A 72,089-nucleotide genomic window follows, 5' to 3' on the forward strand; every position below is an offset into this window, starting at 1 on the left:
TCAGCTGTCTGGTACACCGCTCTGCATTGATGGGGCCTGTTTAATATCAAGTCTGTGAGGATTTAAAGTTTTTTTTTACTGGCTTCTTTTCTTTCATTACCTTTTACAGAGCAAACACTGCATTGTTCTTCTTGCTATGCAATGTACGTCGTAATTATACAACCCTGAACGTCAGGGCAGAGAAAAATATTAGGCCACAATTCCCAATCCCGATTGTTGTCCAGATTACCTCTACCGAAGTATCGGTTTATCGGGAGAAATTTCCTTCCTGCAATTGAATTCATGTGGCCACATAAAGTACAGCCATTTGAATGAGCCACTAGAGATCATCCAGTATCTATTAAAATATGCTGTAAAGGGTTCTAAGTAACAGATACTGCCGGATATATATGGCTAATGGTTAGAATCAAACAGCAAAGCTATTATTTGGTTCATTTTTCCATTGCTGGTTTTCTGCTTACGATCCCATTCTAGTTAAGTGGCTATTACAGTGTAACAACACAAACAGAAAGAAAAAAAATATTTTGCCGTCTACAGTTGTTGGCAGAATCTTCAGATGGCAATGAGGAGGCATACAGGAGTGAGATAGATCAGCTGATTGAGTGGTGTTGCAACAATAAGCTTGCACTCAATGTCAGCAAGACCAAGGAACTGATTGTCGACTTCAGGGTGGAGAAGTTGAGAGATCACACCAATCCTCATTGAAAGGTCAGCGGTAGAAAGAGCGAAAAATTTCAAGTTCATGGCCATCAGTCTTGGAGAATCTATACTACACCCAACATATTCATGCAATCTCAATGAAGACAACCAGTGGTTATACTTCATTAGGAGTTTGAGGAGATTTAGTATGTCACCAAAGACTCTAGCAAGTTTCTTCAGATGTACTGTGGAAAGCATTCTGTCTGGTTGCATCCCCAGTTGGTATGGAGGTATTAATACACAGGATCGTAAAAGGCTGGAAACTCAGCCAGCTCCCTCATGGGCATAAGCCTCCCCACCATCGACGCCATCTTCCAAAGGTGATGCCTAAAGAAGATGGCATCTACCATTAAAAACCCATACCACCTACATGTCTTCTTTTCACTATCATCAGGGAGAAGGTACAGGAGCCTGAAGACCCTCACTCAATGGTTTAGGAACAGCTTCTTCCCTTCTGCTATCAGATTTCCGAATGCATCACAAACCCATGAACACTACTTCGCTGATTCTTTTGAAGAACTCACTTGAAACACCAAACAGGAGATATTCTCATGTATGTCAACAGAGAGAAAGACTAGAGAGTGGGGACAGACAGAAAAGGATAAGGGGAAGGGACTAGAAAAAGGAGGAAGACAGTGGGAGAGATTGGAGTAGAGTGTCGGGGTGATAGATTGTAACGTATGGGGTTATGGGATTTTGTTGGTGGAGAAGAGAAGAAAGACAGAACAAAAGTGATTCAATTATCTACAACCTTGTGCACCCAGCAGAAGAGTTGAGAAATAATAACCGACATCACAAGTATCACAAGACTGTGCTATTTATTAGATAATTGCCAAGAAAATGTGGAACTGTATAATTTAAATATTTCACATAATTTGTTAAAAACTATGTGCACAATATACCCCTCAGGCAAAAACGGAGGAGAAATTTCAACATCACAAGAAAATTCACAAAACAGAAAAAATATTTGGCAACACATACATCAAAAATGGAAAAAATGGATTAAAAACACAAAAGTGAAATGATTTTATTACTTCTTTGGATCACTAATGAATAATGCTACAGAGTATGTGGTTTCATTTAGAAGGGTTTCATTACTGGACAAATATTTTAGAAGCCATTCCTGGGTGATCCAGTGACATGAGCTAGAATCCCACCAAGCTCGCTAGAGAACTTAAATTCAGTTAGTTAAGTCAGGTGAAATTCCATACCCATGCAAACCACATTTTCCATTGAGCTACCTGGCATTACCACCATCCTGAACAGGATAAATTCAAAACTGCAAACTATCTCATGCAGCCTTGCTACTAACTTTGATCGACAAGTTGAAAAGGTGAAAAGCCAAATGAAAAGGCCCTGCGAACATACAGTATACACGCTAATGTTTTAATACTTGATGGTGAGGAACATCTCCCACAAGTCCACAACTTTATCTCTGACATCTGAGAAGAGAAGGAAGTGTCAGTGAATCTCAGAATGACTGAGTTTCCACAAGCAAGGATACAAACCCAATTCTCTTAACTATTTAGGGATCTCCAAGATACTCTTTCCAGTGACACACTAACTCCTCAAGTCTAAGAGAAGTGAAGGGAACAGCACCAACCACAAAACATGGGGCTTTCTACCTCACTCAAACCTTTGAATACATTGATTGTGTGGGACCGTGGAGCATCCTCGTTACATTTGGATGCCAGTGCAAATTTCTCTGAGTTACATTTGCTTCATGACGGTTTACCTAACCAATGCATTAATACATTCACAAGAGGCCCATCTCACTACAGATCAGTATCAGACAAGGTTGCATAATCACTCTGGCACTCTTTCATCTTCTTGCTGTAATACTTTGCTATGCCTCCAACAAGCTGCCCATTAGAGTGAAGTTCATCTGCAGAACCACTGGGAAAACTGTTCAATCTACTTCACCTCACTTCACACCCAAGTTAAGACCAAACCCAGTATCAGCTGCTGCGTGCTTACATTGCTTATGCATTCAGATGTCAGGTTCCAAGTCGTTGCTGATTCTCTAAATGAAGAGCTCAAGTTTCACCGAGACAGCCAAAGAATTTAAATTCAATTAACATGAAGTCTCTTCAACATGAGCTCATGCTCCATTGTGTTATGTGGCATGACCACTACCCTCAAAAGAATAGATTTAGAACAGGTCCAGTGGCTCTGTGCTGGGTATCCAAGAAGGGAAAGGGCAATCAAACTGCTACACAATATCCATACCAGAAAGATCATGCGAATTTGTGCATGGGAAAGACATCACAGCTCTGGAGACTTTGAAAACATGCCAAAATTGGGAATGCTGTTCAATAGAACTATCAAACTTGACTCCATCCCTCAAAGAATCATACTCTTCAATACCATCCCTTTCTCATTGGCTCAACATACCCATCATGACTAATACAAAAAAATAAGAGTGCTTCTCAGAGACTTCAACATTGTCAATGGTGGGCAAGGCAATCTATGCAGAACATCACCTCCTATCCTGCCTTGCCTGATGAATTAGTGCTCCACCATAATAAAAATTACTACAAAGAACAAGGCATAAAATGCAGCCAAATGGGTGGATAGCAAGGAGGGGAAAAGGGTCTTTATTTTCCACCTTCAAGAGTAGTTTGAGTGTACCATTTTTCACCTAGCTGGCTAAATCCAGGACATGACTGTGAGTGGTTCAGCAGAAGATGAAGAAGAAAAATCAACATGATTTTGACCTCACATTGCTATGATGTAGGATACAATCACTGTTTTCTGTTAGAGAGATTCTAAATAAAACTGATATTTCAAAACTGGGTATGTCTAAGGTGCTCTGAGACACAATTAATAGTAGAACTGTATTTCACCACAATATTCAGAATCATGACCCAGCACTTCCTCGTTACTGTTGAGGTACGGGACACAATTCAATGAAGATTGCAGAAGAGCATGCATGGATCACTAAGCATTCTTAAAGATGATATCACATCATCACATTCTCAAGGGTAATTTGGAATAGATAATAAACGCTGGTCTTTGCAGCAACATTCATTACTTATATGTAATCACTTGTTATTAAATCTGATATTTAGACTCAGATGAAATCTGTGGACAGAATATTCCACATAAGACAATACACTGATGTTGTTGGTAAACCTTTTCCTAATCTCTTCAAAATTGGTCCCATCACCATTAACTGCCCTGTAAGCCACAACACTTCATTCCAGTAAAAAGGCCATCAAAATGAATTTAGATTAGTGACCGTTTCCCCAGGAGTTGCTACACTCCTGCAATTTTCTATTCTGCACTTGTTGTTAAATGTTAACAGAAAATGATAGTACTATTTTATTTTGGAAAGAAGGATTAGCATTTATAAGCACAGAAACAAAATGCTGGAGGGACTCAGCAGGTCAGCATTTATAAAGTTAGTTCCACAATCATTGTCCACAGCAGTTTAGACACTTAAGAGAATTTTCACTGGAAAGCACTACGTGACAAGGTGCTTTTCAGTGCAACATCATTATTGTGTTTTGCTGAAATCATCCTGACAAAGCTGCTGCAATGTGTTATTCAGAAGAAGGGCCAGGTAACTCATTTATAAATCCCATTTCTCATTGGGATTTTGCTGAATTAAATACACCAGGCGTTACATAAATAAAGAGCCAAGAAATTTAAAACAGGCCCTAATTAAAATAAGTCATTCTGTATTCTTGGAGTATAAAGTCTGTATAAATGTCATATTTCAATATTTTCCTTTGCATGATTATCTATGTGAGTTCTGAGCTGGAATTTGACATTCTTTGCATTTATATATAAATCCGTACATATCTGACTCACTTCTCCCCTTTTAATAGGGTACCCTTTCCCAAGGTACTTTTCTACAGCTTCTCCTTACAGAATCCAATCCCAGTTGATAGAGTGTTGACAGAGTATTTGCCATGGAGAGATCATGACCATCTGACCTCATAGCAGAATTAGGCCATTTGGCCCATCGAATCCTGCTCCACCATTCAGTCATGGCTGATTTGTTATCCCTCTCAACCCATTCATGACCGAGCTCACACTTCTACCCTCAGATGATCCTGGGATGAGTGCTGCTTGACAGTAATGGGGAAAAAGTATCCTCGATGACACTGCTCCCCTGACCCTGACACAAACTACAGTTCCCCCTCTTTGCCGGAGATCAGCTGTGAATAGCTTTCTTTTAAACAATTCTTCCTGCTGCATACTAGAAAACTGACTTCTTAGAAATATAGCATGGCAACAGGCTTTTCAGCCAATGAGCCTGCGAGGCACAATTACACCCATGTGACCAATTAACCTACTAACCTGTATGTCTTGGAATTGGGAGGAAACCAGAGCACCCGGAGGAAACCCACCTGGTAACAGGGAGAATGTACAAACTGCTTACAGGCAGCAGTGGGAATTGAATCCATGTCACTGACATTGTAGTAGCGTTATGCTGACCACTATTGTGCCTAATCTCATTTGGTATTGAAAGCTAAGCATGCTCAGGCCCGATTGATACTTGGATGAGAGACTGTTTGGGAATAGCAGGTGCCGTAGGCTTGCCTATTGCCATACTAGCCTGAAAATTTCTAGAGGTCAAATTTCCTCATGAAGACCATGAGTTTGGGAAAGTAAGTTCCTGAAGTCAGTCATTTGCTAATTATCTCCCTGATTTATGATAATTCATTGATAATTTACATCCAAGGGCAAATCCTATTCCAACCTGCAGGGATAATAACAAAAAGTAATTATTACCTACACCTTCAACTACTGGCCGAGGGTGAAAGCTATCCTACTGATGGCCAATTAAACTCCAGAGATCAAGTAGGTGTTGAGAACTGGCAGTTCTGGTCCATAATCTCCTTGCTTCAAGAGGAATATTTAAATAATCTAATACAGTGGGGTTTAGGAGCTGCTAGTTATGAGGCTGATGATAAGGCCTATGGCCAGGAAAAGAGAGCCATCCTTTTTCTGCATCTGGTAGTACTGTTCCCAACTAGATAGCAATTTGATTTTCCAGTGTCAGCATCCTGAACCTCAATCAACGAATGCAAAATTATAGTCCCTTAGCAGGGTCTGTTCCTCAGCAATTTCACCTCACTTCCTGGCATCCCAAGTCACCTGCTACCACTACCTGTATTAACAATTAAACAGTTTTTGTGCAGCTTCTTAACAGAAATAAAAATACAATTTGAATGCAATAAAAAAGGGATCAGGTACCTTCTGCAGGTTTGTGTGCAAGTTAGTTACTGTACACATTTTCTGTTTGAAGTACTTTCCCTCTGTCAATTCAAAAACAATTTCTATTGTAGCTCTCCATCCCAGATCAATCTTTACTCTTATTGACTTTCAATCTTCAGAATAGCTCATCCAACTGACGCTCATTTACACGTCAACACAATTTGTACTATTCAAACTTAGGAGCTATCAGAGACAATCCCCTGTGTTGTTCCCTGAATGTATTCATCAGGAACAGAGCCTGGATCTGGATCTTCTGATTCGTTCAGAAGTGCTGAGAGTGATCACCATAACTACGGCTTTGACCTTGAAAACAATAATTAGAACTGGGGCTATTTTTCCAGATTCTGGGATGATGTGCTATGGGTATTATCTATGGACAGGAAGAAAGACTGTGCTGCACTGACCCTGAGAAATGCAAATACAAATCAACTTAAGATGAGAAATGGTGAGCCCTCCACTACCACAGAAACAAATGGCAACTACATTTCATAGGATGGGCCTCAGCCATGGCAAGAAATGCTTTGAAACTATACAGCCCAACTTTTAATCATCCCATTTATTTGGAAAAGACAGGAATGGACATTTTAAAAATGTACTTTCTTTGCCCTAAATCAAATGCTTATCTAGGATAGCCTTTCATCACATCAGCCAAAAATTGTCTTAAGCCACTTGCCAATATTCCACCATCTACAATGGAACTTAATGGTTATCTTAAATAATTAAGAGAAAATCTACTGTACAACGTTATACTTACACATCAGTATACTGTCCCTTCTGTCCTGAACTACTAGTCTCCATCCTATCACCATTGTCTGATTGATCATTTGCTTTGTCATAAAAGGGTTGAGGACTTTTCTCCTCAAAACCCACTCCTGTTCGTCTCCTGTCGCTTTGCTCCTCATTCTTAGCTTCCAACAAAGACAGGTTCAGCGACTGCCATTGAGCAGTTCCACCATTTTCTTTACCCGAGTGCTGACTGCTGGCCTTCTCTTCAGCAGTTCCCTCACCACTCACTGCTCCTTTGGCAGTCTCTGACTCTGTACTCTGCACGCTCTGACCTATCCTGCTGGTTTCCTTGAGGGTTGAAGGTATGGAATGTGCAGCAAATGGTACACTGGTGCTTGCTCCTCTATTTTCACATGAATGTGATCTCACAAAGTTGAAACATTCAGGTCTAGCGTCTTGATTTGACCTCATTCCACTCTGATAATTGTGGTCATTCTGCTCCCGCCAGGTAACACAAGGCGGGCCCCTCATCTGACTGCAGTGAACATCAGGACTTACTGATGGCATCAGAGATCCTGAAGGCCTGCTTGGGTATCCACCCTCCTCAGGTTTAGTTCTATCTCTGCCTGTCCAACCCAGGTGTGAATATGTTTTACCTGCAGTATGAGGGCTCTGTTCTGTACTGCACCCTACATGTGACTGGCTTTCCATGGAATATTTAGCTCTACTGCTAGCATCTTTCTCCCCGCCTTTCGGCGCAGTGTCACTGAGAGGTTCAGTGAAGATGACACTGCATGATTTCAAATTGCTTACAGTTCCCTCTAAAGACATTGCTTGAACTGCTTTTGGTTGAGGCTGTCTCACACCCTGCTCTCTGAGATCAATATATTGTCCACTTTGCTCTTGAACCAAGGGTGGAATTGCTTTGAAACCCGCAGCTGCCTGTTTCTCCTGCACGTTCTGGGCGAGGCAGTTTCCTAAGGGATCATCCATCTGCAGGACAGTACCATGCAAGTCACAATTGCTGTTACTGCTCTCTTTCCCTTGACAGTCTGTGGTACCAACTTGCAAAATCCCCTGCTCAAGTGCAGTTTCAGTTTGAAGCACAGTTGACAATTCTCTGACAACTAGTCTGTGTTCAGTCTGGTGTTCTGCACTGTGAACAACACAAGCGTCCCGAAGCAAACCTGGCCCATGATTGCCAGTCTTGCTTTCAGTAGCAGCAGCGCTTTCTGTACCTCCAAATGAACACCCAGCTGAGACTGCCTCTTCCTCATGATGCAGTTCCTTCATACCAACGCTGCAAGACCCCTCAGTCTGCTGAGAAATGGAAGATATATCTCCACCATGGCCTGGCACTTTTAACGGTCTGTTTCCTTCGCCTCGCTCTGTAAAATCTTGCACTTCACCCTGGTCTTTCAAGCTTTCCTCTGCTACGCTATTCCCTCTGGCTTTTTCTGCTAGGAATCTCAGGATTTCTTGCTCAATGCCATCATCACTATCTCCGGAACTGCTGTCTCTGGTCATGGTTTTTTGAGTTACCGGTTCAACCACGGTGGATGGCGTTGTAGATAACAAGACCATTACGGGCCTTTCCATTCTAACCATATTACCATTTCCTTCGCCTTCTGATGTCTCCCCAGCTCTTTTGTTATTTTTACTTTTAAAGTCTAAATAACTTCTACAGACTGTCCTGCTAGATTTTGACAAACAGCTCTTCAGGGGGGCGTGGCTCAATGCAAGGCCTTCACCAGCGGCTTTGGGAGTTTCATTCCCAATACCAGTGTTTTGCTCAGAGAAGGTGAGCACCTCTGCCCCTGTAAACCGTACTCGCTTCCTGCACCGGTTCTTGGAGTCCCTTGCTCTTCTCCCCACTCTTTTTCTGGTTTTCAGAAGATCCTTTGTAGCAGTATCCAGATCTTCGTCACTGTCCAGTGAGCTACTTTTGTCATCCGTCTGCCAAGCATCGTGGACTGGCTTATGACAGGACTGTATGCTGGTAGTACAACTGGGGGATAACTTGTCCTGATTTATATTGATTGCCCTGCTGTCCCAGACATTGCCTACCTCCAAAGTATCTTGCTCCAACAGATCATCTTTAAGTTTAATCTTGGAGGGGGCAGAGTCAGGGTCAATCCTGGAAACAGGTGCTTCACTGGCCTCTGGCTGGTTTTCTCTCAACTTTTCTCTTCCAGTTTTATGACCAACACTGTCATTAGACTTCAGACTTTCTTTCCGTAATAAGGGCATCTGAGATGAAGACACAGGAGAGAAGAAGTTCAGACTATCTTTTTCCTTCAGATCTGAGGGGAAAACTTTGACTGACTCGCTCACAGCTTCCACTTTATTTGACTTCTGATTGCTTTGGCTCACCTTCAGAGCCAAGTAATTTTGAATTTCTTTTTCAATGCTGTCACTACTATCCACAGAACTGTCTTCACTGTCAGAAGATGAGATTTGCTGGGAGTTAACAGTGGCATATTTGCTGGTCATCTTCCCACAGGCCACATGCTCTTCCCTGGCCAACATCGTTGTTCCTGTCATGCCATCCATACTGAGCACCAGAGGGCCTTCCTGCTTTCGAAAAAATTCTGATGGGGCCTCCGTTCCTTTCAAACTTAACTCAGAGACTATGTGTTTCCTTTCCTTTTGCTTTACAAAGTCATCACTCAACTGATTATTGGAGACTGTATCCAAAAGGCTGTGTGGATACTGTGCCTTTGACTCCACAGACTTGGGTATACATTGCTTCCGCTTCTTGCTCAGAGTTGCTCGTGCTGTTTCCTTCTCCTCGTCCTTGGGTGCATGACGAGCATCCAAAGAGGATTCAGAGTTCATGGAACAGAGAGGCTTGTGAGGTAACAGTCCAAGAGCAAAGGGAAGATCCTTGATTTTCTTCTGTTCTAACTGGTAACGTTGGATGGCTTCCTCAATCCCATCATCACTACTGGAGTCAGATAGCTCTGCTCCTGTGGTTATGGAATTAGGCTTTGGGACAGAGAATTCAGTCTTCATGTTCAACTGGATGTTACTACTTTTGCAGAGATCCTTAAAGCTAGGCATTGCTGTTGGCTTCTCATTGGCCAGCTTCTTCTGGCCCTTGGGATTCCTTTCACTGGTCTTCCCAGATTTGCCAGCTTCACCTACTTTGGTGGATTTGGTGCCAGTAACCTGAGTGTTGGGATTTGTCACCAATGGTTTGACAACACGTGCTTGGCTCCCTGTGCTGGGCTTGATGTACCTCTTCTTGCTTTTCAGTCCTACCTTCACCAGATTTTCCTTCTGTGCTGGCCCTCCCTCCAATGCCAATTTGTCACTGGGATTGCTGGTTTCTTTATCCCGCTTGTCCTGTAAGAACCTTTCAATCTCAGCTTGTATGCTCAGTTCAAAAGAGTCGTTGCTGCTGATGCTGGAAGGTGAAGAACATCTGGAATCTGTAGTAGCCTTTGGGTGGGCAGGAAGAGGGTCAACATTGACAAGCTCAGTGGGAACCACCTTTTCTTCAAGTGAGATTCTATTACTGACATTTGGAGCAGCGTCTTTGATAGGTGGATGTATTACAGAAGGAACTTCAGCATCATGTATGACGTTCGACATTGAGCAACTTTCTTCTGTCTTCTTCTTCAAGTATTCCTGAATAGCCTTTTCTATATCTCGGTCAACAGACTCATCGCTGTCTGTATCCAGTTCACAATGACCCAAATTCGACTCCTCTGTGCCAAGTGCACAGGTTGGATACCCGGTCTTCAGATCCTCTACGGCGGCCCCTTTTAGAAGCTTGATGGCGCTGTTGTCTAACGCACCCTCACTCCGCCATTTTGTGACTAGATTTGTTTGAGCATTACTACTGGCGTCATTGTTCACAGCATGAGATGAGTTATGGGGCTGCAGGTTTTCCACAATCATTTGTACACTTACGTTGACAGTACTTCCAACAGCAGCTAACTTGTCCTTTACAGAGGAAAAACCCACAGGAAGGCTGTAGCTCTGGGAAGCTCCAAAGGACTGCCAATCTGTCTGTATTGCAGAGGCAGGTGTCAAATTCATTAAGAACATTATAGCAGGAGAATGACACTCTGGACATATTGCTGCTCCCCTCACATCCTGCGAAAACAATGTAGAACAAAAACAATCAAAACGGCTGCAAAATAAACAGCTTAACAATACTCATACTGATACTTTACAAGAGCCAGTCAACTCAGAGAAACTTTCTTTTAATCTGTTTTTGCCATTTAGTTAAGAGGTGGCAAACAAAAAGCCTGGTTCAATTTTATCACTGTTGCTTGAGGAATAGACATTGTTCAGGACAATAGAGACAACTCTTTGGCTCTTCTTCAAGATAAAGTCTGATGGATCTCCCACAGATGACTTTAGGCAGATGTTTTATTATCTCTGACAGTGCAACTCTCCCTCAGTTTTGGCCCTTCAATAGTGCAGCAGACTTTCAGTATTACACCTTCAAAGGTACACTCCTCCCTCAGTACTGAGATAACCTCGCTTTGTAAAAACTCACTCAATCATGCTATACTAACTCAAGAAATCTGGAGACTAGAGAAAAAAATTCTATTGAAAGTCATGGAGAATTAGAAATGACATTGTAAATCACGATGGCAGGATAACACTAACTAATTCCCTTTAACTAACTCACCAACTTAGCAATAGTGCCACTTGACTCACAACTTCCACACCGGCAACCCAGTCACCTAATTCTATCCTAACCCATTCAGCCAGCTCTGCTGTGGCTGCTCATCTACACTGCTTTCACTTTTAATCACTTTTGCATTCAAATCCCTTCAATACTTACACCTTACTGTTGCTGTAGCATTGCCTGCCCATTCCCTCCAATTTTAGTTTTAGATTAGATTACATTCAACTTTATTGTCATTGTGCCAAGTACAGATACAAAGCCAATGAAATGCAGTTAGCATCTGACCAGAAATGCACAGTGTTAGTTACAAAATAACTGCAAATAAAAAGTAAGTGCTATAGCACACAAATATAAGAGTACTGAAACAGTACAATATGGTTGCAATACTGCTTAGCACTGTGATGTGAAGTTCAGCAGGGTCACAGCCTCAGGGAAGAAGCTCTTCCTGTGCCTGCTGGTGCAGGAGCGGAGGCTCCTGTAGCTCCTACCGGATGGGAGGAGAGTAAAAAGTCCATGGTTAGGGTGAGATGCATCCTTGATAATGCTTTTCGCCCTGCCCAGGCAATGTTTATGGTAGATGTTCTCAATGGTGGGCGATTGGGTGCCGATAATCTGCTGGGCAGTTTTCACCACATGCTGGAGTGCTTTGTGGTCCGATACAGGACAATTGCAAAACCACACTGAGATGCAGTTGGTGAGTATGCTCTCAATGGTACAGCGGTAAAAGTCCGTCAGTATCCTGGGACAGAGGTGCGCTTTCTTGATGCTCCACAGGAAATAAAGGCGCTGTTGCACCTTTTTGATCAGGATGGAGGAGTTCAGGGACTAGGTGAGATCCTCAGAAATGTGGACACCAAGGAATTTGAAGCTTGGTACACTCTCCACTACAGCTCCTTTGATGTAGATAGGGACATGAGTGTGTTTCCTCCTCCTTTAACTGTTCCTTAAAAACTCTTACCTGTCTGTATATGTCCTGAGCTCGGTGCTAAATTCTTTATTTCATATAACTCTTGAGCTGGGAAACTTTATGATGGTAGATTCTAGCTGCTATTGTAAATAAAACTATTAAGTTTGCATCACTCATCTCACAGAATCATTTTCAAGTGTAGTTAAACAGGATTTTGCTTCTGACCCAATTGCTAAAAATGCCATTTTATGTGGGCTGGGGAGGGTGGGGGGAAGCAACAGATACAAGTTTATTTTAAAAATAGTAACACTCAAGTTTTCTCTACCTCTTACAAGATTGCAGCTTGTGAATGGGTTGACCCATTTCTGAAGCCGATGCCGATTTAAAATACATTGCAAATATGCTCAGAGCCAAGTTTACTCGGTTATACAGAATAGATATGGGCCATTTGGCCCCACAGATCCTTTACTGACCAAAATGTCACATCCAAACTAGGCATGCAACCTAAATCTTCCCAATCCATGTACCTGTCCAACTGCATCTTATTATACTTGCTACAGCCACTTCCTCGAGCATCTCATTCCACATAGATACCACCCCTTGTGTAAAAAAAGTTGTCCCTCACGATCGTATAAAATCTTAACCCATGCCCTCTAGTACTTCATTCTCCAACTGTGCAGAAATGCCTGAATTCAGGAATGCACATTTGGAGGTTCACAGAGCAGGGAAACGAGGTTGAACCTTTACAGCTAATTGTGAAGCATTGAATGCTCTGATAGTTCAGATTCAAGACTGTTTAATGTTATTACCTATACACAAGAAAATAATTGTTAGTCCAGATATGATGCAGTACAGAGAAAAACACAAAAGATAAAGAGCACACAATAAATATAAAAACATAAGATAGCTTATATACATAGATTGATTGTCCATAAAGAGACAGAAGCTATACATAAGGTGACTGACAGGAAATAATATAGTGTTGGAGTTAGTGGGTGGAAGCGTTGATCAGCCTTACTGGGGAAAGTACTGTAACTGTTGGTGGTTCTGGCGTGTACGCCATGGAACTGGGGCAAACAGTCCATGAGCAGGGTGTGTGGGATCCTCCATGACGTTATTGGTTCTTTTCCAGCACCTTTCTGTATACATGTCCTTGACGGCTGGTTAATACGAGGGAACTGCCTTTACCTACGATTTGAGGCTATAACAGGATTCTGTTTGCCCACGTTGAGGGGCATTTGCTATGCCATCCCCCCACTTGGGTGCCCAGTTGTTCTGAGCGTGCAAGCGATGGTGATGGCAGCCAGGCAACGGCCGGTCACGCCTCGGAGCTCCTTGGACCCAGGCTGGCCCGACAGTGCACTGAGTCTGTGACGAGGGGCAGCACCACTACGCACTCGACCCCCGCAACCCTGACCGCCCGATCCGGTCGGCAACCGGCAGAGCCGGCGTGCCCCGACCATCCAGGCCTTCCGCTACCGCCCTGCTCTCAGCAGCGGCCCGCTAGCGACTAACCCGACCCCAAGGCCCAGGCTGCAGCCTCCGACCTGCGGCACAGTGGCAGGCCCCGAGCCCGGCCCGCGAGTGAGAGGAGGAAGGAGCCCGGGCCGGGGGTTGTGAGGGAGAGGAGGCCGTTGGGAGCATCTCTCCCCCTGCTCTCCTCAGTCAGGCCAAGTGATCACGTTTCACTCCGACATCAGGGGCAGAAGGGCGACCCCAGTCCGGCCGGATCTCTGAGTATAGTTAGGCCCGAAGCCTCGAGTCGGGAGTGCTCCCGCCGCCGCCGGACAACGGCTTGACTCGGGCGGCGCGGAGCCCGGCTTGACTGACAGCTGCCCCGGCTCCCGGTGCTCCCACTTTCCCGTTTTCATTGGCACCTGCTCCAGCTCCCGGGTTTGATTGACAGCCCCTCCCCGCCGCTCGCCAGGTTGATTGACAGCCGGCAGAACCCCCCCCCCCGCCCCGAGCCCCGGGACGCGAGCGGAGACCCCCGCCCCGCGCGCTCCAGCACTACCTGCTACACGCGGCTCCCTCGACTCGCTGCAGCCACACCGCGCACTGCCGTCTCCACTCCCACCGGCTGCAGGCAAAGTTCAGAGCAACAGCGAGGAGGCGGGGGAAACACAAATAAATAAATATGTCCGTCCGGACGGCGACCCGGCTGTGTTTGTGTGAATTAGAATCAGTAAAACAACAAAAAAAAACATGAATCATAAGTAGTGGTTACTGCGTTTGCAACTTTTGTCTGAAAAGAGTTAAAAATAATACCCCTCTTCTTGAAAACAAGGGATTGGGAGGCTAGAGAGTCTTGCATTAGTAATAGGGAAGCTGTGTGAGAGAGAGTTCCTGCTTTATTCAGAGATACAGCGTTCATTCGGCTCTTGCAGCCCAGCGACCGGTCTGTTTTACACCAGCCCTATCACAGGACCATTTACCATGACCACTTGACCTCTTTTGGACTGTGGGAGGAAATCGGAGAACCCAGAGTAAACCCTCCTGGGATGAGTGTAAAAACTCCTTACAGCTGGCACTGGGATCGAACCCCAAACTCCAGGACGCTGTGAGCTGGAGTAGTATCGCCCTAGCTGCCACGTTAGGGATAGATTAATTCACATTTGGAAGAGCATGGCCGTATTTGGCATAGTCAGCGGGGCAGGGGTATGCTGTACAAATTCGGGGAGTTTAATTCCGCCAAATGTGAAGGGTCACAGAGTCATAGAAAAGTACAGGACAAAAACAGGGCCTTCGGCCCATCTAGTCTGTGCCAAACCATTTAAGCTGCACCAGGACCATAGCCCGCCATACCCCTACCACCCATGTACCTATCCAAGCTTCTCTTAAACTTTGAAACCGAGCTCACATGCACCACTTGCACTGGCAGCTCCTGCCATGCTCATGACCCTCCGAGTGAAGAAGTTTCCCCTCATGTTCCCCTTAAAGTTTTCACCTTTCACCTTTAACCCATGACCTCTGGTTGTCATCCCACCCAACCTCAATGGGAAAAAGCCTGCTTGCATTTACCCTCTCTATACCCCGCATCATTTTGCTGTGAAGAGTTGCACTTTAGGAGGTAGAATGCGAAAGGGATAGAGTTGATGTGCAGAGGGATGTTGGGATCCAGGTCCACAGGTCAGTGAAACTGGATGATAGACTGGCAAAGAAGGTACAGTACATGGGATGCTTACCTTAATTAGTCAAGGAATCAGGTTTAAGAAACTGCAAGCTATGTTGTAGCTTTATAAAACTCCTGAAACTTTGGAGAGGGTGTGGAGGACAGGATGTTTGGACAAAGGTGGTTGTTTTCTCTGGAGTGATAGAGGCTAAACAGAGATTTGATAGAAGATTTATAAGATGAGAGGCATAGACAGAGTAGACAGACAGCACCTTTCTCCCCTGGGTTGAAAAGTCTCATACCAGGGGAACATGAATGATGCTGTCTGCAAAGTTCTAAACTCAGATGAAGACCTTAAGCCCGATCAGATGTAAATAGCCACAAGTATTCTCACTAAAGGCAGACTATACTGCGGGTGAACCCTCGCAAGGCGACAGGCCCTGGTAGGGCTCTGAAGACCTATGCCAACCAACTGGATCAAAGACATTTTCAATCTCTCATTGCTATAGGTGGAAGTTCCCACCTGCTTCAAAAGGGCAACAATCATACCAGTGCTCATGAAGAGCTGTGTGAGCTGCCTCAGTGATTGTCACTCAGTTGCACTCACATCTACGGTCATTAAGTGCTTTGAGAAGCACTAGAGTCAACTCCAGCCTAAGCAAGGACCTGAGGCTACTGCAATTTGCCTATTGCCACAATCGGTCCACAGTGGATGCGATCTCACATGGCCTTGGATCACCCGGACAGTATTAATACTTACGTCAGGCTGCTGTTTATTGACTACCGCTCAGTGTTTAACACAATCATTCCTGCAATTCTCTACACCCATGTCTGTGTGGCTAGGCACATCTCAAATGCCATCTATAAATCTGCTGGTGAAGCAACTATTGTTGGCAGGATTTTAGATGGTGACAAGAAGGTGTGCAAGAGGGAGATATATCAGCTATATGCAATATGCTATATATCAGATATATGCGAGCAACAACCTTGCACTCAACATCAGTCAGACCAAAGAATTGATTGTGGAAGGTTAAGACAGGGAACACACACCAGTTCTCTCAGAGGGATCAGAAGTTCCAGGAGGGGGGTCAAAATTTCTGAGGATCTACCCTGGGCCCAACGTATCCATGCAGTTACAAAAGAGGCACGGCAGCAGCTATATTTCATTAGGAGCTTGAGGAAATTTGACACGTCACCAAGGACACTTGCAAATTTTTACAGATGTACCGTGGAGAGAACTCTAACTGGCTGCATCACCGTTTGGTATGGTGCTGGGGGGGGGGTGCTACTGCACAGGACCGTAATAAGCTGCAGAAATGTGTAAACTTTCATCTCCAGCCTCCCCGGCGTCCAGGACATTTTCAAGAGGTGATGCCTCATAAAGGTGGCATCCATCATTAAGGACCCCCATTACACGGTGCATGCCCCCTTCTCATTGCTACCATCAGGAAGGAGGTACAGGAACCTGAAGGCACAGGCTCAACGATTCAGGAACAACTTGGTCCTCTCTACCATCAGATTTCTGAATGGACATTGAACCCATGAATACTACCTCATGACTTGTTCTTTCTTTTTGTGTTACTTATGTGTATTTAATATTTATACATAGACCCTGCCACCCCGTACTTGACCTTATAAATATTTAACTTTTAAAAAAATATATATTTCTCTTACCATAATTTACAGCTTTTACTATTATGCATTGCAATGTATTGCTGCTGCAAAACAACAAACTTCACGTCATATGGCAGTGATATTAAATCTGATTCTGAGTTTGATTCAGAACTACCCAATCTTCAAAGACTAGTTAATTCCCTGTTTATGGTGAGTTCTAGCTGCCAATACCCACTATTTGAGCAGTGGGCCCCCTTCAACTCTTTACCAAGGAGGAGATAGTTCCAGCTAACGAAGTAGTTTAAACACAGTTCATTTATTTCCAGTGATTCATGTTTAAGTGCAAATAATGTACTTAAAACACATTTAAAACTCACAGAGGATTTCTGACTTATAAAACATTTCCAAATTGCATCCGTTTCTAATTCACAAAGGATTTCCAAAACACAGATGTAATTGTAACGTTCCGTTATATGGGCTCGTGTATGTCTAGGGGAAATCCAGCCCAGCACCTGCTTCAACACTCCCCACAGGGTCGGTCACCGCCCGAATCAATCACAAACATCAATCATCAGCCAGCACACTCAGTAAATTTTAACAAATACACTTTATAGATATTACTAATTCTATGACATTAATATACATTTGATACAGAGAGGAAAGTAATGAAAAAAAAAGGCACCAACACTTATCAAAGTCCAAGTTCTTCGCACGCTACCGTTGGAGCTCAATTCGACGTCAAATGACCACCCGAATTCCGTTGACTCACCGCTCGGGACCACCCTGAGCGATCGACCGGAGCCTCTCCGCACGTCCGCGGTCCTCCTCGTCTCTCCTCCGACTCCCCGCCAAAACTCAGTCCACAGTCATATCATACAGCATGGTATCCGAAAACAAAACGATACATAACCACCCATTGGCTAATAGAACTCTGTTATCTCATTTTAAAGTAAAACAAACTGTGAGTGCAAACTCTCTTCAGCGTTAAAGCACAACAAAGCCGCATTCCCCAGATTAACATAACAAAGTCGCCATTTTAAATGTAACAAAAGAAAGACCCCGTACACAATTCTTATAAACTAAAAAGACATAGTAATAATACAGGTGAATAAATCATCCATTGCAGAAACTGAAGCCAGAAGAATGGATTCTAGTCACCCTGTCTTCTATCATTTCTTTTTGATGTTATTTAACCATTTTCAATAAGTCTGAACATGCTCTCTTCACTTATACAGTTCTTCTGCCACTTGGGTGATTTCAAAGTTCAAAGTACATTTATTATTGAAGTATGTATACATTATAGAACCTTGATTTTCATCACTTTACAGGAAGCTACAAGACGAAAAAACCCAACAGAACTCATAAAAAAGACTGTCAAACACCCAGTGTGCAGAGAGAGAAAAAAACAAATCGTACGAACAGTAAAGGTAAGCAAATAACATTCAGAATAAAAGTGAGTCCATGGACTCGAAACCTGGAGCAACGGGAACGGACCACAGCCTCAGCCTCAGTTCAGCGCCGAGCCGAGTAATCGTCACAGAGCAGTGAGCAGAATCAGCTGACCCTCACCTCTTGTCCTGACACCCCGCCAATGTATCCAGCCCAGCAATTAAATCATGGAAACATCGGGTCGTCCTCACACTTGGACCTGGGCCCTGTTGCATCAATATGCTCTGGGCTTAGTTCCCACCACCACATTTCAACCCATACCTGACCTTTCCAAATCAGCCTGGTGCTTCAATTGATCAAACCTCGCTCTCGGTTTAGATGAATGGGCCTGGAATCTGCCCCTCCCCTGCTCCGATTTTGCCGTCAGTATGCCTAGACCTTGTCCCAACTTTGCCTTGAACATCCCTCAACCTCACCCCGACATTGTCTCAAACATGCCTTGACCTCACCTCGCACCTGCACGCTTCAACCCTTGACTCAGCCTCATCTTAACTTGCCTCCTCATTGTTTGCGGTGATCATTTTACCAAAAATTTTACAAGAAAAGGTGTTATTAATAAAGTATTGTGTTCTTTGCTTTGTTTGTTGCCAGTAAATAGATGCTGAGTTTCACCAGCACCATCTTAAGCTGGAAGACTTCACACTTATATGATATTTCCTCAGATATCCTTTTAACACAAACAGTCTGAAAGCATTTTGGAGACATACAGTAGATCTCAGCATAATGTTCATAGTTTATAATTAGCGCTGTAAAGGTAACTTCCTTGAGTACATGAATCTTTCAACTATAGACACATCATTTATTTGATATACTAAATGATATTATCCACCCAGTTCTGCAAGCTTCCTTGAACTAAACAACTTAGAGTCAGCTTGTCTGTTTGAATTAAGCAACTCATTGTCTTACACTACATCTCAAGCAGCAATAGACCAGGTGTAGTGAGCTAAACCTTACTTCTCACAGACAGTCTATTACCTGCAGAGCATGTTTACAGAGCTGATCTACAAACAGTACTTGCTTTAACTTCAAACTGATACTGCTTGCCATTTACACTTTAAGAACTGAAGACACTGACTTCCATTTATGACCAGAAGTCAAACAGCTGTTAGTTGGAACTTTACTGACAATTGTTTGCGATCTTATATGTGGCAGCTGCCATATTTAGAAAGCAGGATTAGCAAAAAACCAAGACGCCCACTGGCCAAGAGTGAATATCATCACAAAAGTGAGCGGGGATAAAAAGCCAAAGGAGATGTGCAAGGGAAATTTTTTACACAGAGTGCCCGGGGTGATGGTGGAGGTAAATGTGACAGAAACATTCAAGAGGCTCTTGGATAGGCATATGAATGGGCAGGAAATGGAGTGGTATGGACATTGTGTAGGCAGAAGAAATTAGTGTAGTCGGGCAATTGATTAGGAATTTAATTAGTTTGGCACAAAATTGTGAGTCTGGTTCTGTGCTGTTCTATGTTGTACGATGGAGTTATTTGAGGAACAAATGAAGATGATGGATGAGGATAGGAATTTGACCTGGAGTTGGTTTATTATTTGTACATGTATCGAGTTTGTCTTGTACACTGTGGCATTGCACAGTGCACTCAGGAAGTACAAGGTGAAACAATAATGGAATGCAGAATAAAGTGCAGCAACCATGAAGAAAGAGCAGTTCAGGCAGGCAACAAGGTCCAAGAGCAGAGCAAGTCAGATTGTGAGGTCAAGAGTCTATCTTATCATACTGGGGAACCATTCAGTATCTTATAGCAGTGGGATAGATGCTGTCCCTGAGCCTGGTGGAATGTGCTTTCAGGCTTTTGCATCTTTTGCCTAATGGGAGTGGGGAGAAGGGAGAATGTCTGGGATGGGTGGGGCTTTTGATAATGCTGGCTGCTTTACCAAGATAGCGAGAAATACGGACAGAGTCCATGGAAGGGAGGGAAGCTGCTTTAGATGATGTGCTGAGCTGGGTCCACAACCCTGTGCAGTTTATTATGATCACGGGCAGAGCACAAACCACACCAAGCCTGGATAGGATGCTCCTTCTATGGTCCATCAATAAACATTGGTAAGGATTGATGGGAACGTACGAAATTCTTTATCCTCTTGAGGAAGTAGTGGCTGTGGCATCTGCAGGTTTGGAGCAGGACGGGCTGTTGGTGATGTTCAGTCCTGGGAACCTGAAACTCTCAACTCTCTCAATCTCAGCACCATTGATGAAGATACGAGCATGTGGGCCGTTCCAGCTCCAGGAGTCAACGATCAGCTCTTTTGTTTTGCTAACACTAAGGTGAACGTTGTTTCATGACGCCATGTTTTTAAGCCCATTACAATGGTATATTCTGAAAACTTGTCGATGGAGTTCAAAAACAGTTGAAAAAGTTCAATAGTAAATTTATTATCAAAGTACATGTATGTAACTATACACTACCCAGAGATTCACTTTCTTGCAGGCATTCACAATAGATACAAAATACGCAATAGAAGGAATGGAAACTGTGCACAAAGACAGACAAACTATCAATGTGCATAGGAAGACAAATTGTGCAATTACAATAATTATAATAATAAAAAACAAGAAATAAATAACATCAAGAATATGAGTTGTAGAGTCTTTGAAAGAGTCTATAGGTGTGGAACAGTTCAGTGTTGAGGTGAGCGACATTATCCACACTGGTTCAGGAGCCTGATGGTTGAAGGGTAATAACTGTTCCTGAGCCTGGTGGGATAAGACCTAAAGCTCCTGTACCTCCTTCCTGATGGAGCAGTGAGAAGAAAGCTTGTCCTGGATGGTGAGGGTCATTGATGATGGATGTTACTTTCTTGTGAAGTGCTCCTTGTAGACGTGCTCAATGGTGGGAAGGACTTTGCCCGTGATGGGCTGGGCTGTATCCACTACTTTTTTCAGGCTTTCCTGTCCATGGGCATTGGTATTTCCATGCCAGGCTGTGATGTAACCAGTCAGGATTCGGGTTAGAACAGATCCTAGTCACACAGTCATGAGTGTTCAGGGAGCAGAGCAGGAGGTCAAGGATGCAACCTTGTGGAGCACCAGTGTTGAGAATAGCCATGGCAAAGATAGAGCTGCTTATTCCTACTGATTGTTGTCTGTTGGACAGGAAGTTGAGGATCCAATTGACTCCCAGGTCTTGGAGTTTGATGATAAGTTTGCATGGAATTATAGTATTGAAGATGGAACTGTGGTCAATAGACAACAGTTTAACATAGGTATATTTATCCAGGTGCTCCAGAGTTGAGTCTAGGGCCAGGGAGATGGCATCCACTATAAACTTGTTTCATTAGTGTTACCTGTTAGGGCAGTGGATGTTGTCTACATGGATTTTTATTGAGGCATTTAACAAGGAAGCCCAGGGTAGGCTGATCCAGAAGGTGCATAATCACTTGGTACAATGAACTCAAACTTGGCTTGGCCATAGAAGATGGAGGGTGGGGGTGGAGGGAGTGTTATTCTGACTAGAGGTCCGAGGCCAGTGATGTTCTACAGGGATCCGTGCTGGGACCTCTGTTGCTTGTGATGTATATGAATAGCTTGAACAAAAATGTAGATGGGCTGTTTACAGACACCACGAAAACTGGTGGAGTTATGGATAGAGAAAATGGTCATCAAAGGATCCAGGAATTGATATGGGCACAGAGATTGGCAGCTGGAACTTAATCCGTGCAAGAATGAGGTGCTACACTTTGTTAGACCAAATGTAAGGAGGAGATGGTAGGATCCCTAGGAGAAATGATGTACAGAGAAATCTTGGTGTCCAAGACCACAGCTGTCTGAAAGTGGTAAGAAGTAAGTAGGGTGGTTAAAAAAGGTGTGTGTCATGCTTAGCTTCATCGGTCAGGGCGTTATATGATACAGAAAGTTTTGTTGCAGTTGTATAAAGCTTCAGTTAGGCTGCGTTTGGAGTATTGTGTTCAGTTCTGGTCGCCCCATTACAGAAAGGATGTGCAGGCTTTGGAGAGGGTGCAGAATATACTAACCGGGATGCTGCTCGGATTAGAGAGTGTTAACTATAAGGAGAAGATGCACAGATATGGATTGCTTTCTCTGGAGCATCAGCAGCTGAAGTGGTGGTCACAGCCCCAGTCTATCACAGACAAATCCCTCCCCGTCACCGAACGCGTTTACAGGGAGCACTGCCACAAGAAGGCAGCATCCCTCGTCAGACATCCCCACTACCCAGGCCACGCTCTCTTCTCACTCCTGCCATTGGGCAGGTGGTACAGGAGCCTCAGGTCCCACATCTCCAGGTTCAGGAACAATTACTACCCTTCAACCATCAGGATCACCGCTGCTCTGAACTGATTCTATGACCCGCAGACTCTTTACCACTTGTGTTCTCAGTACAGTAATATGTTTTACTTGCAATTTCTTTCCTTTAGCACATTGGTTGTTCGTCAGTCTTTGCTTATGTACAGTTTTTTTTGTAAATTCTCTTGTTTTTATCCTATAAATCCTTGCATGAAAAAACTCAGTGTAGTATATGGTAACATATACGAACTCTGACAATAAATTTACTTTGAACTTAAATTAAATATATAAAATTATTAGATGCATAGATAGGATAGAGTGTCAGAATCTTTGTCCCAAGTTAGAAAAGTCAAATTCTAGGGGGCATAACTTTAAAATGAGAGGGGCAATATTTAAAAGCGATGTGTGGGACAAATATTTTACATAGATGGTGTTAGATGCTTGAAGTGCTCTGTCAGAGGTTGTGGTGGAAGCAGACACAATAAAGCCTTTACGAGACATGAGACAGACAAATGACTTTCGGGGGAAAGGAGGGATATGGATTGTGTGCAGGCAAATGGGATAAATTGAACTTGGCATCCTGGTTGACACAGACATTGTGGTCCAAAGCGGCTCTTCCTGTGCTGTACTGCTCTATGTTCTAAGGCAGATGGGCCCCATAGTTTAACACATGGATCTTAAAGTTGAGCATTAAGGTTCTGAGACCAATTTGGGTTAGTGAGCAAAGGAGAGACTCGTGAGCTCAGACATGGGCAGTAAGGATTGAATGAGCTGTGGTGTGGAGGATCAGATTTGCTCAGGCAGTGGTAGGATGTTGAATGTGGAGTGAACAAGGGTGTGCAGGAAAGTTTCCACAGTAAGTAAGCCAAGGCAGGGCAGGGAGAGCGGAAATAGGTTCAGCCTCTGACGGTGGTCAAGACACCCACAGCTCCAATCTGCTAATTAAATTTGCTGACGACACTACGCTGGTTGACCTAATCTCAAATAATAATGAGGCAGCCTACAAAGAAGCCATCACCCTGATACAGTGGTGTCAAGAAAACAACCTCTCCCTCAATGTCGCAAAAACAAAGGAGCTGGTTGTGGACTACAGGAGGAATGGAGACAGGCTAACCCCTGTAGACATCAATGGATCTGGGGTTGAGAGGGTGAACAGCTTTAAGTTCCTCGGCATAAACATCACCAAGGATCTCACGTGGTCTGTACATACCGGCTGTGCGGTGAAAAACGCACAACAGCGCCTCTTTCACCTCAGACGGTTGAACAAGTTTGGTATGGCCCCCCAAATTCTAATAAATTTCTACAGGAGCACAATTGAGAGCATCCTGACTGGCTGCATCACTGCTGAAATGGGAACTGTACTTCCCTCCACACAGGGCTCTGCAGAGCGTGGTGCGGACAGCCCAGCGCATCTGTAGATGTGAACTTCCCATGATTCAGGACATTTACAAAGACAGCTGTGTAAAAAGGGCCCAAAGGATCATTGGAGACCCAAGTCACCCCAACCATATATTGTTACAGCTGCTACCATCCAGGAAACGGTACCACAGCATAAAAGCCAGGACCAACAGGCTCTGGGACAGCTTCCTCCACCAGGCCAAATGCAGATACAAATGTATTTCTATGTTATATTGACTATCCTGTGGTACATAATATTTATTATAAATTACTATAATTTGCACATTGCACATTTAGACAGAGACATAATGTAAAGATTTTTGCTTCTCATGTATATGAAAAATGTAAGTAATAAAGTTAATTCAATACAATTCAAAGGTTGGAGTTGGTGGTTAATGACTGTTGTTTTGAACAGGACCAGAAATCATTGGCTTCACTCTTCCCAATATTTATTCAGAAGAAATTTCTCTTTGGCTCAGCAAGTATAGTCGTAAAATGCAACAAATAGTGGTGAGTGTAAAAGAGATATTGGCTGAGCAAGGGTGCCGATAGAACCTCTTGTCTTTTGGGGTGAACACACCAATTGGCAGAGTATAATCGAGAGAAGAATGGAACAGTGGGAAAATCCAAGGGATTCCAGAAGCATCTGTGGGAGAGTGGGAGGAGGAACCTTCCAAGGTGATTGAAAAACTGGAAGAGCATGGCCCTGACGTGTTACCTCTGCATCTCTACTTTGCTGCTGCTGGTAAGTAAGCTGAGGGTTTCCAACAATTTCTGGTTTCGACTGGGCAGATGAATGGAAGCCACTTAGATGTCCAGGGTGGTGTGAGCAAATGCACTGGGATCCAGGCTAGGTTAAAAGGCTAACCCCAGTAGGCCAGCTCTCCCATCAAAAGTGTTTTCTCCCTGGAAAATAAAATGGATCTACTTGTCTGCAACTGAACCAGCATGAGATAAGAAACTGCAACAGGCTGATTCATACAGAAACATGGCTCCAGGACAACATTTGTGCACAATGCAGCACCTGTGGTGGAAAGTGGATGAGGGGAGGGGAGAGGGAGTACATGGGTATCTGGGTGAGGGGAGGGGACGACATGGGGATCTGGGTGAGGAGAGAGGGAGTACATGGGTATCTGGGTGAGGGGAGAGGGAGTACATGGGTATCTGGGTGAGCGAGGGGAGGGGGAGTACATGGGTATCTGGGAGAGGGGAGAGGGACTACATGGGTATCCGGGTGAGGGGAGAGGGAGTACATGGGCATCTGGGTGAGGGGAGAGGGAGTACATGGGTATCTAGTGAAGGGAGAGGGAGCACATGGGTATCTAGTGAAGGGAGAGGGAGTATATGGGTATCTGGGTGAGGGGAGAGGGCGTACATGGGTATCTGGGTGAGGGGAGGGGAGAGGTAGTATATGGGTAACTGGGTGAGGGGAAAGGGAGTACATGGGTATCTCGGTGAGGAGAGGGGAGTGGGAGTATATGGGTATCTGGGTGAGGGGAGAGGGAGTACATGGGTATCTGGGTGAGGGAGTACATGGGCATCTGGGTTAGGGGAGAGGGAGTACATGGGTATCTGTGTGAGGGGAGGGGAGTACATGGGTATTTGGGTGAGGTGAGAGGGAGTACATGGGTATCTGGGTGGAGAAAGGGAGTACATTGGTATCTGGGTGAGGAAAGAGGGAGTACATGGGTATCTGGTGAGGGGAGAGGGAGTATATGGGTATCTGGGTGGAGAAAGGGAGTACATGGGCATCTGGGTGAGGGGAGTGGAGAGGGATTAAATGGGTATCTGGGTGAGGGGAGAGGGAGTACATGGGTATCTGGGTGAGGGGAGTGGAGAGGGATTAAATGGGTATCTGGGTGAGGGGAGAGGGAGTACATGGGTATTTGGGTGCGGAGATGGAAAACATGGGTATCTGGGTGAGGGGAGAGGGAGTACATGGGTATCTGGGTGAGGGGAGAGGGAGTACATGGGTATCTGGGTGAGGGGAGGGGAGAAGGAGTACATGGGCATCTGTGTGAGTGGAGGGGAGAGGGAGTACAAGGGTATCTGGGTGAGGGGAGAGGGAGTACGTGGGTATATGGTTGAGGGGAGGGGAGAGGGAGTACATGGGTATCTGGGTGAGGGGAGAGGGAGTACATGGGTATCTGGGTGAGGAGATAAAGAGTACATGGGCTTCTGGGTGAGTGGAGACGGAGTACATGGTTATCTGGGTGAGGGGAGGGGAGAAGGAGTACATGGGTATCTGTGTGAGGGCAGGGGAGAAGGAGTACATGGGTATCTGTGTGAGGGGAGGGGAGAGGGAGTACAAGGGTATCTGGGTGAGGGGAGAGGGAGTACATGTGTATCTGGGTGAGGGGAGGGGAGAGGGAGTACATGGGTGTCTGGGTGAGGGGAGGGGAGAAGGAGTACATGGGTATCTGGGTATGGAGAGAGAAAGTTCATGGGCATCTGGGTGAGGGGAGAGGGAGTACATGGGTATCTGGGTGAGGGGAGGTGAGAAGGAGTACATGGTTTCTGGGTGAGGAGAGAGGGAGTACATGGGTATCTGGGTGAGGGGAGGTGAGAAGGAGTACATGGTTTCTGGGTGAGGAGAGAGGGAGTACATGGGTATCTGGGTAGAGGAGAGGGAATACATGGGTATCCAGGTGAAGGGAGGGGAGAGGGAGTACATGGGTATCTGGGTGGGTAGAGGGAGTACATAGGTATCTGGGTGAGGGGAGAGGGAGTACATGGGTATCTGGGTGAGGAGAGGGGAGAGGGAGTACATGGGTATCTGGGTGAGGGGAGAGGGAGTACATGGGTTTCTGGGTGAGGGGAGAGGGAGTACATGGGCATCTAGGTGAGGAGAGAGGGAGTACGTGGGTATCTGGGTGAGGGGAGGGGATAGGGAGTACTTGCGTATCCAGGTGAAGGGAGGGGAGTGGGAGTATATGGGTATCTGGGTGAGGGGAGAAGGACTACATGGGTATCTGGGTGAAGGGAGGGGAGAGGGAGTACATGGCTATCTGGTTAAGGGGAGGGGAGAAGGAGTACATGGGTATCTGGGTTAGGGGAGGGGAGAGTGTGTACATGGGTTTCTGGGTGAGGGGAGAAGGAGTACATGCGTATCTGGGTGAGGGGATGGGAGAGGGAGTATATGGGTATCTTGGTAGAGGAGAAGGAGTACATGAGTATCTGGGTGAGGGGAGGGGAGAGGGAGTACATGGGTATCTGGGTGAGGGGAGGGGAGAGGGAGTACATGGGTATCTCGATGAGGGGAGGGGAGTGGGAGTATATGGGTATCAGGGTGAGGGTTGAAGGACTACATGGCTATCTGGGTGAGGGGAGTGGAGAGGGAGTACATGGGTATCTGGGTTAGAGTAGGGGATGGGAGAACGGGTTTCTGGGTGAGGGGAGAGGGAGTACATGGGCATCTAGGTGAGGGGAGAGGGAGTACATGGGTATCTGGGTGAGGTGAAGGAGAGGGAGTACATTGGTATCTGGGTGAGGGGAGGTGGAGTACATGGTATCTGGGTGAGGGGATGGGTGAGGGATTGCATGGGTATCTGGGTGAGGGGAGAGGGAGTACATGGGTATCTGGGTGGGGGGAGAGGGAGTACATGGGTATCTGTGTGAGGGCAGAGGGAGTACATGGGCATCTGGGTGAGGGCAGGGGAGAGGGAGTACATGGGTATCTCGGAGAGGGGAGGGGTGGGACTAAATGGGTATCTGTGTGAGGGGAGGGGAGTACATGGGTATCTGTGTGAGGGGAGGGGAGAGGGTGTACATGGGCATCTGGGTGAGGGGAGAGGGAGTAAAAGGGTATCTGGTGAGGGGAGAGTGAGTACATTGGTATCTGGGTGAGGGGAGAGGGAGTACATGGGTATCTGGGTGAGGGGAGAGGGAGTACATGGGTATCTGGGTGGAGAAAGGGAGTACATGGGCATCTGGGTTAGGGGAGAGGGACTACAGGGGTATCTGGGTGAGGGGAGGGGAGAAGCAGTACATGGGTATCTGGGTGAGGGGAGAGGGAAAACATGGGTACCTGGATTTGGGGAGGGTAGAGGGAGTACATGGGTATCTGGGTGAGGGTAGAGGCGAGGGATTAAATGGGTATCTGGGTGGGGTGAGGGAGTACATGGGCATCTGGGTGAGGGGAGGGGGTGTACATGGGTATCTGGGTGAGGGGAGGGGAGAAGGAGTACATGGGTATCTCGGTGTGGAGAGAGGAAGTTCATGGGCATCTGGGTGAGGGGAGAGGGAGTACATGGGTATCTGGGTGGGGAGAGGGAGTACATGGGTATCTGGGTGAGGGGAGAGGGAGTACATGGGTATCTGGGTCGGGGGCGGGGGCAGTACATTGGTATATGGGTGAAGGGAGAGGGAGTACATGGGTATCTGGCTGAGGGGAGGGGAGAAGGAGTACATAGGTATCTGTGTGAGTGGAGGGGAGAGGGAGTACAAGGGTATCTGGGTGAGGGGAAAGGGAGTACATGGGTATCTCGGTGAGGAGAGGGGAGTGGGAGTATATGGGTATCTGGGTGAGGGGAGAGGGAGTACATGGGTATCTGTGTGAGGGGAGGGGAGTACATGGGTATCTGGGTGAGGGGAGAGGGAGTACATGGGTATCTGGGTGAGGGGAGGGGAGTACATGGGTATCTGGGTGGAGAAAGGGAGTACATGGGTATCTGGGTGAGGAAAGAGGGAGTACATGGGTATCTGGTGAGGGGAGAGGGAGTACATGGGTATCTGGTGAGGGGAGAGGGAGTATATGGGTATCTGGGTGAGGGGAGAGGGAGTACATGGGTATCTGGGTGAGGGGAGGGGAGAGGAGAGGGAGTAGATGGGTATCTGGGTGGGGAGAGGGAGTGCATGGGTATCTGGGTGTGGGGAGGGGAGAGGGAGTACATGGGAATCTGGGTTAGGGGAGGGGAGAGGGTGTAAATGGGTTTCTGGGTGAGGGTAGAGGGAGTACATGGGCATCTAGGTGAGGGGAGAGGGTGTACATGGGTATCTGGGTGAGGGGAGAGGGAGTACTTGGGCATCTGTGTGAGGAGAGAGGGAGTACATGGGTATCTGGGTAGAGGAGAGGGAATACATGGGTATCCAGGTGAAGGGAGGGGAGAGGGAGTACATGGGTATCTGGGTGGGTAGAGGGAGTACATAGGTATCTGGGTGAGGGGAGAGGGAGTACATGGGTATCTGGGTGAGGACAGGGGAGAGGGAGTACATGGGTATCTGGGTGAGGGGAGAGGGAGTACATGGGTTTCTGGGTGAGGGGAGAGGGAGTACATGGGCATCTAGGTGAGGAGAGAGGGAGTACGTGGGTATCTGGGTGAGGGGAGGGGATAGGGAGTACATGGGTATCCGGGTGAAGGGAGGGGAGTGGGAGTATATGGGTATCTGGGTGAGGGGAGAAGGACTACATGGGTATCTGGGTGAGGGGAGGGGAGAGGGAGTACATGGCTATCTGGTTAAGGGGAGGGGAGAAGGATTACATGGGTATCTGGGTTAGGGGAGGGGAGAGTGTGTACAATGGTTTCTGGGTGAGGGGAGAAGGAGTACATGGGTATCTGGGTGAGGGGATGGGAGAGGGAGTATATGGGTAGCTTGGTAGAGGAGAGGGAGTACATGAGTATCTGGGTGAGGGGATGGGAGAGGGAGTACATGGGAATCTGGGTAGAGGAGAGGAACTACATGGGTATCCGGGTGAGGGGAGGGGAGAGGGAGTACATGGGTATCTGGGTGGGGAGAGGGAGTACATGGGTATCTGGGTGAGGGGAGGGGAGAGGGAGTACATGGGTATCTGGGTGAGGGGAGACTGAGTACATGGGTATCTCGATGAGGGGAGGGGAGTGGGAGTATATGGGTATCAGGGTGAGGGTTGAAGGACTACATGGGTATCTGGCTGAGGGGAGGGGAGAGGGAGTACATGGGTATCTGGATTAGGGTAGGGGATGGGAGAACGGGTTTCTGGGTGAGGGGAGAGGGAGTACATGGGCATCTAGGTGAGGGGAGAGGGAGTACATGGGTATCTGGGTGAGGTGAAGGAGAGGGAGTACATTGGTATCTGGGTGAGGGGAGATGGAGTACATGGTATCTGGGTGAGGGGATGGGTGAGGGATTGCATGGGTATCTGGGTGAGGGGAGAGGGAGTACATGGGTATCTGGGTGGGGGGAGAGGGAGTACATGGGTATCTGTGTGAGGGCAGAGGGAGTACATGGGAATCTGGGTGAGGGCAGGGGAGAGGGAGTACATGGGTATCTCGGTAAGGGGAGGGGAGTGGGACTAAATGGGTATCTGTGTGAGGGGAGGGGAGTACATGGATATCTGTGTGAGGGGAGGGGAGAGGGTGTACATGGGCATCTGGGTGAGGAGAGAGGGAATAAAAGGGTATCTGGTGAGGGGAGAGTGAGTACATTGGTATCTGGGTGAGGGGAGAGGGAGTACATGGGTATCTGGGTGAGGGGAGAGGGAGTACATTGGTATCTGGGTGAGGGGAGAGGGAGTACATGGGTATCTGGGTGGAGAAAGGGAGTACATGGGCATCTGGGTTAGGGGAGAGGGACTACATGGGTATCTGGGTGAGGGGAAGGGAGAGGGAGTACATGGGTATCTGGGAGAGCGGAGGCGAGAGGGCGTATATGGTTATCTGGGTGGGAAGGGAGTACATGGGTATCTGGGAGAGGGAAGAGGGAGTGCATGGGTATCTGGGTGAGGGGAGAAGGAGTACATGGGTATCTGGGTGAGGGGAGGGGAGAGGGAGTACATGGGTATCTGGGTTAGGGGAGGGGAGAGGGTGTATATGGGTTTCTGGGTGAGGGTAGAGGGAGTACATGGGCATCTAGGTGAGGGGAGAGGGAGTACATGGGTATCTGGGTGAGGGGAGAGGGAGTACTTGGGCATCTGTGTGAGGGGAGAGGGAGTACATGGGTATCTGGGTGAGGGGAGGTGAGAAGGAGTACATGGTCTCTGGGTGAGGAGAGAGGGAGTACATGGTTATGTGTGTGAGGGGATGGGAGAGGGAGTACATGGGTATTTGGGTAGAGGAGAGGGAATACATGGGTATCCGGGTGAAGGGAGGGGAGAGGGAGTACTTGGGTATCTGGGTGGGTAGAGGGAGTACATGGGTATCTGGGTGAGGGGAGAGGAAGTACATGGGTATCTGGGTGAGGAGAGGGGTGAGGGAGTACATGGGTATTTGGGTGAGGAGAGGGGTGAGGGAGTACATGGGTTTCTGGGTGAGTGGAGAGGGAGTACATGGGCATCTGGGTGAGGAGAGAGGGAGTACGTGGGTATCCGGGTGAAGGGAGGGGAGTGGGAGTATATGGGTATCTGGGTGAGGGGAGAAGGACTACATGGGTATCTGGGTGAGGGGAGGGGAGAGGGAGTACATGGGTATCTGGGTTAGGGGAGGGGAGAGGGTGTACATGGGTTTCTGGGTGAGGGGAGAGGGAGTACATGGGCATCTAGGTGAGGGGAGAGGGAGTACATGGGTATCTGGGTGAGGTGAGGGGAGAGGGTGTACATGGTATCTGGGTGAGGGGAGAGGGAGTACATGGGTATCTGGGTGAGGGGATGGGAGAGGGAGTATATGGGTATCTTGGTAGAGGAGAGGGAGTACATGGGTATCTGGTTGAGGGGAGGGGAGAGGGAGTACATGGGTATCTGGGTAGAGGAGAGGAACTACTTGGGTTTCTGGGTGAGGGGAGAGGGAGTACATGGGCATCTAGGTGAGGAGAGAGGGAGTACGTGGGTATCTGGGTGAGGGAAGGGGATAGGGAGTACATGGGTATCCGGGTAGAGGAGAGGAACTTCATGGGTATCCGGGTGAAGGGAGGGGAGTGGGAGTATATGGGTATCTGGGTGAGGGGAGAAGGACTACATGGGTATCTGTGTGAGGGGAGGGGAGAGGGAGTACATGGGTATCTGGGTTAGGGGAGGGGAGAGGGTGTACATGGGTTTCTGGGTGAGGGGAGAGGGAGTACATGGGCATCTGGGTGAGGGGAGAGGGAGTACATGGGTATCTGGGTGAGGGGAGGGGAGAGGGAGTACATGGGTATCTGGGTTAGGGAAGAGGGAGTACATAGGCATCTGGGTGAGGGGAGAGGGAGTACATGGGTATCTGGGTGAGGGGAGGGGGATTACATGGGTATCCGGGTAAGAGGAGGGGAGAGGGAGTACATGGGTATCTGGGTGAGGGGAGAGGGAGTACATGGGTATCTGGTTGGGGAGGGGGAATACATGGGTATCTGGGAGGGGGGGTCGGAGGGAGTACATAGGTATCTGGGAGAGGGGAGAGGGAGTACATGGGCATCTGGGTGAGGGGAGAGAGAGTACATGGGTATCTGGGTGAGGGGAGAGGGAGTACATGGGTATCTGGTTGGGGAGGGGGAAATACATGGGTATCTGGGAGGGGGTGTCGGAGGGAGTACATAGGTATCTGTGAGAGGGGAGAGAGAGTACATGGGTATCTGGTGAGGGGAGAGGGAGTACATGGGTATCTGGGTGAGGGGAGGGGAGAAGCAGTACATGGGTATCTGGGTGAGGGGAGAGGGAGTACATGGGTATCTGTGTGAGGGGAGAGGGAGGACATGGGTTTCTGGGTGCGGTGTGGAGAGAGGGAGTACATGGGTATTTTGGTGAGGGGAGGGGAGAGGGAGTACATGGGTATCTGGGTGTGGAGAGAGGAATTTCATGGGCATCTGTGTGAGGGGAAAGGGAGTACATGGGTATATGGTTGAGGGTAGGGGAGTGGGAGTACATGGGTATCAGGGTTAGGGGAGAGGGAGTACATGGGTATCAGTGTGGGGAGGCGGGGAGAGTTCATGCATATCTGGGTGGGGTGAGAGGGAGTACATGGGTATCTGGGTGAAGGGAGAGGGAGTACATGGGTATCTGGGTGAGGGGAGGGGAGAAGGAGTACATGGGTATCTGTGTGAGTGGAGTGGAGAGGGAGTACATGGGCATTTCGGTGATGGGAGAGATAGTACATGGGTATCTGGGTGAGGGGAGGGGAGAGGGAGTACATGGATATCTGGGTGGGGGGTGCGGAGGGAATACATGGATATCTGGGGAGGGGAGAGAGAGTATATGGGCATCTGGGTGAGGGGAGAGGGAGTACATGGGTATCCGGGTGGGGAGAGGGAGTACATGGGTATCCGGGTGAGGCGAGAGGGAGTACATGGGTATCTGGGTGGGGAGAGGGAGTACATGGGTATCTGGGTAAGGGGAGGGGAGAGGGAGTACATGGGTATCTTGGGGAGGGGAGAGGGGGTACCTGGGTATCTGGGTGAGGGGAGGGGAGTGGGAGTACATGGGTGTCTGGGTGAAGGGAGAGGGAGTACATGGATACCTGAGTTAGGGAAGGGGAGAGGCAGTACATGGGTATCTGGGAGGGGGGTGGCGGAGGGAGTACATGGGTATCTGGGTTAGGGGACAGGGAGTACATGGGCATCTGTGTGAGGGGAGAGGGAATACATGGGTATCTGGGTGAAGGGAGGGGAGGGGAGAAGCAGTACATGTATATATGGGTGAGGGGAGAGGGATTACTTGGGTATCTGGGTGAGGGGAGGGGAGAGGGCGTACATGGGTATCTGGGTGAGGGGAGAGGGAGTACATGGGTATCCGGGTGAGGGGAGGGGAGAGGGAGTACATGGGTATCTGGGTGGGGAGAGGGAGTACATGAGTATCTGGGTGAGGGGAGAGGGAGTACATGGGTATCTGGTTGGGGAGAGGGAATGCATGGGTATCTGGGGGGGGCAGAGGGAGTACATGGGTATCTGAGTGAGTGGAGGGGAGAGGGAGTACAAGGGTATGTGGGTGAGAGGAGGGGAGAAGCAGTACATGGGTATCTGGGTGAGGGGAGAGGGAAAACATGGGTACCTGGATTTGGGGAGGGTAGAGGGAGTACATGGGTATCTGGGTGAGGGGAGAGGCGAGGGATTAAATGGGTATCTAGGTGGGGAGAGGGAGTAAATGGGTATCTGGGTGGGGGGAGTGGAGAGGGAGTACATGGGTATTTGGGTTAGGGGAGACGAAGTACATGGGATCTGGGTGAGGGGAGAGGGAGTACATGGGTATCTGGGTGAGGGGAGGGGAGAAGGAGTACATGGGTATCTCGGTGTGGAGAGAGGAAGTTCATGGGCATCTGGGTGAGGGGAGAGGAGAGGGAGTACATGGGTATTTGGGTTAGGGGAGACGAAGTACATGGGCATCTGGGTGAGGGGAGAGGGAGTACATAGGTATCTGGGTGGGGAGAGGGAGTACATGGGTATCTGGGTGAGGGGAGAGGGAGTACATGGGTATCTGGGTCGGGGGGCGGGGGCAGTACATTGGTATATGGGTGAAGGGAGAGGGAGTACATGGGTATCTGGCTGAGGGGAGGGGAGAAGGAGTACATGGGTATCTGGCTGAGGGGAGGGGAGAAGGAGTACATGGGTATCTGTGTGAGTGGAGGGGAGAGGGAGTACAAGGGTATCTGGGTGAGTGGAAAGGGAGTACATGGGTATCTCGGTGAGGAGAGGGTAGTGGGAGTATATGGGTATCTGGGTGAGGGGAGAGGGAGTACATGGGTATCTGTGTGAGGGGAGGGGAGTACATGGGTATCTGGGTGAGGGGAGAGGGAGTACATGGGTATCTGGGTGAGGGGAGAGGGAGTACATGGGTATCTGGGTGAGGGGAGAGGGAGTACATGGGTATCTGGGTGGAGAAAGGGAGTACATGGGTATCTGGGTGAGGAAAGAGGGAGTACATGGGTATCTGGTGAGGGGAGAGGGAGTACATGGGTATCTGGTGAGGGGAGAGGGAGTATATGGGTATCTGGTGAGGGGAGAGGGAGTATATGGGTATCTGGGTGAGGGGAGAGCGAGTACATGGGTATCTGGTGAGGGGAGAGGGAGTATATGGGTATCTGGGTGAGGGGAGGGGAGAGGGAGTAGATGGGTATCTGGGTGGGGAGAGGGAGTGCATGGGTATCTGGGTGAGGGGAGGGGAGAGGGAGTACATGGGTATCTGGGTTAGGGGAGGGGAGAGGGTGTAAATGGGTTTCTGGGTGAGGATAGAGGGAGTACATGGGCATCTAGGTGAGGGGAGAGGGAGTACTTGGGCATCTGTGTGAGGGGAGAGGGAGTACATGGGTATCTGGGTGAGGGGAGGTGTGAAGGAGTACATGGTTTCTGGGTGAGGAGAGAGGGAGTACATGGGTATCTGGGTAGAGGAGAGGGAATACATGGGTATCCAGGTGAAGGGAGGGGAGAGGGAGTACATGGGTATCTGGGTGGGTAGAGGGAGTACATAGGTATCTGGGTGAGGGGAGAGGGAGTACATGGGTATCTGGGTGAGGAGAGGGGAGAGGGAGTACATGGGTATCTGGGTAAGGGGAGAGGGAGTACATGGGTTTCTGGGTGAGGGGAGAGGGAGTACATGGGCATCTAGGTGAGGAGAGAGGGAGAACGTGGGTATCTGGGTGAGGGGAGGGGATAGGGAGTACATGGGTATCCGGGTGAAGGGAGGGGAGTGGGAGTATATGGGTATCTGGGTGAAGGGAGAAGGACTACATGGGTATCTGGGTGAAGGGAGGGGAGAGGGAGTACATGGCTATCTGGTTAAGGGGAGGGGAGAAGGATTACATGGGTACCTGGGTTAGGGGAGGGGAGAGTGTGTACATGGGTTTCTGGGTGAGGGTAGAAGGAGTACATGGGTATCTGGGTGAGGGGATGGGAGAGGGAATATATGGGTATCTTGGTAGAGGAGAGGGAGTACATGAGTATCTGGGTGAGGGGAGGGGAGAGGGAGTACATGGGAATCTGGGTAGAGGAGAGGAACTACATGGGTATCCGGGTGAGGGGAGGGGAGAGCGAGTACATGGGTATCTGGGTGGGGAGAGGGAGTACATGGGTATCTGGGTGAGGGGAGGGGAGAGGGAGTACATGGGTATCTGGGTGAGGGGAGACTGAGTACATGGGTATCTCGATGAGGGAAGGGGAGTGGGAGTATATGGGTATCAGGGTGAGGGTTGAAGGACTACATGGGTATCTGGCTGAGGGGAGGGGAGAGGGAGTACATGGGTATCTGGGTTAGGGTAGGGGATGGGAGAACGGGTTTCTGGGTGAGGGGAGAGGGAGTACATGGGCATCTAGGTGGGGAGAGGGAGTACATGGGTATCTGGGTGAGGTGAAGGAGAGGGAGTACATTGGTATCTGGGTGAGGGGAGATGGAGTACATGGTATCTGGGTGAGGGGATGGGTGAGGGATTGCATGGGTATCTGGGTGAGGGGAGAGGGAGTACATGGGTATCTGGGTGGGGGGAGAGGGAGTACATGGGCATCTGGGTGAGGGCAGGGGAGAGGGAGTACATGGGTATTTCAGTGAGGGGAGGGGAGTGGGATTAAATGGGTATCTGTGTGAGGGGAGGGGAGTACATGGGTATCTGTGTGAGGGGAGGGGAGAGGGTGTACATGGGCGTCTGGGTGAGGGGAGAGGGAGTACATTGGTATTTGGGTGAGGGGAGAGGGAGTACATGGGTATCTGGGTGGAGAAAGGGAGTACATGGGCATCTGGGTGAGGGGAGAGGGACTACATGGGTATCTGGGTGAGGGGAGGGGAGAAGCAGTACATGGGTATCTGGGTGAGGGGAGAGGGAAAACATGGGTACCTGGATTTGGGGAGGGTAGAGGGAGTACATGGGTATCTGGGTGAGGGGAGAGGCGAGGGATTAAATGGGTATCTGGGTGGGGAGAGGGAGTAAATGGGTATCTGGGTGGGGGGAGTGGAGAGGGAGTACATGGGTATTTGGGTTAGGGGAGACGAAGTACATGGGCATCTGGGTGAGGGGAGAGGGAGTACATGGGTATCTGGGTGAGGGGAGGGCAGAAGGAGTACATGGGTATCTTGGTGTGGAGAGAGGAAGTTCATGGGCATCTGGGTGAGGGGAGGGGATAGGGAGTACATGGGTATCTGGTGAGGGGAGAGGGAGTACATGGGCATCTAGGTGAGGGGAGAGGGAGTACATGGGTATCTGGGTGAGGTGAAGGAGAGGGAGTACATTGGTATCTGGGTGAGGGGAGATGGAGTACATGGTATCTGGGTGAGGGGATGGGTGAGGGATTGCATGGGTATCTGGGTGAGGGGAGAGGGAGTACATGGGTATCTGGGTGGGGGGAGAGGGAGTACATGGGTATCTGTGTGAGGGCAGAGGGAGTACATGGGCATCTGGGTGAGGGCAGGGGAGAGGGAGTACATGGGTATCTCGGTGAGGGTAGGGGAGTGTGACTAAATGGGTATCTGTGTGAGGGGAGGGGAGTACATGGATATCTGTGTGAGGGGAGGGGAGAGGGTGTACATGGGCATCTGGGTAAGGGGAGAGGGAATAAAAGGGTATCTGGTGAGGGGAGAGTGAGTACATTGGTAGCTGGGTGAGGGGAGAGGGAGTACATGGGTATCTGGGTGGAGAAAGGGAGTACATGGGCATCTGGGTTAGGGGAGAGGGAGAGGGAGTACATGGGTATCTGGGAGAGCGGAGGCGAGAGGGCGTATATGGTTATCTGGGTGGGAAGGGAGTACATGGGTATCTGGGAGAGGGAAGAGGCAGTGCATGGGTATCTGGGTGAGGGCAGGGGAGAGGGAGTACATGGGTATCTCGGTGAGGGGATGGGAGTGGGACTAAATGGGTATCTGTGTGAGGGGAGGGGAGTACATGGGTATCTGTGTGAGGGGAGGGGAGAGGGTGTACATGGGCATCTGGGTGAGGGGAGAGGGAGTAAAAGGGTATCTGGTGAGGGGAGAGTGAGTACATTGGTATCTGGGTGAGGGGAGAGGGAGTACATGGGTATCTGGGTGAGGGGAGAGGGAGTACATGGGTATCTGGGTGGAGAAAGGGAGTACATGGGCATCTGGGTTAGGGGAGAGGGACTACAGGGGTATCTGGGTGAGGGGAGGGGAGAAGCAGTACATGGGTATCTGGGTGAGGGTAGAGGCGAGGGATTAAATGGGTATCTGGGTGAGGGGAGGGGAGAAGGAGTACATGGGTATCTCGGTGTGGAGAGAGGAAGTTCATGGGCATCTGGGTGACGGGAGAGGGAGTACATGGGTATCTGGGTGGGGAGAGGGAGTACATGGGTATCTGGGTGAGGGGAGAGGGAGTACATGGGTATCTGGGTCGGGGGGCGGGGGCAGTACATTGGTATATGGGTGAAGGGAGAGGGAGTACATGGGTATCTGGCTGAGGGGAGGGGAGAAGGAGTACATGGGTATCTGTGTGAGTGGAGGGGAGAGGGAGTACAAGGGTATCTGGGTGAGGGGAAAGGGAGTACATGGGTATCTCGGTGAGGAGAGGGGTGTGGGAGTATATGGGTATCTGGGTGAGGGGAGAGGGAGTACATGGGTATCTGTGTGAGGGGAGAGGGAGTACATGGGTATCTGGGTGAGGGGAGAGGGAGTACATGGGTATCTGGGTGAGGGGAGGGGAGTACATGGGTATCTGGGTGGAGAAAGGGAGTACATGGGTATCTGGGTGAGGAAAGAGGGAGTACATGGGTATCTGGTGAGGGGAGAGGGAGTATATGGGTATCTGGTGAGGGGAGAGGGAGTATATGGGTATCTGGGTGAGGGGAGAGCGAGTACATTGGTATCTGGTGAGGGGAGAGGGAGTACATGGGTATCTGGGTGAGGGGAGGCGAGAAGCAGTACATGGGTATCTGGGTGAGGGGAGAGGGAGTACATGGGTATCTGTGTGAGGGGAGAGGGAGGACATGGGTTTCTGGGTGCGGTGTGGAGAGAGGGAGTACATGGGTATTTTGGTGAGGGGAGGGGAGAGGGAGTACATGGGTTTCTGGTGAGGGGAGAGGGAGTACATGGGTATCTGGGTGAGGGGAGGCGAGAAGCAGTACATGGGTATCTGGGTGAGGGGAGAGGGAGTACATGGGTATCTGTGTGAGGGGAGAGGGAGGACATGGGTTTCTGGGTGCGGTGTGGAGAGAGGGAGTACATGGGTATTTTGGTGAGGGGAGGGGAGAGGGAGTACATGGGTATCTGGGTGTGGAGAGAGGAATTTCATGGGCATCTGTGTGAGGGGAAAGGGAGTACATGGGTATATGGTTGAGGGTAGGGGAGTGGGAGTACATGGGTGTCAGGGTTAGGGGAGAGGGAGTGCATGGGTATCAGTGTGGGGAGGCGGGGGGAGTTCATGCATATCTGGGTGGGGTGAGAGGGAGTACATGGTTATCTGGATGAAGGGAGAGGGAGTACATGGGTATCTGGGTGAGGGGAGGGGAGAAGGAGCACATGGGTATCTGTGTGAGTGGAAGGGAGAGGGAGTACAAGGGTATCTGGGTGAGGGGAGAGGGAGTACATGGGTATCTGTGTGAGGGGAGGGGAGTACATGGGTATCTGGGTGAGGGGAGAGGGAGTACATGGGTATCTGGGTGAGGGGAGGGGAGTACATGGGTATCTGGGTGGAGAAAGGGAGTACATGGGTATCTGGGTGAGGAAAGAGGGAGTACATGGGTATCTGGTGAGGGGAGAGGGAGTACATGGGTATCTGGTGAGGGAAGAGGGAGTATATGGGTATCTGGGTGAGGGGAGAGCGAGTACATGGGTTTCTGGTGAGGGGAGAGGGAGTACATGGGTATCTGGATGAGGGGAGGGGAGAAGGAGTAGATGGGTATCTGGGTGGGGAGAGGGAGTGCATGGGTATCTGGGTGAGGGGAGGGGAGAGGGAGTACATGGGTATCTGGGTTAGGGGAGGGGAGAGGGTGTAAATGGGTTTCTGGGTGAGGCTAGAGGGAGTACATGGGCATCTAGGTGAGGGGAGAGGGAGTACATGGGGTCTGGGTGAGGGGAGGGGAGAGGGAGTACATGGGTGTCTGGGTGAGGGGAGGGGAGAAGGAGTACATGGGTATCTGGGTGAGGGGAGAGGGAGTACTTGGGCATCTGTGTGAGGAGAGAGGGAGTACATGCGTATCTGGGTGAGGGGAGGTGAGAAGGAGTACATGGTTTCTGGGTGAGGAGAGAGGGAGTACATGGGTATGTGGGTGAGTGTATGGGAGAGGAAGTACATGGGTATCTGGGTAGAGGAGAGGGAATACATGGGTATCCAGGTGAAGGGAGGGGAGAGGGAGTACATGGGTATCTGGGTGGGTAGAGGGAGTACATAGGTATCTGGGTGAGGGGAGAGGGAGTACATGGGTATCTGGGTGAGGAGAGGGGAGAGGGAGTACATGGGTATCTGGGTGAGGGGAGAGGGAGTACATGGGTTTCTGGGTGAGGGGAGAGGGAGTACATGGGCATCTAGGTGAGGAGAGAGGGAGTACGTGGGTATCTGGGTGAGGGGAGGGGATAGGGAGTACATGGGTATCCGGGTGAAGGGAGGGGAGTGGGAGTATATGGGTATCTGGGTGAGGGGAGAAGGACTACATGGGTATCTGGGTGAGGGGAGGGGAGAGGGAGTACATGGCTATCTGGGTTAGAGGAGTGGAGAGGGTGTATATGGGTTTCTGGGTGAGGGGAGAAGGAGTACATGGGTATCCGGGTGAGGGGAGGGGAGAGGGAGTACATGGGTATCTTGGTAGAGGAGAAGGAGTACATGAGTATCTGGGTGAGGGGAGGGGAGAGGGAGTACATGGGTATCTGGGTGAGGGGAGACTGAGTACATGGGTATCTCGATGAGGGGAGGGGAGTGGGAGTATATGGGTATCAGGGTGAGGGTTGAAGGACTACATGGGTATCTGGCTGAGGGGAGGGGAGAGGGAGTACATGGGTATCTGGGTTAGGGTAGGGGATGGGAGAACGGGTTTCTGGGTGAGGGGAGAGGGAGTACATGGGCATCTAGGTGAGGGGAGAGGGAGTACATGGGTATCTGGGTGAGGTGAAGGAGAGGGAGTACATGGGTATCTGGGTGAGGGGAGATGGAGTACATGGTATCTGGGTGAGGGGATGGGTGAGGGAGTACATGGGTATCTGGGTGAGGGGAGAGGGAGTACATGGGTATGTGGGTGAGGGGAGAGGGAGTACATGGGTATCTGGGTGAGGGGAGAGGGAGTACATGGGCATCTGGGTGAGGGAGGGGAGAGGGAGTACATGGGTATCTGGGTGAGGGTAGGGGAGTGTGACTAAATGGGTATCTGTGTGAGGGGAGAGGGAGTACATGGGTATCTGTGTGAGGGGAGGGGAGAGGGTGTACATGGGCATCTGGGTGGGGAGAGGGAATACATGGGTATCTGGGTGAGGGGAGAGGGAGTACAAGGGTACCTGGGTGAGGGGAGAGGGAGTACATGGGTATCTGGGTGAGGGGAAAGGGAGTACATGGGCATCTGGGTTAGGGGAGAGGGAGAGGGAGTACATGGGTATCTGGGAGAGCGGAGGCGAGAGGGCGTATATGGTTATCTGGGTGGGAAGGGAGTACATGGGTATCTGGGAGAGGGGAGAGGGAGTACATGGGTATCTGGGTGAGGGCAGGGGAGAGGGAGTACATGGGTATCTGGGTGAGGGGATGGGAGTGGGAGTACATGGGCATCTGGGTGAGGGGAGAGGGAGTACATGGGTATCTGGGTGAGGGGACGGGAGAGGGTGTACATGGGCATCTGGGTGATGGGGAGAGGGAGTACATGGGTATCTGGGTGAGGGGAGAGGGAGTACATGGGCATCTGGGTGAGGGGAGAGGGAGTACATGGGTATCTGGGTGAGGGGAGAGGGAGTACATGGGTATCTGGGTGAGGGGAGAGGGAGTACATGGGCATCTGGGTGAGGGGAGAGGGAGTACAGGGGTATCTGGGTGAGGGGAGGGGAGAAGCAGTACATGGGTATCTGGGTGAGGGTAGAGGCGAGGGATTAAATGGGTATCTGGGTGAGGGGAGGGGAGAAGGAGTACATGGGTATCTCGGTGTGGAGAGAGGAAGTTCATGGGCATCTGGGTGACGGGAGAGGGAGTACATGGGTATCTGGGTGAGGGGAGAGGGAGTACATGGGTATCTGGGTGAGGGGAGAGGGAGTACATGGGTATCTGGGTGGGGGGGGGAGTACATGGTATTGGGTGAAGGGAGAGGGAGTACATGGGTATATGGGTGAAGGGAGAGGGAGTACATGGGTATCTGGCTGAGGGGAGGGGAGAGGGAGTACATGGGTATCTGGGTGACGGGAGGGGAGAGGGAGTACATGGGTATCTGGGTGAGGGGAGAGGGAGTACATGGGTATCTGGGTGAGGAGAGGGGAGAGGGAGTACATGGGTATCTGGGTGAGGGGAGAGGGAGTACATGGGTATCTGGGTGAGGGGAGAGGGAGTACATGGGTATCTGGGTGAGGGGAGAGGGAGTACATGGGTATCTGGGTGAGGGGAGAGGGAGTACATGGGTATCTGGGGGGGAGATGGAGCACATGGGTATCTGGGTGAAGGAGGGGGAGTACATGGGCATCTGGGTGAGGGGAGAGGGAGTACATGGGTATCTGGGTGAGGGGAGAGGGAGTACATGGGTATCTGGGTGAGGGGAGAGGGAGTACATGGGTATCTGGGTGAGGGGAGAGGGAGTACATGGGTATCTGGGTGAGGGGAGAGGAGAGGGAGTACATGGGCATCTGGGTGAGGGGAGAGGGAGTACATGGGTATCTGGGTGAGGGGAGGGGAGAGGGAGTACATGGGTATCTGGGTGAGGGGAGAGGGAGTACATGGGTATCTGGGTGAGGGGAGAGGGAGTACATGGGCATCTGGGTGAGGGGAGAGGGAGTACATGGGTATCTGGGTGAGGGGAGAGGGAGTACATGGGCATCTGGGTGAGGGGAGAGGGAGTACATGGGTATCTGGGTGAGGGGAGGGGAGAGGGAGTACATGGGTATCTGGGTGAGGGGAGAGGGAGTATATGGGTATGTGTGTGAGGGGACAGGGAGTACATGGGTATGTGGGTGAGGGGAGAGGGAGTACATGGGCAACTGCGTGAGGGACGGGAGAGGGTGTACATGGGCATCTGGGTATGGGGAGAGGGAGTACATGGGTATCTGGGTGAAGGGAGAGGGAGTACATGGGTATCTGGGTGAGGAGAGGGGAGAGGGAGTACATGGGTATCTGGGTGAGGGGAGAGGGAGTACATGGGTATCTGGGTGAGGGACGGGAGAGGGAGTACATGGGTATCTGGGTGAGGGGAGAGGGAGTACATGGGCATCTGGGTGAAGGGAGAGGGAGTACATGGGCATCTGGGTGAGGGGAGAGGGAGTATATGGGTATCTGGGTGAGGGGAGAGGGAGTACATGGGTATCTGGGTGAGGGGAGAGGAGAGTGTGTACATGGGCATCTGGGTGATGGGAGAGGGTGTACATGGGCATCTGGATAAGGGGAGATGGAGCACATGGGTATCTGGGTGAAGGAGGGGGAGTACATGGGCATCTGGGTGAGGGGAGGGGGAGTACATGGGTATCCGGGTGAGGGGAGTGGAGTGGGAGTACATGGGTATCTGGGTGAGAGGAGAGGGAGTACATGGCTATCTGGGTGAGGGGAGAGGAGAGTGTGTACATGGGCATCTGGGTGAGGGGAGAGGGTGTACATGGCCATCTGGGTGAGGGGTGAGCGAGTACATGGTCATATGGGTGAGGGAGTAGATGGGTATCTGGGTGAGGGGAGAGGGAGTATGTGGGTATGTGGGTGAGGGGAGAGAGATTACATGGGCATCTGGGTGAGGGGAGAGGGAGTACATGGGTATCTGGGTGAGCAGAGAGGGAGATGGGTTAGCAAGGAGCAGATAATGGGTGTGTGTGTGTGTGTGTGTGTGATTACAATGCGGTATGTCTTTGGACTGTGGGAGGAAACTGGAGCATGTAGAGGAAACCCATGGGGTCACAGGGAGAATGTAGAAATTTCTTGGAGGTATCGGTGGGAATTGAACCTGAGTTCCCTGTATTGTCAAGTATTGTGCTGACCACTATGCCACTCTGCCACCCCACAGTAGAGCCTTTCTTGAACAGTGGAACAACATTGTCTACCCTCCAATCCTCTGGTACCTCACCTCTCGCTAAATCACCTCACCTGATTTAAATATCTATGCTAAGGCCCCGGCAATTCTTGCACATGCCTCCTGCAGGGTCTGAGGGATCATCTTGTCTGGCCCTGGGGCTTATCCACCCTAATTTGCCTTAAGACATCAAACACCTCCTCTTCTCTAACCAGCATGGGGTCTGTGAAGTTGATGCTGCTTTGCCTCACCAATTTTGTCCTTGGCAATCCTTTGTTCTTAACATATCTGTAGAATCCACTGGGAATCTCTTTCACCTTGTCAGCTAGAGCACCCTCATGTCTTCCTTTAGCCCTCCTAATTTCTCTCCGAAGTGTTCTCTTGCATTTGTTATATTCCTCAAGTACCTCATTTGCTCCTACCTGCCTCTACCTGCTACACATCTCCTTTTTTTCTCTTAACCAAGGCCTCACTATCTCTTGAAAAACAAGGTTCCCTATACCTGTTATCTTACCTTTTATTAGATTAGATCAGATTCAACTTTATTGTCATTGTGCCGAGTACAGATACAAAGCCAATAAAATGCAGTTAGCATCTGACCAGAAATGCAAAGAATAGTGTTATTTACACAATAATTGCGAATAAAAAGTAAGTGCTACAGCACACAAATATAAAAGTACTGAGACAGTACAATATGGGGGCAATACTGCTTAGCGCTGTCACAGCGTGTCCTTATTCTGACAGGCATATACAAGCTTTGTACTCTCAAAATTTCATTTTTGAAGGCCTCCCACTAACCTGTGTACATACATCTATTGATGCTTCTGGACACATCTTCAGTGATGTTCCTGGAATCATCAGGTGTTTCGGGTCTTTCAACATCATACAACCTCCTCCAGGTGACCCAGCCGGGGCTGATCAGACCCCAGCTTGTGTCCAGATGGCTAGCTACTTATGACTCCATGGCTCCCCTCTTTTGAGCCACAGCCATCTTAAGGCCCTCTCTGCCGCATCGGTGGTACTGCGGATGGCTCTCCTCTTCCTCTCTCCCTCGATCCCCAAAATGCTGAAGGCTCTAACTAAAGAACGGGCTACGAATCCCCTACAACCAACCTCCACTGGGAGACACCTCGCTCTCCATCCAGCCTGCTGACAGTTGCTGACCAGTCCTGCGTACTTGGAGAGCTTCCTTTCAAAGGCCTCCTCCAAGCTTTCTTCCCATGGGACTGTCAGCTCCAGCAGCACCACTTGCTTAGTCAACTCAGACACTCGGACAATGTCTGGTCGTAGGGTGGTGGCTGCGATATGGTTGGGGACACTTTTGCCAGAAAATAACCTGCCCCAACCACACTTTCCTGATGCTTTTGGATACCATCCAAAGCTGGCCTTTCGCCAATTTAGAATCTCAACCTGTGAACCAGACCTATCTTTTTCCATATTTACTTTGAAACTAATGACTTTGTGATCAAAGTGTTCCCCCTACACAAACCCCTGTCACATTGAATTGATGTCCTTGCTTTCAAACCAAGATCTTGCTCCATCAGTGCAAGTAGCAGCTGATTTGCAGCCTCCACTGCTCAGTATTATACTTTATACTTTATTGTCGCCAAACAATTGGTACTAGAACGTACAATCATCACAGCAATATTTGATTCTGCGCTTCCCGTTCCCCGGAGTACAAATCAATAGTAAATATTAAAAACTTAAATTATAAATCATAAATAGAAAATAGAAAATGGAAAGTAAGGTAGTGCAAAAAAAACCGAGAGGCAGGTCTGGATATTTGGAGGGTACGGCCCAGATCCGGGTCAGGATCCGTTCAGCAGTATTATCACAGATGGAAAGAAGCTGTTCCCAAATCTGGCCGTACGAGTCTTCAAGCTCCTGAGCCTTCTCCCGGAGGGAAGAGGGACGAAAAGTGCGTTGGCTGGGTGGGTCATGTCCTTGATTATCCTGGCAGCACTGCTCCGACAGTGTGCAGTGTAAAGTGAGTCCACAGATGGAAGATTGGTTTGTGTGATGTGCAGCGCCGTGTTCATGATCTTCTGCAGCTTCTTCCAGTCTTGGACAGGACAACTTCCATACCAGGTTGTGATGCACCCTAGAAGAATGCTTTCTACCGTGCACATATAAAAATTAGTGAGGGATCTGAACCGTCAAGTCCTCTGCTTTCTTAGCTCAGGAACTCAGATTCCTTGTCACTGACATCCATCCTGAGTGAGAGGTGGTGAGACCTTCATAGTGCAGGCTGGCCCCTCTGCGGTCTTCAAAAGGGGACTGAATAAAAATGTGGTGGAGGGAAGTTGGCTGGGCCAGTTGATAGAAGTGGTGGTAGTAACGATGTGCTCCTAAAGACCATAAGACCATAAGACAAAGGAGCAGAAGTCGGCCATTTGGCCCATCAAGTCTGCTCCACCATTTTATCATGAACTGATTGATTCAAGGGGTTGTCTATTGCTGGGTCTTCCAGAGGCTGATCCTCATCCCCATATCCCGGTGCAGTGAGGGCAAGGGGAAGTGGTTAGTGTTTGAGTCTTTTGGTTGTTCAGTCTCTCATTTCACAGTGGCCAGCTGTTCTCTGTGGCTCTCTAAAACAGATTTCCCTCCAGGTATAGCCGTTGAGTACAATGTCTTCCCAGGTTTCAGATATTTCGTTGTATTTCTGGTCAAGGACAAGCACAGATGTGTTGGGCCACATGGCCTCTTCCTACGTTTTCCTCCAGGAAGATGCAGTACCAACACTTCTGAGGCAGTTAACGGTATTAAAGAGGAAGTCTTGAGGAGTTTAACAACAGAGGCTGCAGATTTAAGGTAATCGCAAGTAATGTTATTGAGCCGAGTGTATTATTCTGATCAGGAATATGGTGCCTTATGGACTGCAAAAAGCAGATTGACTGGTCACTTTCCAAAGGAAATCAGTGAAGCATTTAAGTGGGGAGAAATGGCAGGGCATTAAGGAATGATCAGGACAGTGTCATTACGCAGCTGTGAACTGCTGAAGATCTTTCTGAGTTTTGTCCTTTAATGGGTCTCCTTATAATTCTGGACTACTGTTACTAAGGTCAGAACTTCTGTCCAATGACCTAATTGAACAAAGCAATTTAAATCATTAAAGCGGATTTCCAGACTTTCCTTTCCAGAGAGAAGATGTTCGTTTCAACCACAAGGTGGCAGCAGACCTATTCTTTAAAGATCTGTCCTTGTTCAACTGATCACCTCAGTTGTTGAAGATGTCGACACTCACCGGGAGACGGGTCCCACACACACTGACCCTCACTGGGAGACGGGTCCCACACACACTGACCCTCACCAGGGGATGGGTCCCACACACACTGACCCTCAGCGGGGGACGGGTCCCACACACACTGATCCTCACTGGGGGATGGGTCCCCCACACACACTGACCCTCACTGGAGGACGGGTCCCCCACACACACTGACCCTCACTGGGAGACAGGTCACACACACACTGACCCTCACTGGAGGACGGGTCCCATACACACACTGACCCTCGCTGGGGGATGGGTCCCACACACACTGACCCTCACTGGGGGATGGGTCCCCCACACACACTGACCCTCACTGGGAGACAGGTCACACACACACTGACCCTCACTGGAGGATGGGTCCCACACACACTGACCCTCACTGGAGGATGGGTCCCACACACACTGACCCTCACTGGGGACGGGTCACACACACACTGACCCTCACTGGAGAATGGGTCCCACACACACTGACCTTCACTGGGGGACGGGACCCACATGCACTGACCCTCACTGGGGGACGGGTCCCCCACACACACACTGACCCTCACTGGGGGACGGGTCCCCCACACACACACTGACCCTCACTGGGGCACAGGTCCCACTGACAGTCAGGAGTGTGAATGGATTCAATTTCAACAACCCTGAGCACTATTCTGGAGTAAGCAGCCAGTTTGATTGTTAACCCAACAATCGCTCCCAACGTTTATTCCATCTTCTACTGGTATGGTGGATGTGGAGTGCACTGTCTGCAAACCACCCTTGAGTACTTGTCCCAGCTGTTTCTACAACCCCACCCTCACCACTGAGAAATACATAGGGTTCTGTTCTCGTCCTACCCCATCCTATCCTGGAAATGAGAATATAAGGGGATCAGAAGTGGGGTAGTAGGCCATTCAGCCCCTCCAGCCTGTCTACCATTCTTCAGGATTTCTGCAATTCTTTATCTCTGCTGCAGCCCTCCTGCACAAGGATGCTCAGCATCTGGGACAGGCCCTCTTCTCGTTACAGTCGTCAGGGAGGAGGTACAGGAGCCTGAAGACACACACTCAATATTTTAGGAACAGCTCCTTCCCCCTCTGCCACTAGATTTCTGAACTGTCCATGAGTCCCTGAACATTACATCATTATTTTACTCTCTGTTTACACTATTTAATTATTTTATACAATTATTATTGTAAATTATAACGTTGTTTTATGTATACAGCATTCTGCTACCGCAGAACAACAGATCTCACAACATATGCCAGTGATAATAAACCTGGTTCTGATTCTCTTTCAATCTCATAACTTTTGATTCCTTTGTGATCCGGAAACCTGCAGTCTCTATTTTGGGTGAACTCTCTGACCGGATGCCCACTGCTCAGCATGACGGACAATCCCACAGATGTGCCATCCTCAGTGAAGGACGTTCTCCTCGTCTCCCTTCGTTCTCAAATGGTGAGCCCTTGGTCTGGACTCATTACCAAGGGGAAACTGTATTCAGCTCATTGAGAACTGTAATCATTTGGCAGGTTGCTATGAGATCTTCTTTCATTCCTCTAAGCTGTAGAGCAGGAGTAGTGTACTCAATCTCTCCTCAAATGTCAACCCCACCAAATCAGGATCCAGTCTCATGAATCTTTGCCTTACTTCCTCTGTGGCAAGTACATCCTGTCTTCATTAAAGAAGTTTAAAGTTCAAAGTTCAATGTAAATTTATTATCAAAGTACATATATGTCCCCTCCTGGGTTCGAGGATAAACCACATCCAGCTGTGGAGTATTTATTTTGGGTAATGAGGTTACCATTAACCACAGTTACCTCCAGGTCACCCTTAGGCAAGGTGTTGCACCTGTTAGCCTCCCTACTTGGGTTACAGTGAAGCCACGGAATGCAGGCGGTGGATGAAGCAGAAGGCAAGTTGTGAGTAACACAATCGATGGTCCCTACTTCTCAGACGCTGAGCAGTCGATCCTTTTAATAGGACAATGGTCAGGGTCACCCGTCTTGTAAAAACACTGCATCGGAAGCAAGCAAGGGGAAGCTACTTCTTGTATTTCGTCCCTAGTACAACCATGGTTAATACATACACACATGTAAAAGACAACAGCGTCAATGGCATCCCACTTCCAAATAGTGCGGACACCTCGCTCAGTACGGGGTATCGTGTAAACAGACAGGTGAGCCCGGATCGTCATAGAAAACATAGAAAACATAGAAAATAGGTGCAGGAGTAGGCCATTCGGCCCTTCGAGCCTGCACCGCCATTTATTATGATCATGGCTGATCATCCAACTCAGAACCCTGCACCAGCCTTCCCTCCATACCCTCTGATCCCCCTAGCCACAAGGGCCATATCTAACTCCCTCTTAAATATAGCCAATGAACTGGCCTCAACTGTTTCCTGTGGCAGAGAATTCCACAGATTCACCACTCTCTGTGTGAAGAAGTTTTTCCTAATCTCAGTCCTAAAAGGCTTCGCCTTTATCCTCAAACCCTGACCCTTCGTTCTGGACTTCCCCAACATCGGGAACAATCTTCCTGCATGTAGCCTGTCCAATCCCTTTAGGATTTTATATGTTTCAATCAGATCCCCCCTCAATCTTCTAAATTCCAACGAGTACAAGCCTAGTTCATCCAGTCTTTCTTCATATGAAAGTCCTGCCATCCCAGGAATCAATCTGGTGAACCTTCTTTGTACTCCCTCTATGGCAAGGATGTCTTTCCTCAGATTAGGGGACCAAAACTGCACACAATACTCCAGGTGTGGTCTCACCAAGGCCTTGTACAACTGCAGTAGTACATCCCTGCTCCTGTACTCGAATCTTCTTGTTATAAATGCCAGCATACCATTCGCCTTTTTCACCGCCTGCTGTACCTGCATGCCCACTTTCAATGACTGGTGTATAATGACACCCAGGTCTCGTTGCACCTCCCCTTTTCCTAATCGGCCACCATTCAGATAATAATCTGTTTTCCTATTTTTGCCACCAAAGTGGATAACTTCACATTTATCCACATTAAATTGCATCTGCCATGAATTTGCCCACTCACCCAACCTATCCAAGTCACCCTGCATCCTCTTAGCAACCTCCTCACAGCTAACACTGCCGCCCAGCTTCGTGTCATCCGCAAACTTGGAGATGCTGCATTTAATTCCCTCATCCAAGTCATTAATACATATTGTAAACAACTGGGGTCCCAGCACTGAGCCTTGCGGTACCCCACTAGTCACTGCCTGCCATTCTGAAAAGGTCCCGTTTATTCCCACTCTTTGCTTCCTGTCTGCTAACCAATTCTCTATCCACGTCAATACCTTACCCCCAGTACCGTGTGCTTTAAGTTTGCACACTAATCTCCTGTGTGGGACCTTATCAAAAACCTTTTGAAAATCCAAATATACCACATCCACTGGTTCTCCCCTATCCACTCTACTAGTTACATCCTCAAAAAATTCTATGAGATTCGTCAGACATGATTTTCCTTTCACAAATCCATGCTGACTTTGTCCGATGATTTCACCACTTTCCAAATGTGCTGTTATCACATCTTTGATAACTGACTCCAGCAGTTTCCCCACCACTGACGTTAGGCTAATTGGTCTATAATTCCCCGGTTTCTCTCTCCCTCCTTTTTTAAAAAGTGGAGTTACATTAGCCACCCTCCAATCCTCAGGAACTAGTCCAGAATCTAACGAGTTTTGAAAAATTATCACTAATGCATCCACTATTTCTTGGGCTACTTCCTTAAGCACTCTAGGATGCAGACCATCTGACCCTGGGGATTTATTTGCTTTTAATCCCTTCAATTTACCTAACACCACTTCCCTACTAAATGTATTTCCTTCAGTTCCTCCATCTCACTGGACCCTCTGTCCCCTACTATTTCTGGAAGATTATTTATGTCCTCTTTAGTGAAGACAGAACCAAAGTAATTATTCAATTGGTCTGCCATGTCCTTGTTCCCCATAATCAATTCACCTGTTTCTGTCTGTAGGGGACCTACATTTGTCTTTACCAGTCTTTTCCTTTTTACATATCTATAAAAGCTTTTACAGTCAGTTTTTATGTTTCCTGCCAGTTTTCTCTCATAATCATTTTTCCCCTTCCTAATTAAGCCCTTTGTCCTCCTCTGCTGAACTCTGAATTTCTCCCAGTCCTCAGGTGAGCCACTTTCTCTGGCTAATTTGTATGCTACTTCTTTGGAATTGATACTATCCCTAATTTCCCTTGTCAGCCACGGGTGCACTACCTTCCTTGATTTATTCTTTTGCCAAACTGGGATGAACAATTGTTGTAGTTCATCCATGCAATCTTTAAATGCTTGCCATTGCATATCCACCGTCAATCCTTTAAGTGTCATTTGCCAGTCTATCTTAGCTAATTCACGTCTCATACCTTCAAAGTTACCCCTCTTTAAGTTCAGAACCTTTGTTTCTGAATTAACTATGTCACTCTCCATCTTAATGAAGAAATCCACCATATTATGGTCACTCTTACCCAAGGGGCCTCTCACGACAAGATTGCTAATTAACCCTTCCTCATTGCTCAAAACCCAGTCTAGAATAGCCTGCTCTCTAGTTGGTTCCTCGACATGTTGGTTCAAAAAACCATCCCGCATACATTCCAAGAAATCCTCTTCCTCAGCACCTTTACCAATTTGGTTCACCCAATCTACATGTAGATTGAAGTCACCCATTATAACTGCTGTTCCTTTATTGCACACATTTCTAATTTCCTGTTTAATACCATCCCCGACCTCACTACTACTGTTAGGTGCCCTGTACACAACTCCCACCAGCGTTTTCTGCCCCTTAGTGTTATGCAGCTCTACCCATATCGATTCCACATCTTCCCGGCTTATGTCCTTCCTTTCTATTGCGTTAATCTCCTCTTTAACCAGCAACGCCACCCCACCTCCTTTTCTTTCATGTCTATTCCTCCTGAGTATTGAATATCCCTGAATGTTGAGCTCCCATCCTTGGTCACCCTGGAGCCATGTCTCTGTGATCCCTACTATATCATATTCATTAATAACAATCTGACTTTCAATTCATCCACCTTGTTACGAATGCTCCTGACATTGACACACAAAGCCTTCATATCACTACTGTCTGCAAGAACAAGAGACTGCGAATTGCCACTTGGAATGTTCGAACCCGGCACCAAGCTGGTAAGCTAGAAAACGTAAAATTAGAAATGAAGAGGCTAGAAGTCAGCATCCTTGGCCTAAGTGAAATAAGATGGAAAGGCACTGGAGTATCCCAATCAGACGACTACAGGATGATATACTTTGGTGGAGATAAGCATGAAATGAGTGTTGTAATCATCTTAGACAAAGAAACATCCAAGAACCTGCTAGGATACTGGCATATCTCAGACAGAATGATGCTAATCAAACTAAAAGGACAACAAAACAACATCTGTATCATCCAAGTATATGTACCCACAATGGTAAGCTCAGAGGGAGAAATTGATGCCTTCTACCCCTCCCTAGACAAAGCACTAGAAGAATGCAAATCACAAGAAGCCATCATAGTCATGGGCGACTTCAATGCAAAAGTTGGTAAGGGAAGAGAAGACCATATTGTTGGAGATCAGGGATTGGGAGGATGAAATGAAAGAGGAGAAAAGCTTATATCATGGTGTAAAGCAAACAATCAGATAATGACCAACACTTGGTGTAAACAACATCCAAGAAGGAAATGGACATGGAGAAGCCCAGATGGGAAAAACAAAAATCAAATCGATTACATAACAATCAATAACAGATTCAAAAACTCGATAACTCAATCCAAAAGCTACCCTGGAGCAGACTGTGGAAGCAACCACATACCAGTCATTTGCAAAATAATAATAAAGATGAGAAAATTAAAGAAACCAAAAAGATCAGAACCATTGGATTATCAACAACTACAAAACAACCCTCATCTGAAAACAGAATACACAATCAAGGTGAAAAACAGTTTTCAATTGCTGCAGGATGAAGGGGGCAAATCTTTCTGGGAGATACTGAAGGAATCCATGGTTGAAGCTGAAAAAGAAACCATCCCACGAAAAGAGTGGAAAAGTAAGAAGAAATGGATAACTGAAGATATAATACAATTGATGCAACAAAAACAGACCACCAAACCAAGAGACAGTGAAGAATACAAACAACTTGATAAGACAATAAAAAGAAAATGAAGAGAAGCTAAAGACAGATGGCTAAATGAGAAATGCTCAGAGATAGAAATGCTACAAACCCAGAACCCTGGAACAAAGTTGATGCACAGTAAGATTAAAGAACTAACGGGGAAATTACCTTGCTCAGCAAGTGGATGCATCAAGGCAAAAGACGGGTACTTAATTATGAACAAAGAGGAAATCCTAAACAGATGGACAGAATATATAAAAGAACCTTTTGAAGATCAAAGAGGAGAAAAACCAAACATAAAGAAGAATCTTGAAGGACCTAGCATTCTAAAATCAGAAATTTGAGCAGCCATAAATAAAACAAAACATAACAGAGCAACAGGTCCAGACAACATTGCTGTTGAAATGATACTGGCCTTAGAAGATTTTGGAATAGCGAAAATAACAGAAATAGCAAATGAAATTTATGATCATGGGGAGATACCTGATGATTTAAGTAAATCAGTGTTCATCACACTTCCAAAGAAAGAGGGAGCAACAGAATGTGAGTTACATCGTACAATAAGCCTGATGAGCCACGTGGCAAAAATTATTCTCAGAGTAATCATGATGAGGGCAAGACGCTGTATAAAACCAGAAATCAGTAAAGAACAATGCAGCTTTGTGGAAAACACTGGAACCAGAAATGCAATTTTCATGCTACGGATGATCTGTGAACGAGCCATCCAGGTACAAAAAGACATCTACTTATGTTTCATTGACTATAGAAGAGCTTTTGACACTGTCAGACACCAAGATCTTCTGGAAATGCTTCAAGATCTTGACATAGATGGGAAAGATATACGTTTCTTAAGAAACCTATACTGGGACCAGACAGCATCCATCAGAATAGAAGGAGAAGTGAGTGAGTATGTGAATATCATGAGAGGAGTCAGGCAAGGTTGTGTCCTTTCGCCAGACTTATTCAACCTGTATAGTGAAAATATCTTCAGAAATATCAAAGACATCAAAGGACTCACAATTGGAGGCCATAATATAAATAACATCAGATATGCTGATGACATCGTACTAATAGCTGACTCAGAAACGAAACTTCGAGAATTACTCACTATAGCGGCAGCAGAAAGTAATCGCAGAGGCCTCTCAATCAACACCAAGAAGGTAGAAAGCATGGTCATCTCCAGAAAGACAAACGTGTGATCAAGATCGGAAATACAAACATCAAACAAGTCATCAAGTTCAAATATCTTGGCAGCCTAATAACAAGTGATGGCAGGTGCGACACAAATGTCAAATACAGAATAGCAATGGCGAAAGAAGCTTTCCAAAAAACGAAGACTATATTAACAGACAGAAAGATGAGCACGTACACTAAAAACAGAATACTGCAGTGCTACATTTATTCTATCCTGACTTATGGAAGTGAATGCTGGACCATTTCTCCAGCAATGGAAAAGAGACTAGAAGCAGCTGAATTATGGTTCTACAGGAGAATATTAAAAATATCATGGACCACACACACATCAAATGAAGAAGTTCTCAGAAGAGCCCAAGCAGTTCGATCACTCATACCAACAATAAGAGAAAGACAACTCAGATTCCTAGGACACATCATGCAGAAAGATGAACTAGAAAAACTCATACTCTCTGGAAAGATCGAGGGGAGTAAACCTAGAGGAAGACCTCGGCTTATGTACATCAAAAGGTGAAGGCCAGGTGGCTACACATCGAGGAAATGGAAGTCATCCAAAGAACGGGGGATAGATCTAAATGGAAAACCATGGTCACCAACGTCCGCATTGGATATGGTACCTAGACAGACATAAAAGTCACCATATACTACCCTGAGATTCTTTTTCTTGTTGGCATACTCAGTGTATACATCATAGAAAAATAACCGTCATCAAATCTATGAAAGAATGCTGAATGTCTTTTGCAAAAGACAACAAACTGTGCAGATACAAAAAGAAAGTAATAATAAGCAAACAAACAAATTAATAAATAGATAAGTAGATATCAAGAATACGAGATGAAGAGTCCCTGAATGTGAGCCCATTGGTTGTAGGAAGAGTTCAACGATGGGGCAAGTGAAGCTGAGTGAAGTTATCCCCTTTGGTTCAAGAGCCAGATTGTTGACGGGTAATAACTGTTCCTGACCCTGGTGGTATGGGACCTGAGACCATCTTCCTGATGGCAGCAGCAAGAAGAGAGCATGTCCTGGGTGGTAGAGGTCCCTGCTGACGGATGCTGCTGTCCTGCTGCATGTAGATGCTCTCAGTGGTGGGGAGGGCTTTACCAAGCCGTATCCACTACTTTTAGTAGGATTTTCCAAACAAGGGCATTGGTATTTCCATACCTGGCCCTGATGTAGCCAGTCAACATACCCTCCACTACACATCTGTAGAAGTTTGTCGAAGTTTTAGATGTCATGCCAAATCTTTGCAAACTCCAAAGGAAGTAGGGGCACTGATCTGTTTTCTTCTTCATGGACCAATGTGCTGAACCCAGGACAGGGCCTCCGAAGTGGTAAACTCCGAAGAATTTAAAGTTGAAGCTGTACAGGGCTCTCCAGTAGTTGGCAAAGTCCCGGTCGTGTATAATTGTAATTAAATCCTTCCTCCTGTTCTCAGATCTTTCCATAATGAAGGCTAACACTCACAGTGAAACTCTGATAATCCACTAATCAATGATTTGAAAATCCAGACGGTTCACTACCTGACTCTGACTCAGCAGGGGATGCTTGCTGCGCTCCCTTCCATTTACTGGCACCCAGTTCTTGTACTCCCTGCCCACTCACCAGAGCCCGGATCCCACACTCCTCACGTCCTCACCGGAGCCCGGATCCCACACTCCTCACGTCCTCACCGGAGCCCGGATCCCACACTCCTCACGTCCTCACCAGAGCCCGGATCCCACACTCCTCACTCCTCACCAGAGCCCAGTTCCCACACTCCTCACTCCTCACCAGAGTCCAGTTCCCACACTCCTCACGTCCTCACCAGAGCCCGGATCCCACACTCTGCACCTCCTCACCAGAGCCCAGTTCCCACACTCCTCACTCCTCACCGGAGCCCCGGTTCCCACACTCCTCACTCCTCACCGGAGCCCCGGTTCCCACACTCCTCACTCCTCACCGGAGCCCGGATCCCACACTCCTCACGTCCTCACCGGAGCCCGGATCCCACACTCCTCACTCTTCACCGGAGCCCAGTTCCCACACTCCTCACTCCTCACCAGAGTCCAGTTCCCACACTCCTCACGTCCTCACCAGAGCCCGGATCCCACACTCTGCACCTCCTCACCAGAGCCCAGTTCCCACACTCCTCACTCCTCACCGGAGCCCAGTTCCCACACTCCTCACTCTTCACCGGAGCCCAGTTCCCACACTCCTCACTCCTCACCAGAGTCCAGTTCCCACACTCCTCACTCCTCACCGGAGCCCCGGATCCCACACTCTGCACCTCCTCACCGGAGCCCAGTTCCCACACTCCTCACTCTTCACCGGAGCCCAGTTCCCACACTCCTCACTCCTCACCGGAGCCCGGATCCCACACTCCTCACGTCCTCACCGGAGCCCGGATCCCACACTCTGCACCTCCTCACCGGAGCCCAGTTCCCACACTCCTCACTCTTCACCGGAGCCCGGTTCCCACACTCCTCACTCCTCACCGGAGCCCCGGATCCCACACTCCTCACTCCTCACCGGAGCCCGGATCCCACACTCCTCACGTCCTCACCGGAGCCCGGATCCCACACTCCTCACTCTTCACCGGAGCCCAGTTCCCACACTCCTCACTCCTCACCGGAGCCCGGATCCCACACTCCTCACTCCTCACCAGAGTCCAGTTCCCACACTCCTCACGTCCTCACCAGAGCCCGGATCCCACACTCTGCACCTCCTCACCAGAGCCCAGTTCCCACACTCCTCACTCCTCACTGGAGCCCAGTTCCCACACTCCTCACGTCCTCACCAGAGCCCGGATCCCACACTCCTCACTCCTCACCAGAGCCCAGTTCCCACACTCCTCACTCCTCACCGGAGCCCCGGTTCCCACACTCCTCACGTCCTCACCAGAGCCCGGATCCCACACTCCTCACTCCTCACCAGAGTCCAGTTCCCACACTCCTCACTCCTCACCAGAGTCCAGTTCCCACACTCCTCACGTCCTCACCAGAGTCCAGTTCCCACACTCCTCACGTCCTCACCAGAGTCCAGTTCCCACACTCCTCACTCCTCACCGGAGCCCCGGTTCCCACACTCCTCACTCCTCACCGGAGCCCCGGTTCCCACACTCCTCACTCCTCACCGGAGCCCCGGTTCCCACACTCCTCACTCCTCACTGGAGCCCAGTTCCCACACTCCTCACTCCTCACCGGAGCCCTGGTTCCCACACTCCTCACTCCTCACCGGAGCCCGGATCCCACACTCTGCACCTCCTCACCAGAGCCCAGTTCCCACACTCCTCACTCTTCACCGGAGCCCAGTTCCCACACTCCTCACTCCTCACCGGAGCCCCGGTTCCCACACTCCTCACTCCTCACCGGAGCCCCGGTTCCCACACTCCTCACTCCTCACCGGAGCCCGGATCCCACACTCCTCACGTCCTCACCGGAGCCCGGATCCCACACTCCTCACTCTTCACCGGAGCCCAGTTCCCACACTCCTCACTCCTCACCGGAGCCCGGATCCCACACTCCTCACTCCTCACCAGAGTCCAGTTCCCACACTCCTCACGTCCTCACCAGAGCCCGGATCCCACACTCTGCACCTCCTCACCAGAGCCCAGTTCCCACACTCCTCACTCCTCACTGGAGCCCAGTTCCCACACTCCTCACTCCTCACCGGAGCCCCGGTTCCCACACTCCTCACTCCTCACCGGAGCCCAGTTCCCACACTCCTCACTCCTCACCGGAGCCCCGGTTCCCACACTCCTCACGTCCTCACCAGAGCCCGGATCCCACACTCCTCACTCCTCACCAGAGTCCAGTTCCCACACTCCTCACGTCCTCACCAGAGTCCAGTTCCCACACTCCTCACGTCCTCACCAGAGTCCAGTTCCCACACTCCTCACTCCTCACCGGAGCCCCGGTTCCCACACTCCTCACTCCTCACCGGAGCCCCGGTTCCCACACTCCTCACTCCTCACTGGAGCCCAGTTCCCACACTCCTCACTCCTCACCGGAGCCCCGGTTCCCACACTCCTCACTCCTCACCGGAGCCCCGGTTCCCACACTCCTCACGTCCTCACCGGAGCCTGGATCCACACTTCTCACGTCCTCACCGGAGCCCGGATCCCACACTCCTCACTCCTCACCAGAGCCCAGTTCCCACACTCCTCACGTCCTCACCGGAGCCTGGATCCACACTTCTCACGTCCTCACCGGAGCCCGGATCCCACACTCCTCACTCCTCACCAGAGCCCAGTTCCCACACTCCTCACTCCTCACCGGAGCCCGGATCCCACACTCCTCACGTCCTCACCGGAGCCCGGATCCCACACTCCTCACTCCTCACTGGAGTCCGATTCCTGCCCTCCCTGCTCACCCACCAGAATTCCAGTTCCCACGCTCCACATCCACAGGACCCGATTCCCGATTCTCTTTGGTTCACCTGCTAAAGTTATTATCATACCATATCACATCCAAAAGTGCAAATGAGAGGAGAGTTGAGGTATTGATGAAAGAAAAATCCAGTTGTTCTGTACATCTGCCCATCCGGCAGCACCAAAGTCCCGAGTGGCCGGATTATCAGAGCTTTTTGCATTTTTTCATTTGCCCCACCTGCATGCTGGCTTTCAACAATGACAACAGGGTAACTCAGTCCATTTGAGCAGCAGCGTTACCCAATCTGACACCATTTGAAAGGAAATATTCTGTTTTAATTACCAAAGTTAATAACTTCACATTTTTCATCTGCCCTGCGCTTGGCCACTCACTCAACGTGTTCATGTTCCTAATGTCCTCCTCCTCCTCCTCCTCCTCCTCCTCCTCCCTACTCATAGCCCCACCGAGGTTTGAGTCATCAGCAGAAATGGAACCCTGACATCTGGTTCCCTCATCAAATCCATGACGTCTGTCATGTACCCCAGAACGCAGGAGTACCCCAGTAGTCACCTCCTGGCATCTTGCTTCTTACCCTGCCCAATAACCAGCTCTCAATCCATCGCTATTTCTTCGTCATTGCTGGATCTAAATCCTGGAGATCCGTACGTGACGGCGGTGTGAAAATTAGCTTCACCAGAAGAAACGCAACAGTTCGAGAAGGCTAACCACCATTTCCTTGAGAATGGGCAACAAGTCAACAACTGTGCTGCTTGGCCTGCAGAGTTCCTCCAGCATGTTGTGTGTGTTGCTCGGGTTTCCAGCATCTGCAGTGTTTCTCTTGTTTGTAAGTGGAGTTTATTAGATTATGAGAACACTCAGTCCTCTTTTATTGTCATTTAGAAATGCATACATGCATTAAGAAATGATACAATGTTTCTCCGGAGTGATATCACAGAAAACAAGACAGACCAAAGACTAACACTGACAGAACCACATAATTATAACATATAGTTACAGCAGTGCAAAACAATACCATAATTTGATGAAGAACAGTCCAGAGGCACAGTAAAAAAAATTCTCAAAGTCCCAAGTCGATTGACTCCTGAGTCCCCGATAGCAGCGGCAAAAGGGAGCCATAAACCTCCAAGCACCGTCAACTTGCCAATACTTTGGAAGCAGCCAACCCCAGCCGACACTGAGTCCATCCGTCCGAAAACTTCGAGCTTCCGAGCAGCCTCTCCAATACAGCCTCCCGAGGTCCATCCTCTGCCGAGCGCCTTCGACCTCTCCCCGGCCGCTGAAACATGCAAAGCCGGGGATTTCGGGGCCTTCAGCTCCGGAGATTCCGGTTACCACACAGTAGCAGCGGCAGCGAAGCGGGCATTTCAGAAGCTTTCCAGATTTTCTGCTGTGCACTCACGTCCGTCTCCATCAAATCAGGATTGTGCACGGTCCCCTACTTGACACATAACAGATATCCATCACCGAAGTGGCCGCGCGCATTGTCGTTGCGCTGCTATCTTCTCCCCCCTCCTGGCTGTACACATATTGTACTCACCATAGCATCACAGACACATAGCATCAGGATCACCACCTTCACAAGAAAACCATAAAGCGTATACAAGATTTACAGGAATGAGCACAATTAGAACAAGAAACAAAATGCATTCTGTTGCAAAGTGATCACAGTGCTGTTATACTGAGAGGTGATTAAAGACGTGCAGGTTGGTTCAGGAACCGAATGGTTGCTCTTGAACCTGGTTGTGTGGGACTTCAGATTTCTTTACCCCCGCCCAATGATGGCAGTGAGAAGATTTTGGGGGGGATCTTTGATGACAGATGTTGCTTCCTTGAGGCAGTAATGGCTTTGCAACAAGATCCCCCCCAAAATCTATTAAACAATAACCCTTCTCTCCACAAACTTGCCAGCCCTTTTCACATTCCCTTCACCTCGACATATCACGAGGCCTCTGTTCCCATTCTCTCTTCTATAGGCCATCTCTGACTGCTGGCTGCTTCCTTCTTATCACCTTCTGCCTGCAGACATTTTCTCCCTCAGCGGCTTTGGCACGTGCCCCTGGTGCGAGCTCTCTCTGGATTCACGGATAGCGGCGCTTCGAACAAGCTAGCTGTCTCAGTTTTGGCTGTCTTCGCACCATGACCCTGACAGCACAGCGGGTCACTGCTGAGGGACAGGTAGTGGAACCGCTGTCTCATTACAGCTAGAGGCTTGGGTTCAATCCTGACCCCGGGTGCTGTTCATGCGGAGTCCGCACGTTCTCTCTGTGCGCTCTGGTTTCCTCGCACGTCCTAAAGGCAAACTGGTTAGTAGGCTAATCGTCCAAATGAGTTGCCTCTGGTGTGTGAGTGAACGGTGGACTCATAAAAGACCCCACAGCTCACTATAAGTACAAGCCTGAACCAGGATTAGAGCCAGAGTCCCACAAGTTATACTACAATTGATCCATTATTACAGACAGCACAGCTCGTAATAGCTGACTAGATTTGATACTATAGGATAAATAAGCAAGAACAACTTACGTGGTAGATATACCCATTGGAAACATGCAAAACATACAGAAATCAATAAATGAAAAACAACAGAAATATGCTGAATTAAAAGAGGAAATTGAAAGATTTTGGAACAGGAACAGGGTACACATTGTCCCAATAGTAATATCTACAACTGGTTTCATTTCAAAGTCACTACACAATAGTATTAAACAATTAAGGCCACACAGCAATATCTATGTAAATCTTCAGCAAGCCACAATGCCAAACACCACTAAGATAGTCTGAACATTCCCAGCAATTGAGAAATGCGTGAGTTTGGCTATGGCCGTAGCTCTGGTTTTGCCAGCCTGAGCTGAGAAAAATATAAAGGTACAACAACAATGATAATGATGATTAGTAATAATAATAATAATGACAACCTACAACTGAAAAAGTACCAGCAGTGATAATATTCACTATTAGTACAAAAGTATATTTGCCTTCATCTGTACCTATTAATACCTATCAACAATTTTCTTAAAAATCCTAAAAAAGTACCTGAATTTTTAGATTCGATTATGAGGACACACAGTCCTCTTTTATTGTCATTTAGTAATGCTTGCATTAAGAAATGATACAATATTCCTCCGCTGTGATATCACAAAACACAGGACAGACCAAGACTGAAAAACTAACAAAAAACACATAATTATAACATATAGTTACAACAGTGCAACAATACCATCACTTGATGAAGAACAGGCCATGGCACAGCAAAAAAGTTCAAAGTCTCTCGAAAGTCCCACATCTCATGCAGACGGGAGAAGGAAGAAAATTCTCCCTGCCATGCCTGACCACAGACCAACTCTGAGTCGTCCGAAAACTTCGAGCCTCCGATCAGCTCTCTGACACCGAGCACCGAATGCTTGGACCCCAGCCTCGGTCACCAGCAGCAGGCAAAGCTGGGGATTTTGGGGCCTTCCCTCCGGAGATTCTCGATTGCACAGTAGCAGCGGCAGCGAACCGGGCATTTCGGAAATCTCTCCAGATGTTCCTCTGTGCTTCTCACATCTGTCTCCATCAAATCAGAATTGTGCACGGCCTCCTACTTACAAATACGATATCATTTCACCGGAGAGCTGCGCGCGCTGTGTCGCGCCGCCATCTTCTCCTCCCGCCTTTCAAAGTTCAAAGTAAATTTTATTATCAAAGTATATACAGTATATATGTCACCATATACAATCCTAAGATTCTTTTTCCTGTGGGCATACTCAGCAAATCTATAGACTAGTATTTCTAACATGGTCAATGAAAGATCAACCAGAATGCAGAAGACAACAAACTGTGCAAATGTAAATATAAATAAATAGCAATAAATAACATGAGATAGTAAGATAATGAGTCCTTAGAGTGAGATCATTGGTTGTGGGAACATCTCAATAGATAAACGAGGGATTGTAGTTAACACATCTTTTACCTAAAGGGGAGATCAAAATATCGTCCTATCACTTGTTTATAAACTACATATAAAATTATAACATCGTACATCTCGCAACTAATCACCACTCACTTAGATAACCACCAAGGACTTACAGACAAGCAGAAAGGATGCCGTAAGGGTTTGAAAGGATATAAAGAACAACTGATAATAGATTCTGTAATTCTAAATCAAGCCCACTGGAAAAGCAGAATCTTTCATGTTGTTATACTGACTACCAAAAAACATTTGATTCTGGTTAATAGAATCTCTTAAATATACTCTATATAAACGACACCCAGTGTTGTGAAATTCCTTCAGCATCTGATAGTAGTCATAGTCATACTTTATTGATCCCGGGGGAAATTGGTTTTTGTTACAGTTGCACCATAAACAATTAAATAGTAACAAAACCATAAATAATTAAATACTAATAAGTAAATTATGCCAGTAAATAAGTCCAGGACCAGCCTATTGGCTCAGGGTGTCTGACCCTCCAAGGGAGGAGTTGTAAAGTTTGATGGCCACAGGCAGGAATGACTTCCTATGACACTCAGTGTTGCATCTCGGAGGAATGAGTCTCTGGCTGAATGTACTCCTGTGCCCACCCAGTACATTATGTAGTGGATGGGAGACATTGTCCAAGATGACATGCAACTTAGACAGCATCCTCTTTTCAGACACCACCGTGAGAGAGTCCAGTTCCATCCCCACAACATCACTGGCCATACGAATGAGTTTGTTGATTCCGTTGGTGTCTGCTACCCTCAGCCTGCTGAGGCATTGTCATACTGTAATCTTCCTATCTACTAACAACCAAAAAAGAACTACCACCTTTATCAAAATAAACTGAGGCATTTTCCAGGGTGACTCTCTAAGCCCACTAAGATTTAGTCCATCTTTAAACCCGCTCCCTAATTTACTGAATTGGATGAAAATAGGGTATCAAATCAGAGACAACCAAATGAATTATGCCTTAACACACCCTCTATACACAGACGATTTGAAATTATACGATCCTTCATCTGTACAGCTGAAGTAATTAATTCAATAGTAGTACTATTTTCTAAAGATATTATCATGAACTTTGGACTGGATAAGTGCAGAATATTAAACATAAAGAAAGTTGCAATAGAGCTGACAGAATCGAAAACAGAGCAGCAGGATACAGCACAACTGATGGATGACTATGAAACATATAAGTATCTGAGATACCAACAAGCAACAAAAATAGATTATAGTGCAATGAATAGACTATAGAGGGTGACAAAGTGGCGAAGCGGTTAGCACAACGCTTTACAGTACCGGTGACCCGTGTTTAATTCCCGTCACTGTCTGTAAGGAGTTTGTACGTTCTCCCCGTGACTGCATGGGTTTCCTCTGGGTGCTCCAGTTTCCTCCCACAGTCCAAAGACGTACCGGTTAGTAGGTTAATGGGTCATTGTAAATTGTCCTGTTATTAGGCTGGAATTAAATCAGGCAGTTGCTAGGCAACGAGGCTCAAAGGGCAGGAAGGGCCCATCTGTGCTGTATCTTGATAAATAAATACATAAGGGAAAACCTTTGACAGAATTTGCTTTAAGGCTTAAGAGACTCCGCCAAACAGAGCTCAATAGTAAAAATACAACAAAGGCAATAAACACTTTTACTATGCCCTTATTAAGGTGTTCTTCTGGCATAATAACCTGGTCTGAAACTGATTTGGAAAATTTAGAAAGAAAAATAAGAACTGAAATGACAAATTTTAGAAAGCAGGATGTACACTTGAACGGATTTAGATTAACGTTTCTAGGACAGAAGGAGGAAGATGAATAACAAACATAAAAAATTTACACAACAGTCAGAAAAAACTTCTAAGGATATGTTTTCATCAACGAAAAAAGGATTCAGCACTCCATGCGAGCATATGCAATTCTGATAAGAAGCACACACCACTAGATTTAAATGGAAACACAACCCAGAAAAAAATAAGGTACAGAAGGAGAAGTTAACCAATGGAAGAGCATGACCCTCCATGGAAGACATCCCACGAACTGAGCAGACTAGATGTCGACAAAGGAGCGTTGAATGCCTGGCTCACAGTTGGAGAGCTCTTCCCAGAAAGAGATGGGATCCTTGTAGCAATATGGGACCAGGAGGTTAGTACAAAAAAATTGTCAAAATACATAATAAAAGACCAACAAACTCAAGACAATAAATGCAGAAAATGTCACGAGAAGCCAGAAACAATCCAAGACATTAAAGGTTCAAAGTCTTTCAAAGGTTGAAAGTACATTTATTATCAAAGCATGTATGCAATATACAACCCCGAGACTCGTCTTCCACACAGACAGCCACAAAACGAGAAAACTATGGAACCTGGGCAAAGAAAAAATTCAAACCCCCAACACACAAAAAAAAGAACAAATCGCGCAAACGCCAACATACAAGCGAAAAACACCGGATATAAAACCTCAAACCATAAAGACCTACCGAAATGAACCACTTCACACTTATCTGGGTTGAACTCCATCTGCCACTTCTCAGCCCAGTTCTGCATCCTACTGATGTCCCGGTGTAACCCCTGACAACCCTCCAGACTATCCACAACACCCCCAAGTTTTGTGTCATTACTAACCTGCCCTTCTACTTCCTCATCCAGGTCATTTATGTTAAAAAAGTGTTGGAAAGTACAGTCACGAGGTGCTGAGAGGGGTTTCACTGCTCCAGAGCTGCCAAACTCGAGGTATAAGCACATCATGTTCTGAAAGTAGAGTAGGCAGTGTGGAGAGTGGAAAGTAGAGTAGGCAGTGTGGAGATTTAAAAGGGAACCTGAGGGAATTATTTTCACACAGAGGGTGATGGGCGTTTGGAAACAGCTGTCAGAGGAAGTAGCTGAGGCAGGAATCATTACAATATTTTAAAACAGTAGGACAGGTGCAAGGATAGAAAGGATTTAAACCAGGTATTCCCAACCATTTTAATGCTATGGACCCCTGCCATTAACTGAGGGGTCCGTGAACCCCAGGTTGGGAACCCCGGTTTAAGGTAATAATGGACAATCACAGTCACAGACAGACATCCTGGTGGGCATGGACAGTTTGTGCTGAGAGGCTGAGAGGCTTAATTTGGCGTTGTCTTGCTAATACAGCACACAAAGTGCGGCAGGAACTCAGCAGTCCAGGCAGCATCTACGTAGGGAGAGAAACAGCCGACGTTTCGGGGTGGGGGCCTTCCAGAGTGTTCTGCGTGCTGCTCAAGGATTTCCAGCCTCTGCAGAGTCTCTGGCGTGGCTGGTGAGAGGTCAGGCCTGCAGGTGAACAGTGCTGCCACCTCCTGGCCACGGGTGGGACGGGACATACGGTAACACGCACAGAGAACCTGGAAGGGTCTCAGCCCAAAATGTCGACTCTTCACCTCCCTCCCGAGCTCCGATGAGCTCCGCCAGCCTTTCGGATGTGTGACACGGTCAAGGGGTTGCTTTGTGCGTCCCTGCTCCTTGCAAGGTGTTGCACTGCTGTAATCCTTAGTGAGCTGGTATCACTGGATCTGGAGAGCCGGTGTCAATTCTCTGCCTTGTGGTCTGTGCCCCGAGTCAGTGGCAATTCCCCGGGTACTGCCCTGGCAGTAACTCCTTGCCATCTGCTACAACACTCACTGCCGAACATCGAGGCCCAACTAAAAATAAACAAGGTATTTTTATATGCAAATCAGTTAGCAGTGTTAAAAAAAAATCTCAAGAGAAGAAGGATTGTGCTAATTTGCATAATTAAAATCCAAATTAGTCTCTTTTATGTCAGAGAGATGGATTAACTTGGAAGTTATTTTTTTTTAAAAATTCTGCAGACACTTTACATTGTGATGCTTCATAAACACTTGTCCCTGTGTGACACTCGGAGAGAGCAGAATGCTTTTTATGAAGCCGAATAAAACCAGTTCATACTTAAAAATAAATGTGTTCATTAAGATTTTATTAAACAATGGAGGGGAAAGAGTGAGGTTTGCAGCAGAGTTGGGGGATGGGAGTGCAGAAAGAGAGAGATGGAAGAGAGCGATGGCCTGATAGAGACAGACAGATAAAAATGGACAGGCAGAGATGCGGTAATTGAGTAAGTGAAAACAGACTGAAATGGACCGAAAAATTTAACCCAGGTGAACAGTGAGTGGGAGAGCAAGGTAGAGGAAAGGACAAAGAGAATGCAAGAAGGATAGAGTTAAGGTGAGAGGGGAAAGATACGAGTTGATTTTGCTTGCTCTCCAGCGATGGTTACTCCTCTCTCCAAGGTGCTGAAGCTATGAAGACTGCCCCAGCTGCTGTGCCCCGTGCCTGCTACTATGATGAACTGATACTGAGGCCTTGGGCCTTGTCCAGGCTGCTTCAGGGTTTGGATCTGAGGACTCCATTTTGGCTCAGAATGCTGTTGTTCGCTTCAATTGTTTGTATGATTTATGGTTTTTTTTTCTTGCGCATCTGGTGATGGTCTTTTATGTTTATTTTTATTTTTTTCCTTTAATTGGCTTCTTTTGGGGTTCTTGCTTTGTGGCTACCCATGAGCAAGCAAATCTCAAAGCTGTATAATTTATACATTCACTGATAATAAATGTACTTGCATCTTGCACAGTGGGTGGCGTGCAAGTGGAACAGTCTGCCTGAAGAAGTGGCAGAGGTGGGTGCAATTACAATTTAGACAAGTACATGAGTGGGAGAGGTTTGGAGGCCAAATACAGGCAAATGGGACTAGCTGAGATAGAGTCTTAATTGGCATGGACAAATTGGGCCGAAGGATCTGTTGCAATGCTGTATGACTCTAAGAGTCAGGGACTCTAAAATTCCTTGTTAAAAATTGTTGCATCTCCTGCCAATGCCTCTGGTTTAGCCTCAGATTCACTCCCCCCCACAGGCAGCTCATCCATTCGCCTGTACCAACGCACATCAGGAGAGCTTAACATCCCCACTTCAAGGGACCAATTGAGTCTGGGTTTATTCTTCAGTCACTCACGCTCGGTAAAATCAGCGTTATTTTCCATCGGATGTCCGCAGCATCTCGCAGGGAAGACATTCCATCGCGCAAGGACCTGGTTCTGACTTTACTTTGCACCTTATTGGCTGATCTCTCTCCACTAACCATTGGGCCAGTGAACAGTCACTGGGGGAGGATCACTGACCAATCTCTACTTCTAATCACAGTCACAGGGTAGTGATCAGGAGACAGATCTCTCCCACTAATGACATGGTCACTGGGCAGTGATCGGATTACTAGCCTATCTCTCCCACTAATGACATGGTCGCTGGGCAGTGATCGGATTACTAGCCTATCTCTCCCACTAATGACATGGTCGCTGGGCAGTGATCGGATTACTAGCCTATCTCTCCCACTAATGACATGGTCGCTGGGCAGTGATCGGATTACTAGCCTATCTCTCCCACTAATGACATGGTCGCTGGGCAGTGATCGGATTACTAGCCTATCTCTCCCACTAATGACATGGTCGCTGGGCAGTGATCGGATTACTAGCCTATCTCTCCCACTAATGACATGGTCGCTGGGCAGTGATCGGATTACTAGCCTATCTCTCCCACTAATGACATGGTCGCTGGGCAGTGATCGGATTACTAGCCTATCTCTCCCACTAATGACATGGTCGCTGGGCAGTGATCGGATTACTGGCCGATCCCTCCCACTAATGACATGGTCGCTGGGCAGTGATCGGATTACTGGCCGATCTCTCCCACTAATGACATGGTCGCTGGGCAGTGATCGGATTACTGGCCGATCTCTCCCACTAATGACATGGTCGCTGGGCAGTGATTGGATTACTGGCTGATCTCTCCCACTAATGATATGGTCACTGCGCAGTGATTGGATTACTGGCCGATCTCTCCCACTAATGATATGGTCACTGCGCAATGATCGGATTATTAGCCGATCCCTCCCACTAATGACATGGTCGCTGGGCAGTGATTGGATTACTGGCCGATCTCTCCCACTAATGACATGGTCGCTGGGCAGTGATTGGATTACTGGTCGATCTCTCCCACTAATGATATGGTCATTGCGCAGTGATCGGATTATTAGCCGATCCCTCCCACTAATGACATGGTCGCTGGGCAGTGATTGGATTACTGGCCGATCTCTCCCACTAATGACATGGTCGCTGGGCAGTGATTGGATTACTGGTCGATCTCTCCCACTAATGATATGGTCACTGCGCAGTGATCGGATTATTAGCCGATCCCTCCCACTAATGACATGGTCGCTGGGCAGTGATCGGACTACTGGCAGATCTATCCCTCTAGCCATATGGTCTCCATGCAGTGTTCATGGGGAGGATTATTGACCGATGTCTCCCACTAACCACTGTAATGTAATCAGATTACTGGTGTATGATGAATGGACCTATTTATTTTAGAGCAATGACCCACCCCCCCCCCGCATACCACCTATTGATCTGTTGTCCATGCATGCACATCGCTCCCTTGCTCTCTCGCTGCAGTGTGAATACACCGGTTAAAGCCATCTCCCATGCCCGTGCTTTTATTTAATATATGTGTAGTTGTGCACAGACACAACAAATTGACAACAAGTACGAACCAGAGTATCAGGAAATATCACAAACCACACCGACAGTTACGGGATGAACCAGGGAGAGTTAGACAGCAGGAGGAAGGATCTGTGAGTAACAGCGAAAGACGCGCTGAACTTAAAGTGAAAATAACTTGGCGATGGTTTCAGTTGGGAAAGTTGACAGATTTGATGGTGCTAATGAAGGCTGGGAGTTGTGCATCGAGAGGGTTGAACTGTATCGTAATGCGAACAACGTGGACGAGCAAAACGCCCACACTTCTCCAACCCTTCTTAGCTTAATGGGTGCAAGGGCGTAGTCTCTTATGCAACCTAGTAACCCCTGCAAAGACAGCAAGCAAGACATTCAACGGAATTGCCACAATTTTACAAAATCACTTGAGCCCTAAACTGCTGGTAATAGCTGAGAGATTTAGATTTTACAAAAGGAATCAGTCAAAAGATGAATACATTGCAGAACTGTGCAAACTTTCTCAGTACAGTGACTTGAGAGAGGGACTTTCTGATGCATTAAGGAATAAGCTTTTATGTGGCATGCATAGTCAAAGCACATAAGTGAGGCTACTGGCAGAAAGAAACCTAACCTTAGAACGGGCATTGACCATTGCAACATCATTGCAGGCCGCAACAAAGGATGCAGCAGAACTAGGGAAAAAGCGGGTTAGAAAGTGAAATGTATGGAATATCCCTGAATGGTGCAAAAAGCCAAAAATGTTATTGATATAATGATGCAAATGACTGTTGGTTCAAAGAAAAAGTCTGCAGGAAGTGTCACAGACAAGGTCACAGAGAGACTGTGCAAGGCAGACAAAAGCACAACCAAGTGAAGAGTGTAAAACACAAAACTAAGCAAATGTGTAACGTTGCCGTATGTAAAACAGAATCAGTCAGCATAGAGTATGACAAAGATGAACTGTCCTGCCTAGAACTGGATAATATAACTGAAGCAGTTCACAAAATCATCTGGATCACTATAGATGTGTCCGGTGTAAAACTGAAAATGGAGCTGGATACGGGGCCAGCTTTGTCCATATTTCCAGAGGGTGACTACAACAGGCTGTTTTCTAAGATACCATTAGAAAAGGCCTCAGTGATGCTAAAGACTTACACAGGTGAAAAAGTGTCTTCCAAAAGCAAACTAAAAGTAAACGTGGCACATGAACACCAAGCACAACAGTTAGTACTTTATGTATTGACAAGTGGAGGACCAGCACTTTTCAGATGTGAATGCTTGAGAAAAATCCAACCAGACTGGGACTCAGTCAAAGCTCTCAGTGTGACATCAACAGGCAAAGGCAGCCCAAATGGTCGCACTAACTAGAGACTGGCACAGCTGCTTAATGCTAATCAGAAGGTGTTTGAGAAGGGGAATGGTAAACTCAAAGGCATGAGGGCCAGAATTGAACTGGATGAAACAGCAACACCGAGATTCCACAAAGCACAACCAATGCCTTACGCATTGCTTCCTAAAGTGGTTGCTGAACTTCAGAGTTTGAAGGCATCTGGAATTGTCCCCAAGGTTGAGTGGAGCGATTGGGCCATGCCCATTGTCCCGGTGAGCAAGAAAGGAAAGGCCGGAGTCATTCACAAATGTGGGGATCTCGTGGTGAACATCAGTCTGGCACTGCGTACCAGCTCCAGCAATCTGGCAAAGATCAATGGACCATGTGCTCCAAGATTCCCAGGAACACAATGTTACCTTCATGACATCATCACGACTGGCAAAAAATGATGAAGAGCACACCCAGAACCTTGGTAAAGAGCTTACCAGGTTGGGTGAGTATGGTCTGCGTGCAAAGAGAGAGAAATGTGAGCTTTTCAAGAATGAAATCTCATATTGTAGACAAGTCATTGACAAACGTGGCTTGCACAAGTCACAAGAGAAGTCTGAGGCAGTGTTTCAGGCACCCAAACCAGAAAATGTGTCACAACTCAGGTCATACTCGAGCCTTGTAAACGATTACCAGGGGTTTTTCACAAACATTGCTGCAGTGTTGCATCCATTGAACGCACTGTTACAGACAGGAGCAAAGTGGGAATGGTCGGAAAGATGTGAAAGAGCAGTCAAAGGAACAAAGAGGCTAATAACATCTGACGAACTGCTCACCCATTATAACCCACCCCTGCCCATCAGGCTGGCGTGCGATGTGTCCCCTTATGGCATTGGAGTTGTTTTGTTAAACCCTACGAAAAAAGGATCACTGACAAGTGCAGAATGCAACTACTGGGAGGCCCTTAGTCCAGTATGAAGAATAAAGAAGTTCCACTACTACTGCTACAGACAAAAGTTTACGCTAGTGACAGATCATCAGCCCCTTGTGTCTGTTTTCAATCCCAGGAAGGGAATTCCGGGGCTGACTGCTACCCGGTTACAACATTGGGCACTATTCCTAGGAGCCTACTCTTATGACATAGAGTTCAAGGTTACCAAAAAACACAACAACACTGATGGCTTGTCATATCTTCCACTCTTGGCAACTGAGGAAGAAAAGTCTTCATACCGTGACCCAGCTGAAGTGTTCCACACCACATTGGTGGACGAGTTGCTGGTAACAAATTTCGAAACACAAAGGGAAACAAAGAATGACCCAACATTGTCAAAAGTCTGTGAAATCACCAAGCAAGGACGGCCATCTCGACAGTAGAGGCCATGGATTGACATATCAGAATGGGAA

General features: G+C 48.1%; 1 protein-coding gene across 2 annotated transcripts; it reads right to left on the minus strand.

The window, feature by feature from the left end:
* Positions 1-971: 971 nt before the first annotated feature.
* On the minus strand, positions 972-14,365 carry ppp1r26 (protein phosphatase 1, regulatory subunit 26). Of its 2 annotated transcripts, none has more exons than XM_063073753.1 (2): positions 13,228-14,067; positions 972-10,758 (listed from the first exon to the last, which is right to left on the minus strand). In XM_063073753.1, exons 1-2 carry the CDS (start codon positions 13,270-13,272, stop codon positions 6,679-6,681), a joined length of 4,125 nt encoding a protein of 1,374 aa, XP_062929823.1. In that variant the 5' UTR covers positions 13,273-14,067; the 3' UTR covers positions 972-6,678. The 2 variants fall into 2 exon arrangements, with proteins under 2 accessions (XP_062929823.1, XP_062929824.1); XM_063073754.1 differs by lacking the exon at positions 13,228-14,067 and adding an exon at positions 14,224-14,365 and having other exon boundaries at positions 973-10,758.
* Positions 14,366-72,089: the final 57,724 nt, after the last annotated feature.

This window comes from Mobula hypostoma, chromosome 21, assembly GCF_963921235.1.
Source record: "Mobula hypostoma chromosome 21, sMobHyp1.1, whole genome shotgun sequence".
Lineage (NCBI taxonomy): Eukaryota > Metazoa > Chordata > Chondrichthyes > Myliobatiformes > Myliobatidae > Mobula > Mobula hypostoma.

What these genes read in the sequence shown, in the direction of transcription:
- ppp1r26 (XM_063073753.1), bottom strand. Translation starts at nt 13,272, where the DNA reads ATGGCGTACACGCCAGAACCACCAACAGTTACAGTACTTTCCCCA. An exon ending in CAGTTACAGTACTTTCCCCA is followed by an intron (nt 10,759 to 13,227) that starts GTAAGGCTGATC and finishes TTGTTTTCGCAG; the next exon opens with GATGTGAGGGGAGCAGCAAT.